This window comes from Peromyscus maniculatus, chromosome 5 (assembly GCF_049852395.1).
Source record: "Peromyscus maniculatus bairdii isolate BWxNUB_F1_BW_parent chromosome 5, HU_Pman_BW_mat_3.1, whole genome shotgun sequence".
NCBI classification, from domain to species: domain Eukaryota; kingdom Metazoa; phylum Chordata; class Mammalia; order Rodentia; family Cricetidae; genus Peromyscus; species Peromyscus maniculatus.
In genome coordinates, this window is record NC_134856.1 from 108693725 (window position 1) to 108765813 (window position 72089).

Below are 72089 nucleotides of genomic sequence, written 5' to 3' on the forward strand. Positions count from 1 at the left end.
CTCCTCCTGATCCATGATGATGACATACCTTCCCATCTCCTCATACCTTCCTTCTTCAAGCACTTTCTTCAATGTCTTAAATTTAAAATTTAAATGTAAAAGCAGGAAAACTGTTTGCCTGCCAGTGATTGAATGCATATAAGCCTCTTTAGCAGTGGCATCTTCAATATGAGCAGTACAAACTTTTCAATTGCATTGAAAGTTGTTAACTGTTGGACAATAATTTTGTGTGGCTAGTCATATGGCTCAAAACATAAAGTCATTTGTTTCTAAGCCTGACACAATTGGGTACAATCCCTGAAACTCTCACTATTGGAGGAGAGAACAAACTCTGGCATATTATCCTCTGACCTCTACAGGAAAGCCATAAGTGTGCAATTACAGTCATGTCTCAAAACAGAGTTATGTGTATATAAATACAAATTATTGCAAAAAAAACTTTATAAAAGCTTTTCTTACTCTAAGATGCAAATATCAATCTTTTTATGTCATTTCACTTAGTCATACTAAGTCTAAAAAAAGACTTGATTTTAAACAAGAAAATAAGATGGCTGGTTCAGGCTCTTATCCTCCTTTATTAGGAGTCCTCCATAGGGACACCCTCATGGGTTCCAGGAAGTTTTCTACTGCACTAGGTTTCCATATTGCCCCCTAAATGCCCTCTATCCCAGTGATCTCTTCCTGTGCTCTCCCCCTCTGCCCCTATCTCCCCTACCCGATCCTTCCTGTTTCCATGCCCACCCACACCCAGTACACCCACAAAATCTATTCTATTTCCCCTTCCCAGGAAGAGTCCAACATTTCTGTTAGAGTCCTCCTTATTACTTGACCTTCTCTGGGTCTAAAGACTACCACATGATTATCCCTTCATTAACAGCTTACATCCACTCATAAGTGAGTAAATTTCACGTTTGTCTTTTGGGTCTGGGTTGCCTCACTCAGATGTGTTTTCTAGTTCCATTCATTTCACTGCAAATTTCATTCTGACAGCCATGAAATACTACACTGTGTAAATATACCACATTTTCTTTATCATTCTTCAGGTGAGAGAATTCTGGGTAGTTTCTAGTTTCTGGAAATATGAATAAAGCCAATATGAACATAGTGGAGTAAGTGTGCTTGTGGTAGATTGGAGTATCTTTTGGGTATATGTCCAAGAGTGTTATAGCTGGATGTTGAGCTAAATCAATTTCCAATTTTCTGAGGAACCACCATATTGATTTCCACATTTTCTATGATCAGGCAAGGCTCCCAATGGGAAACAAACCCAACTACAAAACCTTTGATCCACACTTGTAATGCCTGCAAGAACGGGTTGGGTAATGGTGACTCAGAGCCTGTGGGAGTGGACAATAAATGACTTATCTAACCTGAGACCCAATCCACGAGAGGGAGTATATTCCCTACATTGACTGGAGGGCCAAGAACTGGAAGCTGGGTCACTTAGAAACCTAATGTAGAACAAAATACAACTGAGACAAAAATATCAATGAAATGACTGCTAATGGTGTTGTGCTATACTCATAGATTGATGCCTAGCCCAATAATCATCAGAGAGGCTTCCTCCTGCAGCGGACAGGAGCAGATGCACAGACCCTCACCTAAATATGGTGGACTTCAGGAAACCTGCAGAAGAGTGGGAGGAAGAATTGTAGGAGCCAGAGGGGTCAAGGAAACCAGAAGAACACAGCACACAGAATTAACTAAGCAGAGCTCATAAGGGCCCACCGAGACTGAAGCAACAGTCAAGGAGCCTGCATGGGTCTGCTCCAGGTTTTCTGCGTATATGCTGGAGCTGTTTAACTTGAGGTTATAGTTAGATTCCTAAGAATGGGAGTGGGTGTGTCCCTGAATCTTTGCCTGCTTTGGTGCCCTTTTTCTCCTACTAGGTTGCCTAGTCCAGCGATGATAAGAGTGTTTGTGTCTACATTTACTGCATCTCTTTATGCTATTTTCAGTTGATGTTCCCGGTGGTCAGCCCTTTTCTACAGGGAGAGGAGGAGCAGTGGATCCAGGGGAAAGTGGAGATGTTGGGGCTGGACACTTGGAGGAGTGGAAGAAAACAAGGCCATAGTCACAATGTATCTGTGAGAGAAAAATGAAGAGAAAGTGCATTTAACAATTTATAAAATCAGGTATCAAGTGGACTCAATATATTCTTATTGGACTCAAAATGAAATATTTGAGTTTAATGGAGAAATCCACTCTGTAAAGATTACTATGTGTAGTAATACTTCATGTGTTTCAGATCCCATCTTTTTAAGTATTTCTTTTTTACTAAAATGAATTTTTTTTTGTAGAAAAAAAATTAAAAAAAAATGAGTTGGTCCTATTTAGTAAACTTTCATTCTAGTTATGTTGTGGTTGTAAAATTTAATTCTCAAAATAGCTTTTATCTGTATGGGGATTTGACTATAAGCAATACCTCCCATTTTTTTAATAAAGGAAAATCAATTTGTTTTTGGTTGTTCCAAACTCAAGTGTAGAGAACCTGCTGTAGCAGTTTTAAAATTTCAAAAGAAAACTGAAACAACAGCCAGGAAAATGCATAGTTTTTAATGTTTAATAATTTCCTTCATGCATTAATGTGCTCTTAGCAAATCCACACCCACAACCCCCCTTCCAGCTCCTCCCCCATCTGTTCCCTCACTTGTCCTTTCCACGTTCATGTTTTCTGATCTGATCCCAGGAAGTCTCCTTAGTACAGTGTGTATGTATCATGGGTTCTATCATCTACTTGAGCATTGGAAGAATCTCAGAGCCTTCATCCCCGTAGAAAATTCACTCTCCTCTCTCCAGAAGACATCACTATGAGTAACGGCTCAGAAAGTTGAAGAACTTCTTTAGCTCTTTTTTCAGTAATCATGGAATTTCTTCCTGGTTTGATTATATGCAGCTCTTATGAATATAGAAAGAGTCGCTGTGAATAAGTCTGTGTAATGGCCCTCACATCTCTTGAAAATATTGTCTCACTGCATATTTACCCCACTGGAAGCTGAACACTCTTCAACAATTTGTATTTTGCATGTTTAACAGTTATTGATTCATGAACAAACAACTATATAGTACATAATAATGTTCTCTGATGAGAACTGAGAGCTTCCCAAATCTATGGATGTAAAATGAAGCATTTATAGCATAGATAATTACAATGGTTTTTGAGTAGAATAATAGCATCGAATTGTCCATTAAGACCTATGATACAAGGAGACAAAAAATTTTGAACTGGTTAATAAATGCAGAAATTACTTTTATCTTGTGCAGTATTCCTCAAGTCCTACTTTTCATGCTGTTATTGCTACAGTGGGCATATGATGGCATGCCAATCAATATAAGCGATCAGAGGGTTAATGAAACCTGAATAATCCTGCTGGTAACACTTTCTCCTCTTACATAATGAATTACATAAAGTATATACTATGGATATTATCCAATAATTATCAATATTCTAAGCTAGTACTTGTTCAATTTATCCATATCCTATGATTCATGCATGTGGTGTCAGCAGCCTACTGGAAAAGAGAAGGCACTAGATTGTTGTGAGACCTTGTTATAACAATAAAGTACCAATAGAAGAAGACACCTTACACTCATATCTGATCATAACACACATATACAACAAGAGAGACAGAGATAAAGAGTCAGAGGGAAAGGCATAGAGACACACATACAGAGATGTATGCACATCACATGTACACAAATCACACACATTCTTGAAATTTCATATTTTGAATCTGTTATCCTCAGTTCTACAAAGGCAGTAGCACTCTTTAATCTAAGTTACAGATATGTGAGATATTATTACATGATACTAATTCTCTCCAGGAGACATGAAAACACATACACTCACACAAGATAGAGTAAGAATGGCAGAAAAAAGAAAGGGTATCATCAAGTTCCATATTTGGCAAACCAGTTATCTTACTGTGCTTAAATGGACTAGGATGAGTGAAAGGTTACAGACAGGAGGACATTACAAAGGAGAGTTAGAAATGAATGAGATCTACATGAACAACCTGGACGTGAGTGGGGGTAATGAAGGGCAAAGGTCAATGGAAATAGAGCTTAGAGGAGTGGGAGATAACAGCTGGATCAAGAACAGAGAGGGAGAACAATAAAAAAGACCATGATAAATGATTGGGTTATTTTTTTTAAGGTCAAAGTTCAGTTATTTTAAGTGAATTGAATATTCTCTATACTAGACCTCTGTCAAACATAACTGACAGAGATGGTAATACCCTATTGTTGAACATACAATTTGTTTTTGTAAAAGAACATGGAAAAATCTAGCTGGTACTCAACTGGAAGCTTCACCGCTACTGACTAGTATTTTCATGCTAGAGTTGCTATATGTCATGTTGGAGTAGAAAATAAGTCATCTCTCCTAAACATATATTGACTCTAAGATATAAAAAATAAATTTGCCTGCAAAATAAGTTTTTTGTTGCATATAGCACAAATGTTACAGTGGTAACAAAATTTTGATTGGACTCAAGAATTGGTCCATGAGATGGAACAGATGCAAACGTGGTATGAAAAATAGCAATAAAACAACACCTATAGTATGTTGCCATGGCCATTGATGAGTACATTAATAATCCCACAATCAAGAATCTTATTATGGGACAGAGGAAAATCAAAGTTTAGGGATTATTCCATTGCCACTAATCTCATAATTCTTTGGTTCTATTATTATTTCTTTAAAATTTTTCTTTTCTTTTCTTTTTTTTTTGATTTTTTGAGACAGAGTTTCTCTGAGTAATTTTGGTTCCTGTCCTGGATCTCACTCTGTAGACCAGGTTAGACTTGAATTCACAGAGATTTGCCTGGCTCTGCCTCCTAAAAGCTAGGATCAAAGGCATGTGCCACTACCACCTGTCTCAAAACTTTTTTTAAGGTATGCATTTAATATCAAAATTTATAAGATTAATATATATACATGCATATACATATATATATATTTAACATTTGTCATGACATTAATGGTCATATACAATACTAACTAATTCTAGAAAAAAAGGCTTCATCTAGCTGCCTGTACATAGTTTTGTGTTTTAGTCTCTATCAGTTTTATGCAGGGTATCATGACCACACCTACAGCAAATTTGAAGTCTCTAAAAAGATGATGAGGTCCCTCAATTGTAGATGAATTTCCTAATGGTCTTATTAAATAAAAAACATGGAGTCAGAAATTTGGGTTAAAACCTACAAAAAAGATTAGAGGACTAGGACCAACCTCCGGCTAACCTCACTTCACCAACTCCACAGCTTCCAAAGAAAGTTTCTTCCTGTACATTCAACTTTATATGCCTTTTCTTTTCTGTTCTCTCATTGGCTTTCTTAGCCCAGCTACACACTTCCTCTTCTTTCCCAGCTCTGTCTCTGTCTGGCTGTGCAGACCTCTAGACCTCTATGCTAACTAGTGTTGGAAGTAAGGCATGTGCTACCACACCTGGCTCTGTTTCCAGTGTGGCCTTGGACACACAGAGATCTGCATACTAAGTGATAGGATTAAGGGCATGTGCCACTGCTGCCTGACTTCTTTGTTACTTAAAATGGCTTGCTATTTCCTCTGATCTCCAGGGAAGCTTTATTTATTAAAGCACAAATAAAATATCACCACATTTCAGCACAAATAAAATATCACCACACATAATGAAGATTCCATCAGGATGATGATAATACCACTAAGCTGACAAACACCACGCAAAGATAGAGAGGCTTTGGACTACAAACTGCTCAGGACAATTTTGAGATGGCTAGCTGAGATGATCTAGCCTCACATACTACTCAAGCAAGGACTTGAGACAAGACCTGAATTTTCACATTATGCAGAAACTGGACAACAAATGATACAGCTACCTCTCCAAGAACTTGATAATTAACCCAAAAAAGAAAAATAAAAAGGATGATATAAATAAGAGGTAGATAATTAAATCTACTCTGAAAAAAGATATAGAAACAATAGAATAAAGGGTAGATTATTGAATATATTCTGAAAAGAAAAAAAAAGAAAATATGGATATCATAAGATAAAGAGGTAGATTATTGAATCTACTTTAAAAAGGCAACTACTAGTTTTAAATATTTTACATGGGATTGGATTTTCATATATTGTATACAAGTTATATATATTGATACCAGTTTGAGATTGATTTTGTTAGAAAATAGTGTACATATATTTCTAAACTTGTTCAAGTTATTGTACCTCTACATTTCATTTAACAGTGTAATGCAATTTGCTAATCTTTGAAAGTTATTATCAACAATTTTGGATATAAAGAAATGCACATTAGTAGTTAATCATTACAATCCAATTGAACTTATAGTCAGATTAGGTATGTTTTCAAGGTCAAGCAGAGATATATATTAGATAGACAGGTCATCTTCAAACTCTTCAGAGATCTACAGAATATGGCACTTAAGATGTTTTAATAACATAGGTTTTTCTTCTTTTTTTATGACTATGAGACATGTCTGCTCCTGGCAGCAGCAATCTACTTCAGAGAAGATGATGGACACTGAAGAACTCCATACAGAGTTTACTTTCATTGTGGCAAAAATTAGCCACTGGGCAAGAAAGTGCCCACTCATTGAGTACTGACAGTACACCTTCCAAAATGGACAAGCAGGACATAAAACAAAGGACTGCTGATTGCTGATCCTTGCCAAAACAAGGTAGGAAGGATCTTTAGAAAATCCTGCTTCACAAATAAGTCTGTCAGATATGCTGAGTGTGAGCCAAAAACAGATTCCATAACTTTGCATACAAACCTCTGGTGACTGTCCAGGCAGCCAGCTGTTTCTGTCATTCCTCACATTTTTTAGAACTCACTTGTTTGCACTGCCTGCTTAACTAGGTAATATTATTTCCTTCTCAGTTCTGAGGAAGTTGAAGATTAGATAGTTATAGGTATACTTGTTAACAATTTCAGGAAAGAAACTCACCAAAGTGTTTAAGTTTAAAAGACATCAAAAGATAGTTCCTGGTTGTTAATACAAGTTAGAATAGAAAGTAAAGTAGGTACATTTTGGACTCACCAAAATAGGATAGATAATGGAATGTTTTCACTGAATTTGTCAAATGCAAATGGACTAGACATTGTTGATGCATTTATTGCCTGTATATATTGTATATATTTATTGTCCTTATTTTATATAATTTTCTTATATTAATTATCTTTTTTATTTTAGACAAAAAGGTGAAATGTAGTGATATATTGTATCTCTCAATATATTGTGCATCCTAATAAAGCTTATCTGAGGATCAGAGAAAAAAGTCAGCCACTATATTAAATATAGAAGTCGGGCAATGGTAGCACATGCCTTTAATCCTAACATTCGGGAGGCAGATATCCATCCAGATCTCTGTAAGTTCAAAGCCACACTAGGGAACAGAGCCAGGCATGATAACACATGCCTTTATCCCAGCACTAATCATAGATGTCTGGAAGTCTGTACAGACTGACAGGAAGAAGTGTAGCTAGTCAGAGTGAGGAAATGAGATGAAGAGCAGAAAAACATATAGGCATGTTATACAGGAAGCAGGTCTTTGGAAGCTGAGAAGTCGGTAAGGTGAGGTTGGCTGTGGCTTGTCCAATTCCTGTAATCTCTCAGTTTTAACCCCAATATCTTGTTCCATGTTTTTATTAATAAGACTGTTTAGCAATTCATCTTACAATACTCCCATTCTAGCCACTGCTGAAACTAGAAAGCTCTCTCAGTTTTTATAAAAGGTACTTATTAGAGAACTAACTCCTTTCCAGTAGCTTTCTTTCTTTCTTTCTTTCTTTCTTTCTTTCTTTCTTTCTTTCTTTCTTTCTTTCTTTCTTTCTTTCTTTCTTTCTTTCTTCCTTTTCTTTTTTTTTTTTTTTTTTTTTTTTGGTTTTTCGAGACAGGGTTTCTCAGTGTAGCTTTCCTGGAGGTCACTTGGTAGCCCAGGCTGGCCTCGAACTCACAGAGATCCACCTGGCTCTGCCTCCTGAGTGCTGGGATTAAAGGCATGCACCACCAACACCTGGCTCCAGTAGCTTTCTAAATGTCCAATAGTGGCCAGAAATGTCCCTTCTACATGAAGATCTTTCACAGCAGAAAGGATTTGTATAGAAAGGACAGGAAGTAAAAAGCAACCATGGAAGACCTATGGCTATGAATCTATAAGCTAATGGGAAAAAGTCAAATGTGCATAAGAGCAGGCTCATAGCTTGCAGAGATCAAAGGCATGTGCGCCTACCTGGGAGTGGCTCACATTTTAGATTAAAAAAGAAGCAGTTTATTTGAATCAGTAAATTTTCATTGTAGTCATAAAGTGGTTGTTCAACTTTGTCTCCCAATGTAGCTTTTACCTACAACAAAATAGTAAATGAACAAATTTTACATACAGATTTATGAAAGAAAAATCAATTTATTTAATGTGTACCAAGCCTGGTTATAGAGAAACTGTTACAGCAATTTTACAATTTTATAGCAAAAATGAAACAACAGAAAGAAAGTAGGAAGTTTTTTATTGTTTGAAAATTTGTTTTAGGCAAAATTATATTTTATTCAAATCCACTTTCTATTAATTCCCTTCATTTCCCAGCATTTGGGAGGCAAAGATCCATCCAGGTCTCTGTGAGTTCAAGGTCACACTAGGGAACAGAGGCCTGGGTGCCTCCTATCTTTTTTCTTCCACCTTCATATCTTCTGAGTGTACCTTGTGGAATCCATATAGTGTGGCCTGTTTGAGTCACAGGGTTAGAGTCATCTGCTTGAGGATGGGTAGCCTCTCAGTGAGTGAATCCTTCTATAATACTAACTCTCCTTCCTCCAATAGTCACCATTGAAAATTTCTAAGTTCTTTAATATGAAACTTCTTGGAATACTAACTCAGAAAACTCAGTTGTAAAACTCTGTAAATTGTTATTTGATCGTGCTTCCTCTGGAGACATGGCAACATAATGATGAGATCATTTTAGGTTGTATTTGCTAAATTAACTCTGAAATCAGTGGCTTTCAAATGAGAATCACCCTTGTTTTACATACACATGACAATGTTTATAGTTATTTTACATTGGTGTATTTTAAGAGGGAAAATAGAGGACAATGTTACTAGTATCTAAGAAGCATCAGTTGTTTAATACCTTCCATTGCAAATGTCACCTTCCAGAACAAAATTTAATACAATTCCAAATGATCTTCTTACATTATCGAAAATTTAAGGTTTATTGAGAATACAAGATTAAGTGAATCGCCCAATTGCCTTATGTACAAAAACAGGAAGTTATAATTAATTAGTGTTCCCAGGTCTTGGATATGTAGGCATAAATAAATCAACTGGAACAAGCATTCATTTATGAAGTCTAATGTAGATACTGATAGGTTTGTATCTTTAGTAGTTTGGAATATGTCAAATGAAGTGCTAAAAAGAATCCAAGATTGGTACCATCAAACCATTTGGCCTAAGTGGTACATACAAGGGTAACAAATGAGTTACAATAATCAAGTTCATTTAGTGAAAAGTAAGATGGTCATAAATTGCCAATACTATCAGACATGTGCACATAATGATATGAAGACTGGCTCAGATAATCAAAACTTCACCTATTTGCAAGTTTAGTTCTCCCAGAGCAAGTCCAGATTGTGGGAAATCTCCCACATTTCATACTGTGTTCTGTACTGGGCAATGTAACTTTTACCCTTTATTTTCCTAGTTGTAAAAGTGAATACCCTCTGCCAATATAGAAAACCAAATCATGTAGCAAAGGGCCCTCAGAATAACAACAATTGAAGATAATTTAACACTTTCAGAAGATCATGTTGTTGTTTCATTGACTGCAGAAATGCACCTGTTGCTGCTCTTGTCAAATCTGCTCCTTTGGGAGCATGTAGCCTCCAAAACGATTCCTTGTGTCCACTGAAGACCTGGATTGTTTGGTGGTTGAAGAGTCTCACAGTGCAAATGTCCTGTCCACAAAATCACGTCCCATGAATTGGAAAGTAAACTAACTAAATTGGAATGAGTCACGTATCCAATTCCAAATCATACACTTGTATAAGTAAAGGAAAATGTCAAAAACTAAAATGTGGAATGGGCACAACAGAGAGTTTCATGAAATCTCAAGAATGTATAAAGAATGAAATATTTCAAGTTTTTCTAGAAAAATTTTAACAACTTGAATTCGAATTCTTCTTTAGATACCGATTGCTCAAAGAATCCCAGAGTTTTGTTTGTTTGTTTGTTTTGTTTTGTTTTTCCACATGAAATTGAGTATTCTTTTTTCCAGGTCGGTGAAGAATTCTGATGGAATTTTGATGAGGTTTGAATTGAATCTGTAGATTGCTTTTGGTAAGACTGTATTTTCATTATGTTGGTTCTACCTATCCTTGTACATGGGATATATTTACATTCTTTTGATATCTTCCTCAATTTCTTTCTTTAAAGACTTAAAATTTTTGTCATATAGCACTCTCTCTTGCTTGGTTAGAGTTACCCCAAAGTATTTTATATTTTTTATTGCTATTGTAAAAGGTGATGTTTCTCTGATTTCTTGCTTGACCCATTTATTATTTGTATATAGGAGGTCTACTGATTTTTTTTGAGTTAATCTTGTATCCCTCCACATTATTAGTGGAAGGGATGGGGGAATAAGAACATGAGAGAATGGGGTGTTCTAGCTGGGGGAGGGATGGATTGAGAAAGCAAGAAAGAGATGTATTTTTTTAAGGAAATCTATTTTTTATTTATAATATTTCTGTTACATACCAACCACAGATCCTCCTCTAATCCCTCCTCTTCCTCCTCATATCCTCACCCACCCCACCACCCATCCCTGAAATAACCCTCATCCCCTCCTCCAATAGGGTAAGGCCTGCAAGAGTGGGAAGAGGGATTTTGAGAGCAAGGAGGATCGAGATCATGTTGGGGAAATCTACAGAGACAACTGAACCAAGCTCTTAGAAACTCACGAACTTTAGACAAACAGCTATGGAACCTGCATAGGATCAGACTAGGCCCTTTGCATATGGGAGACAGTTGTGTAGCTTGGGGGGGCCCTGGCAGTGGGATCAGTAATCTGTTCCTAGTGCATTAGCTGGCATTCTAGATTCCATTCCCTCTGATATGAATGCTGTGGGACGGTCTGTATGTCAAATTGCTCTGATTGGTCAATAAATAAAACACTGGTTGGCCAGTGGCCAGGCAGGAAGTAGGTGGGACAAGGAGAGAGGAGAATGTTGGGAAGTGGAAGGCTGACACAGAGAGACACTGCAGCCGCCGCCATGACCAGCAGCATGTGAAGATGCCGGTAAGCCACCAGCCACGTGGCAAGGTATAGATTTATGGAAATGGACTAATTTAAGCTATAAGAACAGTTAGCAAGAAGCCTGCCACGGCCATACAGTTTGTATGCAATATAAGTCTCTGTGTTTACTTGGTTGGGTCTGAGCAGCTGTGGGACTGGCGGGTGACAAAGATTTGTCCTGACTGTGGGCAAGGCAGGAAAACTCAAGCTACAAATGGCGCCCCACGTTGGGCGCCAGATATAGATGTAACCAACCGTCTTATTAAATAAGAAACACAGAAACAATGTAAAAGAGAAAGCTGAGAGGTCAGAGCTCAGAGCTAAAATCTCCCCCTTCCTTCTGCTGTCCCAGCTTCGCGAAAGAGGGACCTATTTCCTATCTGTTCATCTATTTATAGTATTTTGTTCTGCCTTCTCATTGGTTGTAAACCCAAACACGTGACTGTCTTGTCACTGTCTGAATGTACAGCCCCCTAGGTCTTAAAGGTATATGTCTCCAATGCTAGCTGTATCCCTGAACACACAGAGATCTATGGGATTAAAGGCGTGTGCCACCACCGCCACACTCTTGCTATGGCTCTAATAGCTCTGACCCCCAGACAACTTTATTAATATACAATCAAAATCACATTTCAGTACAATTAGATTACCACCACATTTCCCCTTTCGATTTTAATAAAAAGAAAAAAAGCAAAAGGTTATAACTAACAAAAGAAAAACTATATACAAAAGTACAATAACTGTATACAATATATACAAGTAATAAATACCTAAACAGGTATTAGACAAATCAGAGAAAATAATTCCATTATCTATCCTATTTTGGTAATTCCAAGATGTATCTAATGTACTTTCTATCCTAATTAATTTTCAACTATAACTAACTAATCTTCAACCATAACTAACTAGTCTTCAACTTCCTCAGAGACCCAAGAAGGGAATAATATTAGCTAACAAAAATAAAAACAGGAAATGCATGCAAGCAACTTCCAAAAAAATTGTGAGTTGACAGAAACAGCCAGCTGCCTGGGCAGTCACCTGAGGTTTCTCCGCAGTGTTGGGGCATCATCTTCAGCCTATAGGCTTAGTGTATCTGACAGACTCATTTGTGATGTAGGATGTACACAAGGTCAACAGTTCAACCTCACATTGGGTGAGAGCAGTCCACATACCAGAAACACCTGAATTCCACTAGTGTCCTGTCATGATTCAGGATTTTAAATTCTGGAAATTGTTGACAGTTTTTAAATTCAGCTGTCCATTCTTCTTGACTGTGTATATATGGCTTCATCTCAGCATCCCCTTCTTCTCCACATCCCTCTATTAAATGCCAGTCTACTTTCGAGAGGCATGAACTTTCAGCCGCTGTTCCATTGCACAACAGAATCCATCGGCCCTCTGCCTGTTAAGCTGCCTTCAAAGAAAAGGGCACCGTACCTTTTCTGGATGTGAAGGCCACTTCAGGGATGGGGCCATATTGTCCTGGCCTCAGAAGATGCCTTTTTTTTTTTTTTTGGTTTTTTACGAGACAGGGTTTCTCTGTGTAGCTTTGCGCCTTTCCTGGAGCTCACTTGGTAGCCCAGGCTGGCCTCGAACTCACAAAGATCCGCCTGCCTCTGCCTCCCAAGTGCTGGGATTAAAGGCGTGCGCCACCACGCCCGGCCAGAAGATGCCTTTTGATAAAGCCATAACCACACTTGTTTTGGCAAGAATCAGTAGTCCCTTGTTTCATGTTCTGTCTGTCCATTTTGTCCTGTTGATTCGAGGATACTTTGTTGTCCAGTGGCTAACTTTTGCCACAATGAAAGTTGACTCCATATGCAGTTTCTTCAATGCCCATATTTTCTCTGAAGTAGATTGGTACTGCCAAGAGCTGACATGTCTCAAAAAAGAAAATTTTTCTAAGTTATTAAAACATTTTAAATGCCATATTCTGTAGATCTCTGAAGCGTTTGAAGATGACCTGTCTAAAACATCTCTGCTCAATTTTTAAAACATATCTAATATGACTACAAGTTCTATGGTAATGTCTAACTACTAGCTTTCATTTCTTTATATCCTAATAGTTGATAATAATAACATTCAAGGATCAGAAATTTGCATTACATTGTTAAATGAATGGTATAAATACAATTAGAAATATACATATAGCATTTTTTAACAATATCAGTTTCAAATTTGTATACAATATAAAACAATTCAATCAAATGTAAAGTATTTAAAACTAGTAATTGTCTTTTTCTTTTCTTCCTTTCTTTACCTTCCTTTTTTTTGTTTAAATAAGAACCTTAAATCTAATCTCCTTTGCTTAGCCTTTTTCCTAACCCTTGACAATAATTTGTAACCAACCCCCCTAAACATTGAAAATTATCCCAGAACAAAAACCCATTAAAAGGACCAAAAAAACCACCCGCCCCACACCACCTCTTTGGGAATGTGGGCTTCGTATTCTTAAAATTGGTGTATTTTAAAGGTACCTTAACTTCGCCGGGCGGTGGTGGCGCACGCCTTTAATCCCAGCACTCGGGAGGCAGAGCCAGGCGGATCTCTGTGAGTTCGAGGCCAGCCTGGGCTACCAAGTGAGCTCCAGGAAAGGCGCAAAGCTACGCAGAGAAACCCTGTCTCGAAAAACCAAAAAAAAAAAAAAAAAAAAAAAAAAAAGGTACCTTAACTTCAAAATTTGGATGTAAGGATATGTTGCTTTGGAAAGGAGGCTCTGCTTTTGTTTCCACAGAAAGCCAGAGGCTATGGATTTGTTCCAGATTAAGATACATCAGGTTTGACCAGCCAAGACCCCCTGAAAGGTCTCTGATGACACCATGGCCCAGATGATCCAACATCCAGAATCGTTTCAAGGCAACTGGCTCAGACGATACGGTCTCACGGACTACTCCATGATCCTAAAATTTTCTTTGTGTTCCCATAAGATACAGCGCCCCCCTCCAGTAGGAAGTAGTAAGAGAAGCTATGCCCAAATTCCCAAATATACCAAGCTGACTTTTGAGATGTGTAAAAGTTAAAACCTTCCTTTTAAAAAAAAAGAAAGGGGAAGTGCTGTGAGATGGTCTGTATGTCAAATTGCTCTGATTGGTCAATAAATAAAACACTGGTTGGCCAGTGGCCAGGCAGGAAGTAGGTGGGACAAGGAGAGAGGAGAATGCTGGGAAGTGGAAGGCTGACACAGAGAGACACTGCAGCCGCCGCCATGACCAGCAGCATGTGAAGATGCCGGTAAGCCACCAGCCACGTGGCAAGGTATAGATTTATGGAAATGGACTAATTTAAGCTATAAAAACAGTTAGCAAGAAGCCTGCCATGGCCATACAGTTTGTATGCAATATAAGTCTCTGTGTTTACTTGGTTGGGTGTGAGCAGCTGTGTGACTGGCGGGTGACAAAGATTTGTCCTGACTGTGGGCAAGGCAGGAAAACTCAAGCTACATATGAAGCCTTGCTCACCCTTGATGCAGGTGGGAGGGGTTTGGTCCTGCCTCAACTGAATGAACCAGGCATTGCTGACTTTCATGTGTGTCCTTAAGTTTTGAATGAGGGGATAGAGGGGTATGGGGAGGGGGAAAGGTGGGGGAGTGGGAGGAGAGATGAGAGTGGTATCTGGAATTGATATGTAAAATGAATAAATAAATTCTTAAATAAAAAAATAGAAAAAAAGAAATAATTCCTTAGAAGAACTATGATTTCCTGGGTACATACTCAGGGGTTCAGTCTTTGTGGGCATTCATTACCCATAGTTCTGAATATATCGAGTGCAGGAGAACTGCATTGTAGGTAGTTGTGTGGAAAGAATATACCTAAAGTATATTGAATCTACATAAACATAATTAAGGAAAAATAAAAACAAAAGAGTTACTCCCAAAATATTAAATGCTAAAAATTATGGTTTAAGGATTTGGCAGTGAGAGTATTAATGCAATAGAAGGAGAGGTTAGAAAAGAAATATTTTCTTCCTTCTTTATGGATGAAAGTGATTTTTTCAAGGTCTATCAATGAGGAAAGCACAAAGAAGAGTTTAACTCTGAATCTGTAATCTAGATATATCCCTAGATGTAAGGAATAAAATTTCCTATTGGTACCTGTCTTCAGTAGATTTTTTTTTTGGTAAAATTCCCTATTCTTCATTCACAATCTTTCACCTGCACAACATGTCTAGGAACCCATTAAATTTTAAGAACATTCTGATGGTTATAATTAAATAATTGACATTTTTAAATAATAAGTAACGAAAGCATATATTTTCTTCAATTGTTTAATATATAAACTTGTAATAATATTTAATGAATTCCTCATTAACTCTTAACTAAATGTTTACTTAAAAAGTTCCTAAAATTTTAGGATTAATTGTTGATTATATCAGACTACAGAGTGCTAACTATTATACAATGGAACATCCTGTGTTGATTATATCAATAGTGATGAAATGTATGTGCTTAGTGAACTTTCTTTGCCAGAGATATAAAGACTTGGTGTTATTGGAGAACAATATTATAAATTCACAATTCATAATAAAAGAAAGCACAAAGGTTTTATACCAGTGAGAAGTAAGATATCAGTAACTACAAATTAATAACAGCAAATTTATGACTAAAAGCTAAAATCCTACAAAAGGCTAATACTTAAAAACCTCAATGAGATCTGTCTCACTCTACCCCATTTCCCCACCATGTGATCACCAACTCCTGTCCTCATCTCATCCCAGTCTGCCCATGAAAATCTATTCTATTTCTCCCTCCAAACCTTTCCTTTGTACCTAACCTCTCTGGGTCTACAGTTTGTAGCTTGGTACTTGGTTATGAATTACTTAATAAATAATATCCACTTATAAGTGAATGGATACCATATTTATCTTTCTGGGTCTGTGTTATAGAGCTCATTAGGTTTTGTTTTCTAGTTCCATCCATTTGTCTGCAATTTCAATATGTTATTTTGTTAACAGTTGAGTAATATTCCATGTGTAAATGTACAACATTGTCTATGTCCTTCTTTTGTTGAAGGCCTTCTTAGATCTTCCCAGTTTCTGCCTATTATGAATAAAACACCAATAACTATGGCATTGATTTTAAGACCTGATTACATTTTAGATTAACTTTCCATTTTAACATGTACACTAATTCCTTTTATGAATAATACTGAAGGATAGGCAAAGCTGATTGAAAAGTTTGGGTCTGTAAATAGAAAGATAGTTTTCTAACCACGGAGAAAAATAATTTAGAGTATGTTAAAGGCAGAGAAATAACAGTCATTGTGTGTTTGAAGAATACCTACTAAACATCAGATTAGGTATTCAAGTGGATAAAGCAGTAAGAATTTTCCATAAAGAATATATATGAAAGGTATTGTCCTCTATAACTAAATGTGTGCTAATTATTCTTGGTAATTTATGAAACCAGTGAGTGCTTGGTCTTAATACCTAGGTTCTTTTTTGGTTGTGAGCTTAGCTTTAATGGCTGAGCTATCTTACTAGCCCAGGTGTAGTGGCACATTCCTTTAATCCTAACTCAGGAGGCAGATGCAGACACTCTTTGGAACTCTCTTGAGTCCCAGAGCAGCAGCATCTATAAAGTGATTTCCAGGACACCTAAACCTTTTACACAGAGAAATCCTAACTCAAAAAAAAAAAAAAACCACCTGGATTCTGTGATAATTACCTTTTAAAATTTTGTGTCCAATTAAATCCATATTAGTTTCTAACTTATACCTTCCATTTGGTCCTTAATCTTTTTATAAATAAAGGAATACACTTTAAAACAAAAACCTAAATGATTTGGAAGTTGAGTACTTCTTAGTGCTTTCTTTTCAAACAATATCATTTAGGAAATAAAAAACAATAGTAAAGGAGGAAAAGGGCCAGAGGCTAATAAATCAGATTGAATATGTAAATTGAAGAAAATAGGGAGAGAATGTTTCTTTTTAAAAATATTTTTTCTATTTTCATGTAGTTATAAACTGTTAAGAATATAAGGTTCATCAAATCCATTCAAGTTCTGGTCATGTTTTTTTTTTTTTCCTTTCAATTCTAAAATCCCGTAAATTGAATCATCTAATTTCTTCCAGGATTTAAAGTTTGCAAAGAAGTTGGTTAAGGGACAGGATGATCAGCATGTGTCACATCTTTCCATCTGTCCACCAGGGAACTATGAACAAATTCAAAAAATATAAGTAGATTTCTTTCCAGGTTTCACTAAACAAGTGAAGTTAGACAGAGGATTGCTGTGCTGTGTGTGTTCTGTGAGACCATACGGTGTGTGGTAATTTCACAACCAACAGATGAGGGAAGATGCAGCTGTCAGAGAACAAGGACATCATATAGAATCACTGAAATATCTGGTGTCTGCAGAAGCCAATCTCTCAGGAGCTCCTGATAATATGTTGAAAAGAGCCTTCAGGGTAAAGGACAGGAATCATGGACTTCTGGAGGACTCAAGACCATATTCAGCAGGGCAAGCCATTTCTACAGGGTGTTTTTTTTTGGCATTTTTTAAAATGGCAAATGAATTTTAAAATATTTCATTTGCAAGAGTGATATTAAACTCTCCAGTTAATGGACTGTTAAGCTGGTCAAGGATTGCTTGCAAACCCAACTTTCGCTAAGGTTCTTTAATAACACTTTCACACAGCACTGGTCTCAATAGAAAGTAGCTGTGTTGCATAGTAATTTGAGAGAGCACGTTTTTGATGGAGTGGACAGTTCTTAAATCATGACAGTCATTGCCTAGATCTTCTGCAGGTTAACACATTAGATGACATAATAATCAAGCATAAAGATTCAGAAAAGGTATCTTTTTTTCTTTCCTTCTTTTTTGGTGGGGGGGTCACTATGTACAGTCTGAGTAATATTCTGTGTGTTAGACACCTGTCTGACATAATTGATAAAGATATTTTTCCTACTCTATGACTTACTATGTCACTCAGATGACAGCATCTTTGGTCTGCAGACATTTTTATTTTGGAGGGTTCCTTTTATTAATTGTAGGTTTTAACATCTGATATATCAGAATCCATTTCAGAAATTCCTGTTCTATGCCTGCAAGTTCAAGATTATTCCCTACTTTTTATTCTATCTGATTCATGGTGTCAGGTCTTGGATTGGGTTTATGTTAATGTAGGTTGAAAAATGTGCTTCTGTGTTCATTTTGTACATGCAGTGATCCTGCTTGACCAGCACCCTTAGGTGAATTACAGTCCTTTCTACTGTACATATTTTTGTGCAAAATCTGATATCTATAGGTATGTTTACGTATAAGTGTGTCTTCCATTTTTTTCCACAGATTAACATGTTTTTTATGCTAATACCATGGTATTTTTCTTTTTATAGTTCTATAGTAGAGCAAATATATCAAGAATCATAAAGCTTTCAGAAGCTCATTGTTCAGGATAGTTTTAGCTATCCAGTTTGTTGTTAATGATATCAATTCCATATGAAATTCAAGATTATTTTGCACTTTCCATGAATAATTCTTTTTTTTTCATTTTTTCGAGACAGGGTTTTTCAGTATAGCTTTGTGCCTTTCCTGGAATTCACTTGATAGCCCAGGCTGGCCTTGAACTCATAGAGATCTGCCTGGCTCTACCTCCCATGTGCCACCACTGCCTGCTTCTTTGGTATTTTAATGTGCTTTTAATGAATATGTAAATTGTTTTTCATTTTTACAATATTAATCCCATCAAACAATGAGCACAAGAGATTCATTTCTTTTTCTGATGTCTTTTTCAACTCTGTTCTTCAATATCTTAAAGTTTTTATTATAAAAATCTCTCAGTAGCTTAGTTAGACTTTGACCAAATGTTTATTCTTGTATTCTCTGACTATTATGGCAGGTTTCATTTCCCTGTTTTATTTTTTAGTGTATTTCTCAGTTGTATTCATGAAGAATACTGATTTTTGTGTGGTAATTTTGTATCCTGCTAGGTTTCCTGGTGGTATTTAAGGTATTTTTATATAAAAACATATTATAGTTAAATACTAATATCATGATTTATTTATTTTATTATCTCTATACCATTTATTTCCTTCTATTGACTTATTGCTCTAGCCAGGATTTCAAGCACAACACAGAACAGGCATGGACAAAGAAGCCATCCTTATCTTGCTCCTTTTTTTTAATTTTTAATTAATTTATTTATTTTATTTTACAATACTATTCAGTTTTATAAAACAGCCACAGATTTCCTTGTTCTCCCCCTTGCTGCCCCTCTCCCCTTCCCTCCAGCTCACCCCCATTTCCCACCACCTCCAGATCAAGGCCACACCCGAGGACTGAGATCTACCTGACAGACTCAGTCCAGGCAGGTCCAGTCCCCTCCTCCCAGATTGAGCCAAGTGTCCCTGAATAAGTCCCAGGTTTCAAACAGCTATCTCATGCAGCGAGCCCAGGACCTGGTACCACTGCCTAGATGCCTCCAAAACAGATCAAGCCAATTGACTGTCTCACCTATTCAGAGGGCCTGATCCAGTTGGGGGCCCCTCAGCCTTTGGTTCATAGTTCATGTTTTTCCATTCGTTTGGCTATTTGTCCCTGTGCTTTATCCAACTTTCAGCGCAGAATTCTACCAGATCTTCAAAGAAGAGTTAATACCAATACTCTCTAAATTGTTCCACATAATAGAAACAGAAGGAACATTACCAAACTCCTTCTATGAGGCTACAATTACCCTGATTCCTAAACCAAACAAGGATGCAACAAAGAAAGAGAACTACAGACCGATCTCCCTCATGAACATTGATGCAAAAATACTCAATAAAATACTGGCAAACAGACTCCAAGAACACATCAGAACAATTATCCACCATGATCAAGTAGGCTTCATCCCAGGGATGCAAGGGTGGTTCAACATACGAAAGTCCATCAATGTAATACACCATATAAACAAACTCAAAGAAAAAAACCACATGATCATCTCACTAGATGCAGAAAAGGCATTTGACAAAATCCAACACCCCTTCATGATAAAAGTCTTGGAGCGATCAGGAATACAGGGAACATACCTAAACATAATAAAGGCAATATATAGCAAACCAACAGCCAACATCAAATTAAATGGAGAGAAACTCAAAGCAATTCCACTAAAATCAGGAACGAGACAAGGCTGTCCACTCTCCCCATACTTATTCAATATAGTACTTGAAGTTCTAGCCAGAGCAATAAGACAACATAAGGAGATGAAGGGGATTCAAATTGGAAAGGAAGAAGTCAAGCTTTCCCTATTTGCAGACGACATGATAGTATACTTGAGTGACCCCAAAGATTCCACCCAGGAATTGATAAACCTTATAAACACCTTCAGCAACATAGCAGGATACAAGATCAACTCAAAAAAATCAGTAGCCCTCCTATATACAATGGACAAAGAAGCTGAGAAGGCAATTAGAGATACATCACCCTTTACAATAGCCAAAAATGACATAAAATACCTTGGGGTAACACTAACCAAGCAAGTGAAGGACCTATATGACAAGAACTTTAAGTCCCTGAAAAAAGAAATTGAAGAAGATGTCAGAAAATGGAAAGATCTCCCATGCTCATGGATAGGCAGGGTTAACATAGTAAAAATGGCAATCTTACCAAAAGCAATTTACAGATTCAATGCAATCCCCATCAAAATACCAACACAATTCTTCACAGATCTGGAAAGAACAATACTCAACTTCATATGGAAAAACAAAAAACCCAGGATAGCTAAAAGAAACCTGTACAATAAAACAACTTCTGGAGGCATCACAATCCCTGACTTCAAGCTCTACTATAGAGCTACAGTAATAAAAACAGCCTGGTATTGGCATAAAAACCGACATGTGGACCAATGGAATCGAATTGAAGACCCTGACATTAACCCACACACCTATGGACATATAATTTTTGACAAAGAAGCCAAAAGTGTACAATGGAAAAAAGAAAGCATCTTCAACAAATGGTGCTGGCATAACTGGATATCAGCGTGTAGAAGGCTGCAAATAGATCCATATCTGTCACCGTGCACAAAACTTAAGTCCAAGTGGATCAAAGACCTCAACATAAATCCAACTACTCTGAACCTACTAGAAGAGAAAGTAGGAAATAGTCTTGAACGCCTTGGCATAGGAGATCACTTCCTAAATATAACACCAGTAGCGCAGACACTGAGACAAACAATCAATCAATGGGACCTCTTGAAACTGAGAAGCTTTTGTAGAGCAAAGGATACGGTCAACAAGGCAAAGCGACAGCCTACAGAATGGGAAAAGGTCTTCACCAACCCCACATGTGACAGAGGACTGATATCCAGAATATATAAGGAACTCAAGAAATTAGACATCAAAGGGACCAACAGTCCAATTGAGAAATGGGCTTTAGAACTAAACAGAGAATTCTCAACAGAGGAATCCCAAATGGCTGAAAGACATTTAAGGAATTGCTCAACTTCCCTAATCATCAGGGAAATGCAAATCAAGACAACTCTGAGATACCACCTTACGCCTGTCAGAGTGGCTAAGATCAAAAACACTGAAGACACTTTATGCTGGAGAGGATGTGGAACTAGGGGAACTCTCCTCCACTGCTGGTGGGAATGCAAGCTTGTACAACCACTTTGGAAAGCAATATGGCGCTTTCTTAGAAAATTGGGAATCAATCTCCTCCAAGATCCAGCTATACCACTCCTGGGCATATACCCAAGAAATGCTCAATCATACCACAAGAGCACTTGCTCAGCTATGTTCATATCAGCATTGTTTGTAATAGCCAAAACCTGGAAACAACCTAGATGCCCTTCAACTGAAGAATGGATAAATAAATTGTGGCACATATACACAATGGAATACTACTCAGCAGAGAAAAACAATGACATCACACGGTTTGCAGGCAAATGGATGGATCTAGAAAAAATCATCCTGAGTGAGGTAACCCAGACTCAGAAAGACAAATATGGTATGTACTCACTCATAGGAAGATGCTAGATGTGGAACAAGGATGACTAGACTGCTACTCACAGCACCAGTGAGGCTACCTGGAAAACGGGACCCCAAAAAAAGACACGGAGAAATGAACGAGAATAGCCTGGTCATGAGTGGGAACAATGAAGGGCGACAGTCGAGGAAAAGAGTGGGAGATCCTAGCTGGATCAAGAAAAGAGAGGGAGAACAAGGAATAGGAGACCATGGTAAATGAAGACCACATGAGAAGGTGAGAAGGGGAGGAAGCAGAGAGCTAGGGAGGCCCACGGAGATCCACAAAGATACCCCCTCAAAAGACTGCTGGCAATGGTCACGAGACGGCAGGAACTGACCTACTCTGGTGATGGGATTGCCAGACACCCAGATAGTGGTGCCATAAACCCCATCCAAGGACTGAGGAATCTGAAGGCAGACATCCACGGCTGGGCCCCTGGTGGAGCACTGGGAGTCTAATTAGTGAGTAAGAAGAGGGTTTATATGAGCGAGAATTGTTGAAGCCAAGGTTGGATAAAGCACCGGGACAAATAACCAAATGAATGGAAGCACAGGATCTATGAACCAAAGGCTGAGGGGCCCCCAACTGGATCAGGCCCCCTGAACGGGTGAGACAGTCATTTGGCTTGATCTGTTTGGGAGGCGGCTGTGCATTGGTGCCAGGTCCTGGGCTCGTTGCATGAGTTGGCTGTTTGAATCCTGGGACTTATGCAGGGACACTTGGCTCGGTCTGGGAGGGGGGAATGGACCTGCCTGGACTGAGTCTACCAGGTCAACCCCGGTCCTCGGGGGAGACCTTGATCTGGAGGAGGTGGGAATGGGGGGTGGGCTGGGGGGAGGGGTGGGCGAGAGGGAGAGAACAGGGGATTCTGTGGCTATTATGTTGAACTGAATGGTGTTGTAAAATAATAATAATAATAATAATAATAAAAAAGGAAAAAAGAAAAAAAAGGAAAAACATAAATCCATATGGAATTACTACTGAAGAAGCTTCCTGATATATAAACATAAATAAAAATTTAATTAGAGTTACTATATAATGTTGGCATGATGATAACTAGACACCCAATTTTACTATATAAAATGCTACTACAGGGATAGATTACACCTTTCAGAGTAATTGGCCACAGAGTTGCCATAGAAAACTCAAAATACAACATAGGGATAGGCCAAATACTATTGGGTAACCCCCACAAATTTATGGTAAGACCCTACCATTCAATAGATCATTAGCCTTTTTTTAAAAGAATGTGAAAACATTGTAGCAAATAGGTTCAATACTACTGGCTATTGTTTATTTTACTGGAGTTTCTATATGTGTTTCCAGAGTAGACAAGTAATCATCAATCTCAGCCAGCTACTGAACATTACTGAAACATTAATGATCTCTCTGGAAGAAATTCACAGTATTACATTTGAAAACATGTTGTGGATGTGAAAAACCACTTTTGTTTGGACAAGGACTGCTCTATGCAATGGAATCCATGTTGTCATGGTTAAGAAGGTCAAGAACATGAAACCAAATGCATCACATGCTCTAGGGAAAGATATACCACAATTATTCTGCTATGTGAGCATACCAATAAGATGACATCTGCTCACATTGCTATGGTTATAGACAAAAGCATTAGTCATCTCATATCTAAGATATATTTTGTAGCAGTAGATGATAGACATAGAGATACTAGCTATATATTAGACTTCACACTGTGCATCCATAAATGGGATATCTTTACTGCACCCTTACTCTTAAGCCACAGCGGTCCAAACAGAAGATAGAACTGAAAGACTGTAAACCAGAAGTGGTGTATGATTTAAAGGAAATAGCAATTTCTTTAAAAGTAGGGCAGAGGGACATATGAACTCACAGAGACAGTAGTGACAGAATGTATAAACCTTGTATAAGATCAAGCCAGACGCCCTGTGAGGTAACCCAGACTCAGAAAGACAAATATGGTATGTACTCACTCATAGGAAGATGCTAGATGAGGAACAAGGATGACTGGACTGCTACTCACATCACCAGTGAGGATACCTGGAAAACGGGACCCCAAGAAAGACACGGAGAAATGGATGAGATCTACATGAACAGCCTGGACATGAGTAGGAGCAATGAAGGGCGAGGGTCGAGGGAAAGAGAGCGGGAGATCCTAGCTGGATCAAGAAAAGAGAGGGAGAACAAGGAATAGGAGACCATGGTAAATGAAGACCACATGAGAAAAGGAAGAAGCAAAGAGCTGAAGGCCCACAGAAATCCATAAAGATACCCCCACAAAAGACTGCTGGCAATGGTCGAGAGACAGCCGGGACTGACTTACTCTGGTGATGGGATGGCCAAACACCCTAATATTTGTGCCACAAACCCCATCCAAGTACTGAGGAATTTGGATGCAGACATCCACGGTTAGGCCCCTGGTGGAGCGCTGGGAGTATAATTAGTAAGAAAGAGGAGGGTTAATATGAGCGAGAATTGTTGAAACCAAGGTTGGATAAAGCACAGGGACAAATAGCCTAATGAACGGAAACACATGAACTATGAACCAAAGGCTGAGGGGCCCCCAACTGGATCAGGCCCTCTGAATAAGTGAGACAGTCAATTGGCTTGATCTGTTTGGGAGGCATCTAGGCAGTGGTATCAGGTCCTGGGCTCATTGCATGAGTTAGCTGTTTGAAACCTGGGACTTATGCAGGGACACTTGGCTCAATCTGGGAGGAGGGGACTGGACCTGCCTGGACTGAGTCTATCAGGTCGATCCCAGTCCTAGGGGGAGACCTTGATCTGGAGGAGGTGGGAATGGGGGGTTGGCTGTGGGAAAGTGGAGGGGGGCAGGAAGGGAGAGAACAAGGGAATCTGTGGCTATTATGTAGAACTGAATTGTATTGTAAAATAAATAAAAAGAATATGAAAAAAAAGATCAAGCCAGACAAAATGCCAGCACAGAGGAGGAGAAAATGTAACAACATCTCCCCCATCACCAAAAAAAATGCCTGCAAAATATAGCTGAGAGGGAAGTGTTTCTCAACCTTCCTAATACAGCAATCATTTAATAAGGTTCCTCATGTTGAGGAGAACCTAACCAGTAGAATTATTTTGTTGATAATTTATGAGTCTAATTTTGCTAATATTAGAAATTATAAACATCTCATATGCAGGATATTGGAATACAACCATTGTGAAAGAGTTATTCTACACACAAATGAGCCATTACCCACAGGTAGAGAACCAATGTTTAAGGAGAAGAAAAAAAAAAACCAAGATTCTTTTTCCTTTAATGTTGTGACACTGAGTATATACCAAATTCTGGGATAAATTGGGGAGAAAGAGGAGGGTTTATATGAGCAAGAATTGTTGAAACCAAGGTTGGATAAAGCACAGGGACAAATAGCCAAATGAATGGAAACACATGAATTATGAACCGAAGGCTGAGGGGCCCCCAACTGGATTGATCAGGTTGATCTCAGTCCTCCGGGGAGGCTTTGGCCTGGAGGAGGTGGGAATGAGGGATGGGCTGGGGGAAAGTGGAGGAGGGCGGGACGGAGGAAACAAGGGAATCCATGGCTGATATGTAGAACTGAATGGTAATATAAAATAAAATAAAAGGGAAAAAATTTTAAAAAAAGAATAAAATCAAGTCCAAGAAAACAAACAAACAAACAAAATCATAGGATAAGTTTCACTCTTAAGACTAGTTACTCAAGAATTATTAAATACAATGTTGTAGTGTGATACTTTCTTTACCCATTTTCCAGAAGGAGACAGAATATGAATTTGCCAGGTAAAACATGGAAGAGATTCATGAAGACTTTAATAAGGACGAATTATAATGAAATAATTTTGTGCATTTCTCAAAGAACTGAAAATATTTTAAAGCTGAATAATTTTAGATATCTACTTCTTGCCTCAACTTGATATGCCATGCTTTGTTGATTCCCATGGAGGCCTTATACATTTGTAGGAGTGGCTAGGTGTTGGGGGTGGGTGGGTTAGAATGGAGTTGCTGGGAGGGATTTAGAGAAGAAGTGGGAGGGAAAAGTATGGTTTGTATCTAAAATAAATATTAATGAAATTAATAAAACAAACTTATAAAAGATTTCTTACTCTAAGATTCAAATATCAATCTTTTCATGTCATTTATTCAAATAAATCCAAAAAGGAGGTGATTTTAAGAAGAAAATAAGATGGCTTGTTCAGGTGCCTAATCTTCCTTTACAAGGAATCTCTCATAGGGCCACCATCATAGGTTCCAGGAACTTTTCTTTTGCATTAGTTTTCCTTATAACCACTGAAAATACGCTATTCCAGTGGTCACTCACTGTGCTTTCTAGTTCTATTCATTTCCCTGAAAATTTCAAGATGTCACTTCCTTCTAACACCTGTGTAATATGTAAATATGTAAATATATCCAATATGTAAATATACCACATTATCTTTATCCATTCTTCATTTGAGGGACAACTAGGTTACTTCCAGTTTCTGGCTATTATTAAAAAAGCTGCTGTGAATGTTGTTGAGCTAGTGTCCTTGTAGGATGGGGTTTCTTATAGGTACATGCCCCAAAATGGTATAGCTCAGTTTTGAGATAGACCAATTCCCATTTTTCTGATGAACAACCATATTGATGGCCACATTTTCTATAATCAGGCAAGGCTCCCAATGGAATGACAGGGACACCAACCTAACCAGAAAACTTTTGACCCACACCTGTAAAGCCTTCAAGATATGCTGAAGCAGTGGTGACTCAGAGCCTGTGGGAATGGCAGACCAATGACTTATCTGACATGAGGCCCAAGCCATGAGAGGGAGTACATTCCCCTCATTGACTGGATGGCCAGGAACTGGAAGCTGGGTGACTTAGAGTCCTGGGGTAGATCAAAACACAACTGAGACAAATAAAGGTCAGTAAAATGATTTCTAGTAATATTCTGCTATACTCATAGATTGATGCATAGCCCAATCATCATCAGAGAGGCTTCCTCCTGCAGCAGACATGAGCAGATGCACAGACACACACCTAAATATGATGGAGTTCAGGAAACCTGCAGAAGAGATGGATGGAATTGTAGGTGTCAGGGGGGTCAAGGACACCAGAAGAACACAGCACACAGAATCAACTAAGCAGGGCTCATAAGCGCCCACAGAGACTGAAATGACAGTCAAGGACCCTTCCTGGGACTGTTTAGCTTGTGGTTTTAGTTGGACTCCTAACAGTGGGAGTAGGAGTGGCCCTGACTCCCTGCTCTTTTGACCCTTTTCTCCCTACAGGGTTTCCTAGTCAAGCCCTGATTGGAGTGTGTTGTCTACTTTTACTGCATCTTCTTATGCTCTATTGATTGATATCCTTGGAAGTCTGTCCTTTTCTGAAGGTAGAGGTGGCACAATGGATCCAGGGGAAAGGGATGGTTTTAGGGGGGCACTGGCAGGGTTGGAGGGACAGAGGCTATAATCAAGATGTAGGAGGGAAGAATGAAGAAAAAAAGTATATTTAACAATTTATAAAATCAGGTATCAAGTAGAATCAATATATTTTTGTTTACTCAAAATGAAATATTTGAGAGTTTAATAGAGAAACAGTTTCTATTAAGATTATTCTCTATGTTTCAGCTCCCATCTTTTTAAGGATTTCTTTTATATTAAATTTTTTTTCATATAAAAATAAATAAGAAAAAACGAGTTGGTCCTTTGTATTAAATTATAATTCTATTCATACTGTGGTTGTAAACTTTAATTTCAAATATATTTTTTGTCTATGTTAAGAAAATGAATGTAAGTAATTTCTTCCATTTCTAATAAAGGAAAATCACATAATTTTTATTTGTTTCAAACTCAGGTGTAGAGAACCTGCTGTGGAAGTTTTATAATTTCTTAAAAAAGCTAAAACAAGAGCCATGAAAATGCATAGTTTTTTAATGTTTAATATTTCTTTCAAATATTTACTGTGCTCTCAGCAAATTGACATCCTACAACCTTACCTCAAAATTCCTATCACATCTGCTCCCTCACTTTTCCCTTCCATGTTCATGTCTTCTGATTTGATCCTATGAAATCTCCTTAGTACAGTGTGTAGGTGTAATGGGTTAAATCACCTGCCTGGCCATGAGTAGTCCCTCAGAGCCTTCATCCCTGTAGAAAATTTACTTTCCTCTCCCCAGAAGGGATCGCTACAACTAACAGCTCAGAGAGTTGTAGGACTTCATTAGATCCCTTTTAAGTGATGATGGAGTAGTACCCTGGTTTGATCATAAGCAGTTCTTAAGAATATAGAAAGAGTTTCTGTAAATATATGTGTGTAATGGCCCTCACATTTCTCAAAAATATTGTCTTGCTGCATAGTTATCCCACTGGAATCTGAATATTCTTCAACAATTTGCACTGTGAATGTTCAACAGTTATTAATTTCTGAATAAATGACTATAGAGCACATAAGAATGTTGCTGATGAGAACTGAGAGATTCCCAAATCATTGAGTATAAAAAAAAAAAACGCACTTATGGAACAGTTAATTACAATGTTTTTTTTTAGCAGAACAATAGCATCAGATTCTCATTTAAGATGTATCACATAAGGCCGGGCGGTGGTGGCGCACGCCTTTAATCCCAGCACTCGGGAGGCAGAGCCAGGCGGATCTCCGTGAGTTCGAGGCCAGCCTGGGCTACCAAGTGAGCTCCAGGAAAGGCGCAAAGCTACGCAGAGAAACCCTGTCTCGAAAAACCAAAAAAAAAAAAAAAAAAAAAAAAAAAAAAAAAAAAAAAAAAAAGATGTATCACATGAAGATTCAAGCGATTTTTACCTGGTTAATAAAAGCATAAATGACTTTTATCCTGTGTAGTATGCCTCATGTCCTTACTATTCATGATGCTCTTGCTACAGTGAGCATATGATGGCATGCCAGTCAATATAGGAGATCACAGATTTGATGATACCTGGGTAATCCTGTTGGTAACACTTTCTCCTCTCATATAATGAATCATAACTTTGTACAGTATGAATTTTATCCACTAAGAATCAATATTACACTCTAGAACTGGTTGGATTTATTCATAACCTGTGACCTATGTATGTGGTGTCAGCAGCTACTGTAAAAGACAAGAAAAAAGATTTTGTAAGATCTTTTCATAAACATAAACTATCAATAGAGGGAGATACCTTAAATTCGATCTGAATACACAGAGAGAGACAGAGAGAGAGAGAGACAAGGAGCAGCAGAGAGGCACAGACCAAAGTAAAGGTATCATCAAACCTCTGATTGGCAAACCAGTGATCTTCTTGTGCTTAAATGCACTAGTAGTAGTGAAAGGTTACAGACAGGAGAAGACATCACAGAAGGAGAGTTACATCTCTCCAAGCTCAGTCCAGGATGGATGAAACCTCAGGGGAACTAGACAACTACACCACAACACATACTATACCAGCAGCTCAAAGGTTGTGTAGCTTATTTTCAGTCAGTCTGATAGGTCTGACACTCTCCTAATCCATCCAGCTGCTTCTTTGTCTCCTCCATGGATCACAGCAGGCCTGGGAGTGTTTTGATCAGCTCAACTTGTCTGGAAGCATCTCCCTGTAGCCTTCCTAGTGCATACATTCTGCCGTGGAGAATCCTACTGAATGTGCTGAATTTCAGAGTCTTCCTGAAACTGTGGAACTGTTTCCTACCTCAGCTAAATGAGGTTCTGAGAAGAAAGAAAATTTTCACATCCTCTTAAGACATTTTGTTTCATGTCCCTTTTATGATTCTTTTTCTTAATAAGCTGCTCACCAAGATGGAAGGATATAATTTTAGTGGAAATGGATAACCAAGAGATGTTTGACTTTGTAGAACTCCACATAGAGTATACTCTGTAAGATGATTCTACATGACTTTGACAAAACAATGAGGAAATAAAGATTTAAAATGTTAAATGCAAGAAACCACAAAAGACTAGGTAGAATCCTGAGATTCTTTTACCTGAAATTAACAGTCACACAAAAAACAATAAGCAAAATATTCAAACAAATTATTAAATATACATTGTTTACAATTTGTCAAAAGGAAAAAGTACATATCAAGTTCAAGACTGAATTTTTTATAACTCTTCAAATTGTGATATTCAGCAACCACAGCATTCTAGACATATAAAATCACCAAGCTAGGGTGGAAGACTCTGTGATGTTTTTACATTATAAGTACAAGAACCTGAATTTCATCCTCAGAAATAATGACACCTGGTATGGTGACATGAACTTGAATCCTAGCACTGGGGAGAAAGAAACTCAAAGATCCCTGGATGTCTGTCCATTCAGTTTATCCTAATTAGTGATGTTTTGGTTAACAAGGCAATTTTTTTAAGTGAGATTAACTATTTATGAGAATAATTCCATGGCTATTCACAGGCCAGTATAAGTGCATACATATACTAACACACACACACACACACACACACACACACACACACGCATACATATGTATATAAACACCTTAGAGCACCACAAATTCAAAGATTGTGTGTGCATGTGCGTGGGTGCGTGCATGCGTGTGTGTGTGTGTGTGTGTGTGTGTGTGTGTGTGTACCTATTCAACAAAAGTGCATGGATGTAACAGTTAAAGCCTTAGTCTTCCATCAGAACACGAGAAAAAAAACTATAACATTAAAGAATGCCCTGAAAATGACCACAGTGATAGTTGGTCATTAACTGTCCTGATGGTGAACTTAGAGCAAAGCTGTCTATGTGCACGAGATCCTTAAACTAAAAATATCAGTTTCTCTAATTTCACTGGAAATTAAGTAAAGAAGAATTAGTAAATGAAAATGACCTTGATTTTTTTCTTTACCTTCTGCCTGAACTAGGAGGAAGTGCAAAAGGTAAATTTCTCCTTCCTCCTATGCCTGGGGAGGTCCTATAAATTCTGAAACTATTTAGGACACAGTTAAGATCATATCAAAGTCTGACTGTGATGCTGAGTAATTGTGACTACCTTGAAGGTTATGTGACCCCCACATTGTCCCCACTCTGATGCAGAAAACCATTTGTAGGATATAAGAAATTTAAATACCATTGATCTGCAGAGTTATATTCTGGGTGGACAGAGGATACGAACTTCTCATCTTTTTGGATGTTGCTACTGAGTCAAACTGCTACAAAACTAATAGATACATTATAATATGTCAGTGGAAAAAAGTGATAGTTTGAAAGCTGAAGAGTAGGGCACAGTCACTTTGGTTAGAATATAATCAGATATCAGAAATAAACCAAGGATGATGATTACTATAGAGAGGTTATAGATGATCCAAGTATTGAAGCAATCAAGATGGGCTGTAGGGAAAAAATCTGTCCTTGGAATCTAAGTGGTACGAGTGATTTGAGGTCAAGCAGGTACTAAGGTATCAAAGTATACTGTGATAATATTTTTCTTGTATCAAGAATATGAAAGGGGATGGGCAGTGGTGGCACATTCCTTTAATCCCAGCACAGGAGATGCAGAGGCAGGCATGAGTTCAAGGCCAGCCTGGGCTACAGAGTGCATAGCCAGTAGTAGTGAGTAGTGTGTCTACAGGAAACACAAAGCTACACAGAGAAATCCTGTCTTTAGACACCCCCCCTCAAAAAAAAAAGAAAACTTAAAAAAAGAGTATGAAAGGAAATGTGTTATGGTGATTTATGTTTATATAATATAGAGGATTACTTCAGGGTGATTTATAGGCAAATGTATGAAGTTGTAGGTAAAGGGAGATGTTAAGATGGAAATTTTAAAGTCATTCTTGGACCCTCTAAGTAAAAAGATTTTATCAATAAACAGGCTGTAGTCACCAGACTTCTGTAGTTTATGTCTCAGCCCTTACTGGAGCTTGAGGGTGAAGTGAAAGTAGTAGAACCTAGAAGGATGTGGTCCTACTTGACCCTGAAATATACCTAAGTATCCCCTCAAATTCTTTCTTAAATTTTGAGGCACAGTAAAATTCAAAATTCCAAGAAGTGGCAAAATGTTGGTAGATTATAGAGGGCTGGAACAGTTTCCCCTGTACATTCTCACATAATCAACTTTCTCCCTTAATAGTTGATAAACATAGGTGTTTTTTCATACTCTAGTAGACCTTGCTATAACTTTATTTGTATTCTTACAGATTCTCTATATCAATAACATTTTGCATTAACTCAAAACTATCCACCATTTCTAACTGCTCCATGAAATACACCTATGTCTGAATGTCTTTGTAAAACATCTTGAAAAACAATGAACACAGTAGTGAAAATAAAAATATACAAGGGGCTCATCAGGCCCAGAAAAAGAAATACCATATATATATATATGTTAATTGAACTTTCAGTGTCAAAGTTGGTTTCTTCTCTAGATATTTTTACATGAGGTACATGATACCATAACTTTATCCATGCTGTTGCCTCTATTGTTATTTGCACATCAGAAAAAAATAGTCCAATTGCTAAAGAAATTGAATATTTTGATCAGGAAAAATCAAAATTTTGAGCTTCTATGATAAAATCTATTACAACTTCAAATACCTTTCATGGTGATCCTGGTCACTATGTAGCAATTTCAGGATAATTGCCTAAAATTGTTATAATTCAGTGGCATGATACAGCCATCAGCAACATTGAGAGTATATAGTAAGTAGGAAAACCATGGCACAGCAGTTGCCATTGCAACCTACAATTATTGGCTATGTTCTATGTCTCAAGACACATAAAGCAATCAATATCTTATATTTTAAGACAGCAAAAATAAGGTGCCTAAAAATGTCATGATCTGCATTTATAAGTAGATTTTTTTCATCAATTGATATGAAGTCCTGTCAAAATGCCTTCTAAACATTTGTGTGTAGACCTGTTGATTACTGGAAATGTTACTGAGTTTATTGAGATAAATATTTTACAGTGTTAATGGTAGACTTCTGTGGAGATAGGGTAGATTATGGAAACCATTTATCATTACCAGAAACACTAGGAAATATTGCAGAAGACACGACAGACATATAAGACATTTAACTAGGGAAAATAATTGGGGAATAAGTCTTTTCTCCTGCTTACCTGAAAATGAGTAATGAGTGAAGAGATGGTCTTTCTGATTTGGAGAATGACTTGCATTCTATAGATCTTATGGGGGAAAAGCAGGGTGACACATATTGACATATAACTGTGGTAAATGTAAAGAGGATGTTAACAAACCCTGAGGGAAGAATGTCACTGATCTATAGATGTTGATTCAATCTGGCGCCCAGCAGGTCTGGCTTTGGGTACAGTCTGGTGGTATATATGGGAGGTGGAAAGTTGACTGAAGGCAGCACTCAGGTGAAGCAGCTTTCCCGAGTTGAAGTTCATACCGTGGTGGATCATCTCAAAGATGCCGCTTGCTTTGACTTTACCAAGCTCTGGTAAGTAGCCATTCACTGGGTACTTCTTAGAGTCTAAGTAATCCTTAGTGTATATTTCACAAAGACTGTTTTTAGATTAGTTTTTTTTTTTTTTTGGTGTGGTCTACTCTGAATTTTGGAGAGAACTGATATTTGATCATGCTTAATATAGAGAGAAGTCAACACAGAGCTGAAAGAACCCTCTATATTCTAGTTGCTTGACTAAGTTTGAGCTCAGATTTTTCAATAGGAATTTCCTTGTGTAATAGACACAGGCAATTTTCAGAGTTATATTGTGTTGTCCTTATTAACAGGATGGTAAAATGGAACATCGTTACTGATACTTAAGAGACATTAGATGTATAACATCTTCCATTTTAAAAGTCACAGTATAGAACAAAAGATAATACAACAGAGCTGGTTGGCTGTGGTGCATGCTTTTAAACACAGCACTCAAAGGCAGAGCCAGACAGATCTCTACGAGTTCCAGGCTAGCCTTGTCTACAGAGTGAGGTCCAGGATAGGCACCAAAACAACTCTAAGAAACCATGTCTTGAAAAACCAATGATAATAATAATCATAATCATAATCATCATAATCTTAGAACTCAAAGTGTTCAATTTGCACAATGGAGAAATTAGGGTATATTGAAAACACAATATTAAATAAAGATGTAGTCCAATTGCTTCAAGCACAGAAATAGGAAGTTATAATTAATTTGTGTGCCCAGCTTGGATATCTGCTCACATAAATCTATCTGAATAAACTATCAAATCACGCCAGTCTTAAGTGATATGTACAAGGAAAATGAATTAGTTACAATAATAATGTATTTAATAAAATGAAAGACAACATAAATTCTCTAGAATTTCATATATGTGCAGATAATGACTTGAAGACTGGTTCCTGGTTAATCAAACTCCATGTGTTTGCAAACTTGATAAACTCTTTTGGAGCAAATGAAAACTGTGAAAAGTCTCCCACATGTCAAACTTTTACTAGAAAAGTGTAGCTACCTCTGTATTTTACCAGTTGAAAAAGTGAATGCTCTAGTAAGGTATATCAACAAAATTCATATAGCATAGGGCCCTCAGAACAATTCCCAGCTTGTTTAACTGTTGTAACCTGATTTGTATAGATCACCTCATTGCCATTTCTCTGAGAACAGGGGTATGTATGTTGCTGCTGGTGTCAAATCTGCTCCTTTGGGAGCATGTGGCCTCCAAAGCAACTGGCTCTGTGTCCACTGAAGACCTGTATGATCGAGTGGTTGATCAGTCTCATACTACATATTTCCTGGCTGCAGATTTATACCATGAATTTGTAAGTAATGTCCTTGCCTCTGGATTCTTTTCTAAAAGTACCTTCACATAGCTAATCACTAATTAAATTGGAATGACTCATGTATCCGATTCCAAATAATTCAATTTATAAGTAATAGAAAGAATCATATAGCAAAATGTATAAAGGGCAAAATATGAAGTTTCATAAAATCTCAAAAAGAATTCAGTGATATTTCAAATTTTGCTTTACTAACTTTAACAATACCAACTTTGAACTTCTTAGTTGGAATTTTGATTTCCTGGTATCCAGGAGTTCTGTATTCATGAACATTCCTTACTGACTGATCTAAAGATAACTAGTACAGGGTAACTGAAGTTAGTTGGGTGGAGAGAAAAAATTTAAACAAATTGAAATCATGTAAACAATAAACAATAAAATAACATAGTTACAGATAAGCTCATAAATGCAAACAATCCCGGGTTATCATTTTTAGCAATGAATGTCTTAGTGAAATTGAAGGGCTACATTAGACAAAAACTATATTCCCTCTCCCCCAGGGATTTAACTCATCCATCAGGGCCTGTCAGTGAGGAAACAGCAAAGCAAATGTCCATTGAATTTTGAGCATATGGATTATATATCGCTACATTTATAGGGAATATACATTACCATTGTTGTTTTCCCATACTAGTTTTCTCATACCTCACACTTCCTCTAATCTTCTAGCTGCACATTTCTAAGAACACTTTAACTCTTTTAAATTCGTTGATAGTTAGAATTAACTGCTTTGTATTTTCTTAAGAAATATCTTATGTAAGTACTTCCTTCGTATCATTAGCACAGAAACTTTGAATATTTGTGTGAATTCTTACTTCACTCTGTGCTATTTCCTTAAAATGCAACTAGAATTTAATGGTTAATTATTGATTGCAATAATATTTGTGAATCCTACGTTTATCATGAACATTTTTTTATTGTGTTGGCACTTGTTGATATTTGAGAACCAAGTTATAAATGAATAGTTCTTATATTTAAAAAAAGGTGTGTGCCATTGAAAAATAATTATTTCTATGACACTCATTCTAGAAAATCTGATACTTAAAGATGTAAGTAATTAGAAGTTTAGGTGCATCTTAGTGCTTTCTTTCCAAACAATAACATTAGCAAGTACAATACAAGGGAGCAGTAAAGAGGGGAAGAGATTGAGAGGACAGTTGAGTAGATTGCATGCAGACAGGAATGAAGGGTAGGCAGATGGTGTTTCCATCATTCTACTGTTTCAATTTTTGTTCTTAAATATCAAAAATGTGGGGTTTATCAAACATACAATGTTAGTTTCTACTCAATTCTGAATCCCCAGTTAACTAAACCATTTAATTTCATCCAGGACATGAAATATTTCAGGAGCAGTTGGTACAAGACCAAAATGCCCAGCCTATGCCACACTGCTTCCATCCACACTCCACAGTCTCGTGATGAAGCCCATGAAACAAAAGTAGGTTTCCTCCCTGTTTTTATGAAACAAGTTATGCTATACAAAGGTAACTGTGCTGTGTGTGATTACTAAGCCAACAAGAGATGTGTAAATTTCTGATCCCATAGATCAAAAAAGATGTGGCTGTCAGAGAACAATCACATCATAGAGCTGATAACTAACTTAGCACTAACTAAAATGCCTGCCAAATCATATTGTCCCAGAATTGTAGTTGTCTTCATAGAAAACTGTTTTTACCAACACCTGCTTTTTCCAGGAAAGTTTTGATCTGATCTGGACATTCATTTTTAATATATAAATATACATATAGAGTAAATACAAATCCCTTTGTGTTTGTAATATAACACTAAAGGATCCTCCTCTGGCATCAAGTTAAAAAACTAAGCAGTGTGTCCTTTCTTTTTATTTTTCTAAACTCTCCTGGACCTATTTCTGTTCCATCCTAATTTATACAGACTTCCCTGACTGATCTGCCTTCTCCTACCTACATCTTAACTGTACAAAAGAGTCTTCTCTAAAATATATCATGTTCCTCTGAATGACTTCTGTTTTGAAGACATCTACATAACTCTGAAGATCTAATGTATATGTATTATGATCTCTTCACTCTGGCTACTTGTCATAAACATCAGTTTTATTTATATAAAATTAATACATATAGCAATTTCACAGACATAATCTATTCTCCAGTCATGCTGGTATTACCAATACAAATAACTCATATACAAGATATTCTCATGAATAAAGTGTGGTTATCATAAAGAAAAAAGAAACAGAACAAAATATTTATACAGATTACTTTTCTACACAATGGGAATAGCATACTGATGACACTGAAATATTTAATTTTGAAAAATAGTCTCTGATAACAGTACTTTTAAGAAGACAATGAACTATGGTTCCAAACAGTACACAGAAGTCATTTCTCTTGCATATTAAGTAAGAATTTACACTAAATTTCTTCCATGTCATGTAATCATTCTTACTGCTCATTATCTAACACTACTGGCAATAAGTTGATTATCACCATTTGTGTCTCCATTTATTCATAAATATTTTATTTAGATTATAGTTGAGGCTGGGCAGTGGTGGAGCATGCCTTTAATCCCAGCAATCAGGAAGCAGAGCCAGGTGGATCACTGTGAGTTCGAGGCCAGCCTGGGCTACCAAGTAAGCTCCAGGAAAGGCACAAAGCTACGCAGAGAAACCCTGTCTCGAAAAACCAAAAAAAAAAAAAAAAAAGAAAGAAAGAAAGATTATAGTTGAATTAATACTCTATTCTTTATTTCCATAGACTGTAAGATTATTTATAAACATCACAGTAAACAGCTAACTAAGAATTTATTTTGTATGAATCTGGCATTGTGCTAACAATTACAGGCCAAAATTCCATTCTGATTTCTACCAATGCCTGGAATTAAAGCAATTCTTAATAATAATTTTTCTTGTGTATATGTCAATAATTATACAACTCCTCTAGAATCAAGGGTAGCAGGAATCATGCAGATAAAAGAAAAAGTAGGATTTTGCAAAGATTTTGTCTGAAGTCACCTGTTATAATAGTCTACCATAATATAAATATCTTAAGTAAGTATATGAGAGACCAATTTGATTCAGTAGTATAGAAATGATTTGAAGCATTAACTCCTGAGATTATTGGCATCAATGTAATATGAGTATATTTTGGACAACTCCTGAGCCCTGTAAACCTACTTTTCTCATAGGCGGGGCAAGCAATCAAATAGGATAGTTCAAACAACTAGGACAAACGGTAGAATGTAAATGAAAAATGAAATATGCTCATTTTGAACAGTCAAAATTATTAAGACCCAATTTGTTTTATTTAGCAAAGTAGAATTCAGTAGCTGAAATTTTATTTTCAGGTAATACTTAAATATCTTGAAGTCATTAACATATATTACTACTAATAAAAATACACTGTAGTTTGCCTCCCTTGTGAAAAAAAGCACAAGTATCTATCTTCACAGATGTATGTCACTTAGTTTAAGGTGATATTCAATGATGTTTTCCTAGACTGAAGACCTTCTCAAAACAATGATCAATATTTCCCATGCCTGGGAAGAACCGCTGAAACACCTAGTTTCTGCAGTGCCCACCCTCCCTGGAGCTTCTGATGAAATGCTGAAAACAGCCAATGCTGTGAAGGACAAAACCCATGTGCTTCTGGAAGGAGTGAAGACCATACTCACTAGGGTAAGCTGTTTCAACATGCGTCTTTGTTCATCCTATGTATAAAGTTTGTGAATTGTGTAACTCAACAAGAATTTTGAAATACCCAAATACAGGGTCACTTAATAAGCCCTTAGAACAGTGATCTCTGTAGAAAATAGTTCTGTGCCTCATAGTCATTTCGACAGTGGCTTTCCTGGATGGGGTGGACACTACAGCCTAATGTGCAGAAGATCATACAACAGTCACTGCCTGGATTGCCTGCACACAATACATTAAGAAAAATATACTCTTCATGTTCAAGGATTCAATAGAGTGTATACAATGTAGAATGGATTTATCTGAAATGAAGGAAAGGATCAGGACACTCTACCAGAACTAATATAGTATGAAGTACACATCAGGAAAAGTACTGAGAACATGTAAAACTCCCCAAAGGGAAAGTACTGATACTAGCCTTTCATTGTCTTTTAGTTAATTCCATATTTACATTCAAATAGTGCCTCCTGGTTCACTATCTGTCTGCTTGTGTATGGATCTGTGCTATCTAAGATCAGTGGCATGTCAGAAAATACATATGCCTGTCTCCAAATTATGTTTTGGTGTCTAATGCCTTTACCCCAATTTCCAGGAATTCTCATTATAAATTTATAGTCCTCTGTGTTTTACCAAAATTAATTAACAATTTATACAGAACATGCACTGGAAGATGTCTCGTGTCTGTAAGTGCCTTCCTTCCATGGGTGAGGACGTGAGTCCAGTTCCAGGATTTGTGTCAAATGGGTGATGTGGTGTCTTCCATTTGTAGCCCTTGGACTAGTGGCTCAGACTTAAAGAGATTAGCCATGAGTTGCAGGTAAAAGTAAGAGCAGATTTCTCAAAAACCAAAGTAGGCTTCACTGGAGGAACTTTACCCAAAATTGACCACTGACCTCCAATCATGTCTATTACAGAGAGAGAGAGAGAGAGAGAGAGAGAGAGAGAGAGAGAGAGAGAGAGAGAGAGAGAGAGAGACAGAGAGAGACAGAGAGAGAGACAGAGAGAGAGAGACAGAGAGAGAGAGAGACCTATGAGGGGATAATATGACTAACATCTGTCCATTTGATGTTTAGAGCCAGCATGAAGTTGAAAAAGATTCGTACCCTGTCTGGTCTGGACTGGCAGACTTGCAATCATCTGATGAAGACACTCACCTTTTTGCCTTTTATAGCCTGTTCCGCTGCCTGAGAAGGGACACTCATAAAATTGATGCTTTCCTCAAGCTCCTGAGGTGCCGAGAGGTCTTTAAAAATGAGTGTTTTTAAGAATGAGTGCAGACTGCACAACCCTGCAATGTCCTGCTGACATAAGGCTTTTTGAACAAGAACTGTGGTGCTTTTATTTCCTCTCAGTGCATCCATGACTATATGGATCTCTTTTATACAATAAAATCTAATTCTTTAGAAAAAACAGATTTAACATGAAATTTGAAGAGTCTTTTGTTCATTTAATATAATACGGATCCAGGCTTTTGTGATGTGCATGTAAAAATCTGAACTTTGACAAGTGTGGTTGATGTATTGTGCACCCCAATAAAACTTATCTGGGAATCAGAGAGCAGAACCGCAACTAGATTAGACATAGGAGCCAGACAGTGGTGGCACAGATGCCTTTAATCCTATCACTTGGGAGGCAGTGATCTGTCTGGATCTCTGTGAGTTCAAGGCCATACTCTGGACAGAACCAGGCATGGCGGCACATACCTTTAATCCCAATACTTGAGATTTATTGCCTTTGCTACCAAGGATTTGGGAAGCACAAATGCCTTTAATCCCAGCACTAGGAAGAAAGTGATGTCTGGGCAGAGAAAGGTATATTTGCCTTTAATCCCAGGAAGTGATGGCAGGAAGCAGAAAGGTATATAAGGCATAAAGACCAGTAACTAGAGGCCTTTTAAGCAGTTCAACTGAGATCCTCAGGGGTGAGAACTCAGAATCTTTCAGTTCGAGGATTTGTGGAAACAAGATCAGCTGAAGAGGTGATGAGGTGAGGTTGGTTGTGGCTTGTTCTGTCCCTCTGATCTCTCAGAATTCACCCCAATTTCTGGCACTGGGTTTTTATTAATGAGACCTTTTAGAAATTCAAGTTACAAAATTAACTTAAACATTCAAAAACGTAGTAGGAAAGAAGAGTGAAACAGATCTATATTTCTCTAGTGCCCATCTGCCACCTTAATCACTCTAAGGACCTCCTTAGAAAAGAACCTGAATTTCCCATTTATGTAGCTCAGAATTTGAGATTATTTTACTACTTTAAAAATGAAAATATAAAACAACAGGTGGTGGTGGCACACGCCTTTAATCCCAGCACTTGGGAGGCAGAGCCAGGCAGATCTCTGTGAGTTCGAGGCCAGCCTGGGCTACAGAGTGAGTTCCAGAATAGGCTCCAAAGCTACACAGAGAAACCCTGTCTCAAAAAACCAACAAAAAATATAAAACATACAAGTCTTTCCCACATTTATAGACACAGTGCAACAGGCCAGAGGACATGGTGACATGTTTCTCAGTGGTGATATTCAAATTGGAGTCTGAAGTTTTCAGGCAGGATTAAGAGAATGCATAAGTAATATGTAGGGATACCAAAGGGAAAGCAGAAAAGATATTTGGGAAGAAATAGCAGTTACTCACTTTCACACGAAGATGGCTGTGTGAAATAAATTTCTAAATAAACAAATGTTATACTAAGATCAATTTAATGGCTGATGCACTCAGTCAAAATAAATCAGTAGAATTTCAGTGGTAAATGAAGATGAGAATATGAAAGCAGAGTTTCAAGATGCGATGGTTTAGTGCTGGACACTTGAAAGCATGATGGAACACTAACAAATAGGAAGATATCACATCTAACAATTCTTCTTGAAGATTCTATGAGATAACTATGCTGATTATGTACAAAACTCTGAGGTAGTCACATATATAGTACTTTAGAGAAGTAGTAAATAACTATAAACCATGTTTCTTCTAAATGGGTCCTAGTAATTTCCTATGATGTTATGATATACACATCACTCCAGGGTAATCACAGGAAAAGCCTGGTTTTTAATAGAGGATTCATAATTTCGGCAGGAAAAAAATCATTGTTATGCAGTAAAGAATGATGGATGTCAATGTAGGTATTGAAGGCAATTTGGAGACTGAAAGAAATACTTTAGATGTGGAAAACATAATAAAATTAATCCAGTTTTGGGATTTGTGGACCGTTTAAGTTGGTAGACAAGGACAGTCCAGGCAAAATTTGAGATATCATGGAGTAGTTATACAAAAAAGTCTGTGTAAGAAAGTCAGCTTGGCTAAAAGGAAAGAAACAGGATAGCAGGAACATCACTAGTACAACTCTAGGATAAAAGAAGCAAAGATTAAAAGAGACCAAGAAACTGAAGACTAAAATAACTGAGTGATGAAAAATCCAGAAGAAGACAGTGAGATAAATAAAGCTTGGTATAAATATTCATGAACTTTCTTTTCCTATAGTTTATTATTCTATTTGCCAGAATTACTATAAACAATCTTAGGTTAATAAATAATAAACCAACATACTCACAAGGCTTTACTATGGCTCAGTATAGCAGAGTCTTCAGTGATAGGGTTTAAATATCATGTTCTGGAGGGTAACCTAGAGCAATGGCAATAACCTGTATTGTTGGACAGTCTATGAGGCTCTCATTGGCCAACAATTTTGATAGAAGTGACCCATTCCTAACAAGATGCATTTACTTGTTATCCTGTGGTATCTAATATGGATATTGTAGTCCCACTGTAGGATAATTCCATTGAGCTTTTTTAAAATGTAAGCATATGCTTATATTTTAGGAAACTACTATAGTAAAAATTTTCACATTACTTTTTCTGAAAGCCTTTAGTATTAACTTATCTCTACATATATTTATTTTTCTGTCCTGCCCTACAATCCCTCACATCATTTAAAATTTCTAAAAGAGTCATTCTATACCAAAGGGGCCATTACCCACAGGTTGAGAACCACTGTTTTAGGAGAAGAATAAGAAAATCAAGATATTTTCTTTTTTTCCCCTTAATCTTGTGACACTGAGTATATAACAAATTTTGGATTAGTCTCACTCTTAGGACTAGCTTCTCTAGATATATTAAATAATATGTTGTAATGTGTTATTTTCTTTCCCCATTTTTTAGAAGGACACAGAACATGAATTTGCCAGGTAAAACATGGGAGAGATTCATGAAGAGTATAATAAGGAGGAATTATAATGAAATAATTTTTGTGCATTTCTCAAAGAAGAATGAAAATATTTTAAAGTTGAATAATTTTAGATATCTACTTCTAATATGTAAAAGAATATTCCATTTTAGTCACTGCTGAAACCTGAAATCTTTCTAAGTTCATCTAAATGTGACTTTACAACAGAACTGTCTCCTTGCACACAGCTTTCCAAAATGCCCAGTAATAAGCAGAGATGTCCTTTCTTCATGAAAATCATTTACAGCCAAAACAGATTTATGTAGAATGGACACAAAAACACAATGAAACAATGGAAGTTTAGAAATAGACTCATAAGAAAGTGGAAAATTACCTGTATAAAAACAGGAATATAGTTTGCCTGCTAATGATTGAAGGCATATGAGCCTACTTAGGAGTGACATCTTCAATATGAGCATTGTGGGAATTGCATTGAAAGTTCAGTTAACTCAACTGTTTGACAATAATTTTGTGGTGATAGTCATATACTTCAAAACATAAAGGCATTTGTTTCTAAGCCTAATAAATTGACTACAATGCTTGAGACTCTCACTATTGGAGGAGAGAACCAACTCTGGCATGCAAGCCTTTGATCTCTACAGGAAAGCCCTAAGTGTGCAATTACATGCATGTCTCAAAACAGTCATATGTGTATACATATACAATTAAATGCAAAAAAAACCTTTAAGGAAACGACCTAGATGCTCCTGAGCTAAAGAATGAATAAAGAAAATGTGATACATTTAAACAATGAAGTATTTTTCAGTGGTAAAAAACAATGACATCATGAAGTTTGCCAGAACAATGATGGAACAAGAAATAATCTTCCTGAGTGGGGTAACTCAGACCCAGAAAGACAAACGTGGTATATACTCACTCATAGGTGGATAGTAGATGTAAAGCAAAGGATAATCTACAGCCCCCAGAGAATCTAGGTAACAAGGAGGTCCCTAAGAGGGACACATTGATTTCCATGTGGAGGAGAAATAGATGAGATCTCCTGGGTAAACTGTTGGTGGAGGGGATTAGAGGAGTGGAGATGGGGATGGGAACATGAGGGATTAAGATGACTGAGTTGGGGGAGGGATGGAGAGGGAGATATCTAAACAGAGGGTGCCATTGTGTGTAGTGGGTAGCCATTCCAGCTTGGTTCTGGAAGTTCCAACCCCCATTGAGACTCTGGCAACTGTCACGCCTACGAGGCGGGGCGAGGGGAGGCGGAAATCAGAGCTAGCACTCTCCTGCCTCTTTCGCTGGTCTGGGGCTAAGCTAGGGAACTGAGATCGGACTAGCTGCTCCCTTTTTCGGGAATGGAACCGTGTAGGTGTTCCCTGGTTATATGGAACTTTGCAGGCGGGTTTAGGTACCCGCCAGCTAGGGAGGAGACGGCGTTAGCCGCCCAGTCCTTTGGAGTTTGCCCCACGTGAGCGCCAGATATTGGAGAAATTATTTTGGCCACTCCATGTAGTTAAAAGGATATTTATTAAATGGCGTAACTCACAAATTAAGTAATGGGTAGGTCGCAGGGTCTGGGGAAGGTGTAATGCAGTCCAGAGGTGTTCTCCGGAGCTCTGCACAGTCAATCTGCACCGGTCAGCGTTCTGGCACCGAGCACGCCCAGAGCGAGAGCTGGCCCATCCAGCTCTCGGGTCTCCAGGCGCCTCCCCTCGCCCCGCCTCGTAGGCTTGACAGTTGCCAGAGTCTCAATGGGGGTTGGAACTTCCAGAACCAAGCTGGAATGGCTACCCACTACAATTGTGGAGTGAGGAAGAAACCCGGTGCCAGAATAACATCTGGGAATCCAAAAGGATGATTCCAACTAAGACTCCTATCAACAGTGGAGAGGGTGCCTGAACTGGCTTTCTCCTGTAATCAGACAGGTGACTACCCTAATTGTCATCACAGAACCTTCATCCAGTAACTGGTGAAAGCAGTTGCAGAGATCCACAACCACGCACTGGCCTGAGCTCTGGGAATTCAGTTGAAGAGAGGGAGGAGAGATTTTATAAGCAAGGGGAGTCAAGATCATGAAGGAGAAACCCATAGAGACAGATGAACTGAGCTCAGGGACTCTAGACTGACAGCTCAGGAGCCTGCATGGAATTGAACTAGGCACCCTGCTTGTGGGTGACAGTTATGTAGCTTGGTCTGTTTCTGGGTCAACTAACAATGTGACCAAGATCTGTCCCTGGTGCATGAGCTGGCTCTTTGGAACCTATTTCCTGCGGTGGGATGCCTGTCTCTGCCTTGATGCAGGGGGAAAAAGTTTGTTCTTGTCTCAAATTGATCTGCCATGTTTTGTTGATTCCCATGCGAGGCCTTACCCACTTGTAGGAGTGGCTACGTGTTGGGGGTCAGTGGGTTAGAATGGGGTTACTGGAAGGGATTTATAGAAGTGGGAGGGAAAAGTGAGGTTTGTATCTAAAATAAATTTTAATAGATTAATAAAATAAATAACATAAAAAAATTTCTTACTCTAAGATTCAAATATCAATCTTGTCATGTCACTTAATTATACTAAGTCCAAAAAAGGAGGTGATTTTAAGAAGAAAATAAGATGACTTGTTCAGACTCCTTATCTTCCTTTTCTAGGAGTCTCTCATAGGGCCACCATCATAGGTGCCAGGAACTTTTCTTTTGCATTAGGTTTCCTTATTAACCACTAAAAGTACCCTAGAGGTCACTCACTGTGCTTTCCTCCTCTGCCCCTGCCTCCCCTACCTTATCTCTCCTTTCCCTGTGCCCACCCACAACCAGTACACCCACAAACTGTACTCTTTTTCCTCTTCCCAGGGAGAGACCTCCATTCCTGATAGAGCTCTCCTTGTTAGCTTCTCTGGGTCTACAATTGTCATGGGATTAAACTTAATTAAAAGCTAACATCTACTTATAAGTAAGGAAATTTCATGTTTGTCTTTGGGTCTGAGTTGCCTCACTCAGGATAACTAATTTTTTCTAGTTCCTTTCATTTCCCTGAAAATTTCATCATGTCATTTCATTCTAACACCTGTAGAATACTCCAATATGTAATATACCACATTATCTTCAGCTATTCTTCATTTGAGGGACAACAAGGTTGCTTCCAGTTTGTGGTTATTATTAAAAAAGCTGCTATAAATGTTATTGAGCTAGTGTCCTTGTAGGATGGGGTTTCTTATAGGTACATGCCCCAAAATGGTATAGCTCAGTTTTGAGGTAGACCAATTCCCATTTTTCTGATGAACGGCCATATTGATGGCTACATTTTCTGTAACCAGGCAAGGCTCCCAATGGAATGACAGGGACACCAACCTAACCAGAAAACTTTTGACCCACACCTGTAATGCCTTCAAGATGTGCTCTCAGAGCCTGTGGGAATGGCAGACCAATGACTTATCTAACATGGGGCTTAAGCCATGAGAGGGAATACATTCCCCTCATTGACTGGATGGCCAGGAACTGGAAGCTGGGTGACTTAGAGTCTTAAGGTAGAACAAAACACAACTGAGACAAAAGAAAAAGTCTCAGACCCAAAGACAAACATGAAATTTCCTTACTTATAAGCAGATGTTAGCTTTTAATTAAATCAAAAGAAATGATTCCTAATAATATTATGCTATACTCATAGATTGATGCCTAGCCTAATATTTATCAGAGAGGCTTCCTCCTGCATTATCCTGAGCAGATGCACATACCTACACCTAAATATGATGGAGTTCAGGAAAACTGCAGAAGAGATGGAGGAGGAATTGTAGGTGTCAGGGGGGTCAAGGACACCAGAAGAACACAGCACACAGAATAAACTAAGCAGGGCTCATAAGGGCCCACAGAGACTGAAATGACAGGCAAGGACCCTTCCTGGGACTGTTTAGCTTGTGGTTTTAGTTGGACTCCTAACAGTGGGAGTAGGAGTGGCCCTGACTCCCTGCTCTTGGGACAATTTTCTTCCTACAGGGTTTCCTAACCAAGCTGTGATAGGAGTGTGTTGTCTACATTTACTGCATCTTCTTATACTCTCTCCATTGATATCGTTGGAAGTCTGTCCTTTTCTGAAGCTAGAGGTGGCACAATGGATCCAAGGGAAAGGGGTGGTTTTAGGGGGCATTGGGAGAAGTGGAGAGGCTATAATCAAGATGTCAGAGGGAAAATGAAGAAAAAAGTATATTTCACAATTTATAAAATCAGGTATCAAGCAGAATCAATATATTCTTGTTTATTCAAAATGAAATATTTGAGAATTTAATAGAGAAACCCTTTTTATAAAGATTATTCTCTGTGTTTCAGGTCCCATCTTTTTAAGGATTTCTTTTATATTAAACTAGATTTTTTCACATGAAAATAAATAAGAAAAACATAGTTGGTACTATTTAGTAAATTTACATTCTATTTATACTGTGGTTATAAAATTTAATTTCAAATATAATTTATCTACATTAAGAAAATGAATGTAAGTTATTCCTTCCATTTTTTCCTTTTATTTTATTATACAATACCATTCAGTTCTACATATCAGCCACCTATTCCCTTGTTCTCCCCCCTCCTGCCCCCCTCCCCTGCCCCCCAAGCCCACCTGCCATTCTCACCTCCTCCAGGGCAAAGCCTCCCCTGAGGACTGAGATTGACCTGGTAGACTCAGTCCATCAGGTCCAGTCCCCTCCTCCCAGACTGAGCCAAGTGTCCCTGCATAAGCCCCAGGTTTCAAACAGCCAACTCATGCAATGAGCACAGGACCCAGTACCACTGCCTAGATGCCTCCCAAACAGATCAAGCCAATCAACTGTCTCACCTATTCAGAGGGTCTGATCCAGTTGGGGGCCCCTCAGCCTTTGGTTCATAGTTCATGTGTTTCCATTCGTTTAGCTATTTGTCCCTGTGCTTTATCGAACCTTGGTTTCAACAATTCTCGCTCATATAAACCCTCCTCTTTCTCTCTAATTGGACTCATGGAGCTCCACCCGGGGCCTAGTCATGGATCTCTGCATCCAGATCCCTCAGTCCTTGGATGGGGTTTCTGGCATGACTATTAGGGTGTTTGGCCATCCCATCACCAGAGTAGGTCAGTTCCAGCTGTCTCTAGACCATTGCCAGCAGTCTGTTGTGGGGGTATCTTTGTGGATTTCTGTGGGTCTCTCTAGCACTTTGTTTCTTCCTTTTCTCATGTGGTCTTCATTTACCATGGTCTCCTATTCCTTGTTCTCCCTCTCTCTTCTTGATCCAGCTGGGATCGCCCGCTTTCACAGGCTCTCTTTCCCTCGACCATCGCCCTTCATTACTCCCACTCATGTCCAGGTTGTTCATGTAGATCTCAGCCATTTCTCCATCATTGGGCAATCCTTGTGTCTTTCTTGGGGTCCTGTTTTCCAGGTAGCCTCCCTGGTGATGTGAGTAGCAGTCCAGTCCTCCTTGTTCCACCTCTAGTATCCTCCTATTTGTGAGTACATACCATATTTGTCTTTTTGAGTTTGGGTTACCTCACTCAGGATGATTTTTTCTAGATCCATCCATTTGCCTGCAAACCTCATGATGTCATTTTTTTCCTCTGTTGAGTAGTATTCCACTGTGTATATGTGCCACAATTTATTTATTCATTCTTCAGTTGAAGGGCATATAGGATTTTTCCAAGTTTTGGCTATTACAAACAATGCTGTTATGAATATAGCTGAGCAAGCGCTCTTGGGGTATGATTGAGCATTTCTTGGGTATATGCCCAAGAGTGGTATAGCTGAATCTTGGGGGAGATTGATTCCCAATTTTCTAAGAAAGCGCCATATTTATTTCCAAAGTGGTTGTACAAGCTTGCATTCCTACCAGCAGTGGAGGAGAGTTCCCCTAGTTCCACATCCTCTCCAGCATAAAGTGTCTTCAGTGTTTTTGATCTTAGCCATTCTGACATGCATAAGGTGGTATCTCAGAGTTTTTTTGATTTGCATTTCCCTGATGATTAGGGATGTTGAGCAATTCCTTAAATGTCTTTCATCCGTTTGAGTTTCCTCTGTTGAGAATTCTCTGTTTAGTTCTATAGCCCATTTCTCAATTGGACTGTTGGTTGTTTTGATGTCTAATTTCTTGAGTTCCTTATATATTCTAGATATCAGTCCTTTGTCAGATGTGGGGTTGGTGAAGATCTTTTCCCATTCTGTAGGTTGTCGCTTTGCCTTGTTGAGTATATCCTTTGCTCTACAAAAGCTTTTCTGTTTCAAGAGGTCCCATTGATTGATTGTTTGTCTCAGTGTCTGTGCTACTGGTGTTATATTTAGGAAGTGATCTCCTATGCCAATGCATTCAAGACTACTTCCTCCTTTCTCTTCTAGCAGGTTCAGAGTAGTTGGATTTTATGTTGAGGTCCTTGATCCACTTGGACTTAAGTTTTGTGCACGGTGACAGATATGGATGTATTTGCAGCCTTCTACACTTTGATATCCAGTTATGCCAGCACCATTTGTTGAAGATGCTTTCTTTTTTCCATTGTACACTTTTGGCTTCTTTGTCAAAAATTATATGTTCATAGGTGTGTGGGTTCATGTCAGGGTCAAACTCCGGTGTAGAGAACCTGATGCGGAAGATTTATAATTTCTTTAAAAAGCTAAAATAAGAGCCATGAAAATGCATAGCTTTTTAATGTTAAATATTCCTTTCAAATATTTAATGTGCTCTCAGCAAATTGACATATCACAATCTTACTTCAAAATTCCTACCACATCTGCTCCCTCACTTTTCCCTTCCATGCTCATGTCTTCTGATTTGAGCCCATGAAATCTCCTTGGTACAATGTGTAAATGTCATGGGTTAAATCATCTACCTGATCATGGGTAGTCTCTCAGAGCCTTCATTCCTGTAGAAAAATTGCTCTCCTCTCCCCAGAAGGAATCACTACAATTAACAGCTCAGAAAGTTATAGGACTTCATTAGCTCCCTTTTAAGTGATGATGGAGTATTATCCTGGTTTGATCATATGCAGCTCATAAAATATCGAAAGAGTTTCTATGAATACGGGTGTGTAATGGCCCTCACATTTCTTAAAAATACTGTCTTTCTGCATACTTACCTCACTGGAAGCTGAATATTCTCAACAACTTGCACTGTGAATGCTCAACAGTAACTAATTTCTGAATAAATGTCTATACAGCACATAAGAATGCTGCTGATATGAACTGAGAGCTTCCCAAATCATTGAGTATAAAATGAAACACTTATGGGACAGTTAATTTCAATGTTTTTAGCAGAACAATAGAATGAAATTCTCCTGTAAGACCTATACATAAGCAGACAAGAGATTTGGACCTGATTAATAAAAGCATAAATGATTTTTATCTTGTTGAGTATGCCTCATGCCCTACTATTCATGCAGCTCTTGTTACAGTGAACATATGATGGCATGCCAGTCAATATAGGAAATCACAGGTTTGATGATACCTGGATAATCCTGTTGGTAACACTTTCTCCTCTTGCATAATGAATCATAATTTATACAGTATGAATTTTATCCAGTAAGTATCAATATTCCAAGCTAGTACTGGTTTGATATATTCATATCCTGTGACTCATGTATGTGATGTCAGCAGCCTACTGGAAAAGAGAAGAAACAAGATTTTTGTAAGACCTTGCTATAACCATAAAGTATCAATAAAGAGAGGTACCTTGCATTCACATCTGAATATAACATAGAGTGAGACAGTGAGAAAGAGACAAAGAGCAACAGAAAAACAGAAACAGAGACATAGGCACACACACACAGAGAGACACATACACAGAGAACACATACATTCTTTAAATTTAATATTTCAAATCTATTATCCTCACTTAGACAATGGCAGTAGCAGTCTTTAGGTCACAGATATATGAGATACTATTACATGATATTAATCCTATCAGGGATTAGTGAAAGCACATTCACTCACACCAGAGAGAGTGGCAATGGTAGACCAAAGTTAAAGAATCATCAAATTCCGTATTTGTGCTTATTGTGATCTTATTGTGCTTAAATGCACTAGTAGTAGGAAAAGGTTACAGACAAGAGAAGACATCACAGAAGGAGAGTTAGATCTCCATAAGCTCAGTCCAGGATGGATGAAACCTCAGGGGAACTAGAAAACTACAGCACAACACATACTATGCCAGCAGCTCAAAGGTTGTGGAGCTGATTTTCAGTCAGTCTGATAGGCCTGACACTCTCCTAGTCCATCCAGCTGCTTCTCTGTCTCCTCCATGGAGCACAGCAGGCCTGGGAGTGTTTTGGTCAGCTCAACTTGTCTGGAAGTGTCTCCCTGCCGTCTTCCTAGTGCATACATTCTGGCGTGGAGAATCCTACTAAATGTGATGAATTTCAGGGTCTTCCTAAAGCTGTGGAACTGCTTCCTACCTCAGCTAAATGAGGTTCCCAGAAGAAGGGAATTTTTCATACCCTCTTAAAACATTTTGTTCATATCCCTTTTATGATTCTTTTTCTTACTAAGCAGCTCAATAAGATGGAAGGATATAATTTTAACGGAAATGGATAAACAAGAGATGTTTGACTTTGTAGAACCCCACATAAAGCATACTCTGTAAGATGATTCTACATGATTTTGACAAAACAAATGAGGAAATAAAGATTTAAGAAAATAAACATAAGAATACCACAAAAGACTAAGTAGAATCCTGAGAATCTTTTTCTGTTGCATGAAGACTGGAAATTTACAGTCACACAGAAAAAAACAATTAAGGAAAATATTCAACCAAATTATTAAATGTAGATTTTTTTACAAATTATCAAAAGCAAAAAGTACGTATCAAGTTCAACACTGAATTTTCTATAACTCTTCAAATCATGATATACAGCAACCACAGCATTCTATATATGTAAATCATCTCACTATTGTGGAAGGCACTGTCTGTGAATTGTTTACATTATAAACACATGGACTTGAATTTGATCCTCAGAAGTGATGGCACCTGGTATAATGTCCTAAACTTAGCACTGGGGAGAAAGACACTCAAAGATTCCTGGATGTCTTTCCATTCTTTTTTATCCTAATTAGTGATGTTCAGCTTGGCGAGGCAACTTTTTAAAGTGAGGTTAACAGTATTTCTGAGAATGACGCCATGGCTTTTATTAGGCCAGTATAAGTGCACACATATGCTCACACACACACATAAATAAAGATATATAAACACCAAAGGTTGTGGTGTGTGTGTGTGTGTGTGTGTGTGTGTGTGTGCGCGCGCGCGCGCGCAAGCGTGCATTGGCGCGCAGGCACGCACGCGCATGCGTACCTATTCAACAAAAGTGTATGCATGTAACAGTTACAGCCTTAGTCTTACATCAGAACACCAGGAAAAAAAAAACTACTAACCCTAAAGAATTCCCTGATAATGACCACAGTGATAGTTGGTCATTAACTTTTCTGATGGTGAACTTAGAGCAAAGCTGTCTATGTGTAGGGGATCCTTAAACTAATAATATCAGTTTCTCTAATTTCATCAGAAATTATGTAAAAAAGAATTAGTAAAGGAAAATGAGCTTGATTTTGTTCTTTACCTTCTGCCAAAACTGGGAGAGAGTGCAAAATGTAAATTTCTCCTTCCACCCATGCCAGGGGACATCCTATAACTTCTAAAACTATTTAGGACACAGCTGAGTACATATCTAAGTCTGACTATGATGCTGAGAAATTGTCACTACCTTGAAGGTTATGTGACCTCCACATTGTCCCTGCTCTGATGCAGAAAAACAATTGCAGGATATAAGAACTTTAAATACCATTGATCTGCAGAGTTATACTCTGGGTAGACATAGGAACTTCTCATCTTTTTGGATGTTGCTAATGAGCAAAACTGCTACATAACTAATGAATACATTATAATGTGTCAGTGAAAAAAAGTGATAGTTTGATAGCCAAGGAGTAGGGCACACTCATTTTGGCTAGATTATAATCAGAAATCAGAACTAAACCAGAGAATGGTGATTACCATAGAAATGTTATGAACGATCCAAGTATTTAAACAATCAAGATGGGCTGGGGGGGAAAAGTCTGTCTTTGGAATCTAAGTGTCACAATAATGGCTTTAAGTCAAGTAGATACTAAGGCATCAAAGTATACTATGAAAATATCCCTCTTGTATTAAGAATATGAAAGGAGCCGGGCGGTGGTGGCACACGCCTTTAATTCCAGCACTCGGGAGGCAGAGGCAGGCGGATCTCTGTGAGTTCAAGGCCAGCCTGGGCTACCAAGTGAGTTCCAGGAAAGGCGCAAAGCTACACAGAGAAACCTTGTCTCGAAAAAAAACAAAAAAACAAAAAAACAAACAAACAAACAAACAAAAAAAGAATATGAAAGGGAATGGGTTATGTTGATTTATGTTTATATAATATAGAAGTTTACTTCAGGGTGATTTATAGAAAAACTTACATTATTGTAAGTAAAGGGAGATGTTAAGATGGAAATTTTAAAGTCATTATTGGGCCTCTAAGTAAATAGATCTTTATTAATTAACAGGTTGTAGTCACCAGACTTCTGTAGTTCATGACTCATCCCTTAATGAAGCTTGAGGGTTCAGTGAAAGTAGTAGAACCTAGAAGGATGTGGTCCTAATTGACCCCGTAATGCACCTAAGCATCCCCTCAATTTTTTTTTTTAAATTTTGAGGTGCAGTAAAATTCAAAATTCCAAGATGAGGCATATAGTATAATGGCAGATTATAGATAGCTGGAATAGTTTCTCCTGTACATTCTCACATAATCAACTTTCTCCATTAATAGTTGATAAACATAAGTGTTTTTTCCTCCTCCATTAGACTTTGTTATAATTTTATTTGTATTCTTACAGATTATCAATATCAATAAGGTTCACATTAACTAAAAACTGTCTACCATTTCTAATTTCTCCATGAAATAGAGCTATGCTCTGAATGTCTTACTGGTTTTGTAAAACATCTTGAAAAACAATAAACACAGTGGTGAAAATAAAATTGGGACTCATGAGGCACAGAAAAAGAAAAGCCATATATATATATATATATATATATATATATATATATATATATATATATTAAAATCCCAGTGTCAAAGTTGGTTTCTTATCTAGATCTTTTTCCTTAGGTACATGATACCAAAACTTTATCCATGTTGCTGCTTCTGTTGTTATTTGCACAGCAGAAATAAATGGTTAGTCCAATTGCTAAAGAAATTGAATATTTTGCTCAAGTAAAATAAACCTTTTGAGCTTCTATGATATAGGATCTATTACAACTTGGAATAACTTTCATGGTGATCCTGGTCACTATATAGACAATTTCAGCATAATTACCTAAAATTGCTATAATTCAGTGACAGGATACAGCCATCAGCAACATTGATAGAGTTTAGTAAATAGGAAAACCATGGCACAGCAGTTGCCATTGCAACCTACAATTATCAGATATATTCTAAGTCTCAAGACACATAAAGCAATCAATATCTTATATTTTAAGACAGCAAAAATAAGGTGCCTAAAAATGTCATGATCTGCATTTATAAGTAGACTTTTCATTAATGGGTATGAAGTTCTTGTCAAAATGCCTTCTAAACATTTGTGTTTAGACCTGTTGATTACTGGAAGTATTTACTAATTCATTGAGATAAATATTTTACAGTGTTAATGGTTGACTTATGTGGAGATAGGGTACATTATGGAAAACATTTATCATTACCAGAAACACTAGGAAATATTGCAGAAGACACGACAGACATATAAGACATTTAACTAGGGAAAATAATTGAGGAATAAGTCTTTTCTCCTGCTTACCTGAAAATACATAACCAATGAACAGAGGTGGTTTTTCTGATTTAGAGAATGACTTGCATTCTATAGACCATCTGGGGAAAATGCAGTGTGACACATATTGATATATAACTGTGGTAAATGTAAATAGGATGTTAATAAACCCTGAGGGAAGAATGTGGCAGATTTATAGACACAGATTAAATCTGGCCCCCAGCTAGGTCTGGCTTTGGCTACAATCTGGTGGTATATATGGGAGGTGGAAAGTTGACTGAAGGCAGCACTCAGGTGAAGCAGCTTTCCCGAGTTGAAGTTCATTCTGTGGTGGATCATCTCCAAGATGCCACTTGCTTTGACTTTACCAAGCTCTGGTAAGTAGCCATTTACTGGGTACCTCTTAGAGTCTATGTAATCCTTAGTGTATATTACATCAAGTTTGTTTGTAGAGTAGATTTTCTTTGGTCTGATCTGCTATGTATTTTGGAGGGGACTAATATTTGGTTATGCTTAATCTAGAGACAAGTCAGTTCACAGCTGAAAGACCTCTCTATATTCTACTTTCGTGATTAAGTTTGAGCTCAGATTTTTTAAATACAAACTTCCTTGTGTTGCAGACACAGGCAGTTCTCAGAGTTATATTGTGTTGTCTTTATGAACAGGATTGTAAAATGGGACACCATTACTGATACTTAAGAGTCATCAGTTTTATAATCTCTTCCATTTCAAAAGTCACAGTCTATACTAAAAATAATTCAACTCAGCTGCATGGTTGTGGTGCACACCTTTAATCCCAGCACTGAGAAGGCAGAGCCAGGCAGATCTCTATGAGTTCAGGGCCAGACTGGTCTACAGAAGAAGGTCCAGTATAGGCACCAAAACTACACAAAGAAACCCTGTCTCGAAAAACCAACAACAACAACAACAATAATAATAATAATAATAATAATACATTTCAATGTGTTCAATTTTATCATAAGAAATTAGTGTATATTGAGAAAATGAGAATAAATTAGTAGTAAACTGTGTCAAGCACAGGAATAGGAAGTTATAATTAATTTGTGTGCCCAGCTTGGATATCTGCTCACATAAATCAACCTGAATAAACTATCAAATCACCTCATTCTTAACTGATATGTACAAGGAAAATGAATTAGTTACAATAATAATGTATATAATAAAATGAAAGACAACAAAAATTCTCTAGAATTTCAAATATGTGCAGATAATGACTTGAAGACTGTGGTTCCTGGTTAATCAAACTCCATGTGTTTGCAAATTTGAAAAGCTCATTTGGAGCAAATGAAAACTGTGAAAAGTCTCCCACATGTCAAACTTTTACTGGAAAAGTGTAGCTATCCCTGTATTTTACCAGTTGAAAAAGTGAATGCTCTAGTAAGGTACATCAACCCAAATCACATAGCAGAGGGCCCTCAGAACACATTCCCAGCTTGTTTAACTGTTGTAACCTGATTTGTATAGATCACCTCATTGCCATTTCTCTGACAGCAGGGGTATGTATGTTGCTGATGGTGTCAAATCTGCTCCTTTGGGAGCATGTGTCCTCCAAACCAACTGGCTCTGTGTCCACTGAAGCCCTGTATTATCGAGCGTTTATTCAGTCTCATGCCACATATTTCCTGGCTGGAGATTTATACCATGAGTTTGTAAGTAATGTCCTTTGCTCTGGATTCTTATCTAAAAGTAACTTCACATAGCTAATCACTAATTAAATTGGAATGAGTCATGTATCCAATTCAATTTTTCAATTTATAGGTAATAGAAAGAATCATATAGCAAAATGTATAAAGGGCAAAATATCAAGTTTCATAAAATTCTCAAAAACTGTAAAGAATTCAATGATATTTCAAATTTTCCTTTACTAATTTTAACAATAACAACTTTGAATTTCTTCACTGGAATTTTTGGTTTTGTGGTCATACATCCTGGGTTCTGTCTTGATGAGCATTCTTAACTTACTGATCTGAAGATAACTAGAACAGGAGAAGTGAAGTTAGTTGGGTGAGTGGAGAGAAATAAACCTAAGGAAATTGAAATCATGTAAACAGTGAAAAACATAATAAAACTAAATAACTATAGATAAGCTCATAAATGCAAACAAACCCAGTTTATCATTTTCAGTAATGGGTGGCTTAGTGAAATTGAAGGGCTACATTAAACACCATCTATATTCCCTCTCCCCCAGGGATTTAACTCATCTATCAGGGCCTGTCAGTGAGGAAACAGCAAAGCAAATGTCCATTGAAAATTGAGCATATAGATTTCATATCTCTATATTTATAGGGAATATACATTCCCATTGTTATTTTATCATACTAGTTTTGTCATACCTCTTATTCTCTCTTTATCTTCTAACTGTACATTTCTAAGAATGCTTTAACTCTTAAATTCTTTGACAGTTAGAATTAAGTAATTTGTATTTTCTTAAGAAATATCTTATGCAAGTACATCCTTCATATCATTAGTATAGAAATTTTAAATATTTATGTGAATTCTTACTTCACACACTGCTGAATATTTTCTTAAAATGTAACTAGAATTGAATGGTTAATTGCTGATTGTAACAACATTTGTGACTCTTACATTTATCATGAACTTTTTATTGTATTGACACTTGATGATATTTGAGAGCCAAGTTAAAAATGATCAATTCTTATTTAAAAAATCAGTTTTTGCCAATAATAATAATTCTTTTAAATATGGATATATAGTCACAATTCTATGACAGTCAGCCTAGAAAAACTGATACTTAAAGATGTAATTAATTAGAGGCTTGGGTGCATCTTAGTGCTTTCTTTCCAAACAATAACAATAGCAAGTGCAGTACAAGGGAAGAGATTGAGAGGACGTTCAGGTAGATTGCATATGGAAGGGGAATAAAAGGTAGGCAAATGGTGTTTCCATCATTCTACTGTTTCAATTTTTGTTCTTAAATATCTAAAATGCAGGGTTAATCAAACATAGCATGTTTGTTTCTACTCAATTCTGAATCCTCAGTAAACTAAATCATTTAATTTCTTCCAGGAAATGAATTATTTCAATACCTCTTGGATCAAGAACTGGAGGCTCAGCCTATGCCACACTGATTCCATCCACACCCCACAGTCTCATGAAGAATTCCATGAAACTAAAGTAGGTTTCCTCCCTGTTTTATAAGAAACAGATTATGCTATACAGAGGTAACTGTGCTGTGTGTGATTACTAAGCCAACAAGAGGTGTGGTAATTTCTGATCCAATCAAAATGATGCGACTCTCAAGAACTATCACATCATACAGATGATAACCTTAGCACTAACTAAAATGTCTGCCAAATCATATTGTCCCAGAATTGTAGCTGTCTCATATAAAAATATTTTTACCAACACCTTCTGCTTTTCCCAGGGGAGTTTTGATCTGAACTGGACACTCATTTTTAATATATAAATATACATATAGAGTAACTGCAAATACCTTTGTGTTTATGGTATATAGCACTAAAGGATTCTCCTCTGGGATCACATTACTAAACTAAGTCATGTGCCCATTCTTCTTATCTTTTTAAACTCTCCTGGACCTATTTCTGTTCACCCTAATTTATACAGTCTTCCCTGACTGAAATGCCTTTTCCTACCTACATCTTAACTGTACAAAAGACTCTTCTCTATACTATATCATGTTCCTCTGGGTGACTTCCGTTTGGAAGACATCTACATAACTCTGAAGATCTAATGTATATGTGTTATGATCTCTTCACTCTGTCTACCTGTCATAAACATCAGTTTTATTTATATAAACTTAATATATATAGCCATTTCACAGACTATTTCTGCAGTAATTCAAGTGTTATCAAGACAAATAACTCCTATACAAGATATTCTCATGAATAAAGTGTGTTTATAATAAAGAAAAAAACAGAACAAAATATTTATACAGATTGTTTTTCTACACAATATAAATAGCACACTTTGACACTGAAATATTTAATGTTGAAAAACAGTCTCTGATAACAGTACTTTTAAGACACCAATGAACTGTGGCTCCAGACTGTATGCAGAAGTCATTTTCTTTGCATATTAAAGAGAATTTACACTAAACTTCTTTCATGTCATGTAATCATTCTTAATCCTTTTTCTAATACTGCTTGCAACATGTTGGTTATCACCATTGATGTCTCCATTTCGTTCATAAACATTTTGTTTAGATTATAGTTGAATTACTCTCTACTCTTTATTATCATATCTACTATTATTTATAGCCTCTAAGAGTACTTACAAACATTATAAACAGTTAAGAAGGAATTTATTTTGTATGACTCTGGCCTTGTATTAACAGTTACCGGGTCAAAATTCCAATCTGATTTCTACCAATGCCTGGAATGCTTTAAAATATTTTTCTTCTGTACAAGTCAATATGCAACCCCTCTAGAATTAAGGGCAGCAGGAATCATGCAGATACAAGGAAAGCAGGATTTGATTTTATTAAGTATTTTGTCTAAAGTCACCTGTTTTAATATTCTACCATAGTAAAAATTCTCAAGTAAGTATATGAGAGACCAATTTGATTCAGTAGTATAGAAATGATTTGAAGCTTTAACTCCTGACATTGTTGGCATCTATGTAGTATGCGTCATATTTTGGACACCTTCTGAGCCCTATAAACCTAATTTTCTCATATGCTGGGTAAGCAATGAAAGAGAACAGTTCAAACAACCAGGACAAATGGTAGAATGTAAAAGAAAAACAAAATATGATCATTTTGAACAGTCGAAATTATTAAGACCCAATTTGTTTTATTTAGCAAAGTAGAATTCAGTAGCTGAAATTTTATTTTCAGGTAATATTTATATATTTTGAAGTCATTAACATATATTACTACTAATAAAAATACACTGTAGTTTGCCTCCATTGTGAAAAATGCACAAGTATCTATTTACACAGCTGTATAGATACACTTAGTTTAAGGTGATGTCCAATGATGTTTTCCTAGACTGAAGACCTTCTAAAAGCAATGATCACTATGTCCCATGCCTGGGAAGAACCACTGAAACACCTGATTTCTGCAGTGCCCACTCTCAAGGAATCTTCTGATAAAATGCTTCAAAGAACCAATGCTTTGAGGAACAGAACCCTTGTGCTTCAGGAAAGAATGAAGATCATACTTACCAGGGTAAGGTGTTTCAACACGTGTCTTTGGTCATTCTATTTATAAAGTTTGTGAATTGTGTAACTCAACAAGAATTTTGAAATACCCAAATACAAGGTCACTTAATAAGCCCTTAGAACAGTGATCTCTGTAGAAAATAGTTCTGTGCCTCATAGTCATTTTGACAGTGGCTTTCCTGGATGGGGTGGACACTATAGCCTAATGTGCAGAAGATCATATAAGTCACTGCCTGGATTACCTGCACACAGTACGTTAAGTGAAATATACTGCTCGTGTTCAAGGATTCAATTGAGTATATAAAATGTAGAATGGATTTATCTGAAATGAAGGAAAGGATCAGGACACTCTACCAGAACTAATATGGTATGAAGGACACATCAAGGAAAGTACTGAGAACATGTAAAACTCCCCAAAGGGAAAGTACTGATACTAGCCTTTTCATGGCATTTTACTTAATTCCATATATACAGCCAAATAGCACCTCCTGTACACTTGTGTATGGATCTATCTCATCTGAGATCAGTGGCATGTCAAAAAATACATATGCCTGTCTCCAAATTATGTTTTGGTTTCTAATGCATTTAGCCCAACTTCCAGGGTTTCTCATAAATTTATCGTCTTCTGTGTTTTACCAAAATTAATTAAAAAATTATAAAGCATGTGCACTGGGAGATATCTCATGTCTGTTAAGTGCCTTCCTTCCATGTGTGAGGACCTGAGTCCAGTTTGAGGATTTGTATAAAATGGGTGATGTGGGGTCTTCCCTTTGTAGTCCTTAGACTAGTGGCTCATACTTAAGGAGTTTAGTCATGAGTTGAAGGTAAAAGTAAGAGCAGATTTCTCAAAAATAAAAGTAGGCTTCACTGGAGGTACTTTACCCAAAATTGACCACTGACATCGAAATCATGCCTATTACACAGACAGAGAGAGAGAGAGAGAGAGAGAGAGAGAGAGAGAGAGAGAGAGAGAGAGAGAGAAACAGAACTCATGAAGGGATAATGTGAATAACACCTGTCCATTTGATGTTTAGAGCCAGAATGAATTTGAAAAAGATCCCTACCCTGCCTGGTCTGGACTGGCAGACTTGCAGTCATCTGATGAAGACACTCGCCTTTTTGCCTTTTATAGCCTTCTCCGCTGCCTGAAAAGGGATACTCATAAGATGGACACTTACCTTATGATGCTGAGGTGCCGAGAGCTCTTTAAAACTGAGTGTTTTCATGACTGAGTGCTGACTGCACAACCCTGCAATGTCCTGCTGTCATGAGCCTTGTTGAACCATAACTGTAGTGCTTTAATTTCTTCTCAGTGCATGCATGGCTATAATGGATCTCATTTATACATTGAAATCTAATTCTTTAGAAACAACAGATTTAAAGTGAAATTCTAAGTGTCTTTTATTTCATTTAATATAATATGGATCCAGGCTTTTGTGATGTACATATAAAAATCTGAACTTTGACAAGTGTGGTTGATATATTGTGCACCCAAAAAAACTTTATCTGGGGATCAGAGAACAGAACAGCCTCTAGATGAGACATAGGGCCAGACAGTAGTGACATACATGACTTTAATCCTATCACTCGGGAGGCAGAGCTCTGTCTGGATCTCTGTGAGGTCAAGGCCACACTCTGAAAAGAACCAGACATGGTGGCACACACCTTTAACACCAGCACTTGAGATCTAATGCCTTTGCTACCAAGTATTTGGGATCACAGGTGTCTTTAATCCCAGCACTAGGAAGGAAGTGATATCTGGGCAGAGAAAGTTATATTTGTCTTTAATCCCAGGAAGTGATGGCAGGAAGCAGAAAAGTACATAAGGCATGAGGACCAGGAACTAGAGGCATTTTAAGCAGTTTACTGAGACCCTCAGGGGTGATAACTCAGAAGATTTCATTTTGAGGATTCATGAAAAAAGGATCAGCTGAGGAGTTGGTGAGGTGAGGGTGGATGTGGCTTGTTCTGTCTCTCTGATCTCTCAGAATTCACCCCAATTTCTGGCAATGTTTTTTTTTAATAAGACCATTTAGAAATCCATGTGCTGGGCAGTGGTGGTGCACTCTTTTAATCCCAGTATTTGGGAGGCAGAGGCAGGCAGATCTCTATGAGTTTCGAGTCCAGCCTGGGCTAGAGAGTGAGTTCCAGGAAAAGCGCCCAAACTACATGGAGAAACCCTGTCTTGAAAAACAAAAAAAGAAGCCGGGCGGTGGTGGCGCACGCCTTTAATCCCAGCACTCGGGAGGCAGAGCCAGGTGGATCTCTGTGAGTTCGAGGCCAGCCTGGACTACCAAGTGAGTCCCAGGAAAGGCGCAAAACTACACAGAGAAACCCTGTCTCGAAAAACCAAAAAAAAAAAAAAAAAAAGAAAAACAAAAAAAGAAAAGAAATTTGTATTACAGACAAGCACAGAAGACAGCATAAAACTTATTTTAGATCTCAGTGAATGAAGGTAGATAATACATTTAGAACCAAAATAAGAGATTGTTGTTACTCATTGGATCCATTGTATCAAGGAGATGGATATTTAAGGGACTTTATAAAGAAAACCATTCTCTGAGCAAATTTTTAGTCTAATAACACCCAATACAGGTTCAATGATATTGGACTATCCCTAAGTATTATTAATTTAAACATTCAAAAATGTAGTAAGAAAGAAGTATGAAACAGATCTATATTTCTCTAGAAGTCCATCTGCCACTTAATCAATCTTAGGACCATCTTAGGAGAGAAGCTGAAATTCCCTTTTATGTAGCTCAGAATCCAAGACTATTTTACTACTTTAAAAATGAAAATATAAAACAAACAAGTATTTCCCACATTTATAGACACAGTGCAACAGGCCAGAGGATGTGGTGACAAGTTTCTCAGTGGTGATATTCAAATGAGTCTGAAGTTTTCAGGCAGGATTAAGAGAAAGCATAAGTAATCTATAAGGATACCAATGGGAAAGCAGAAAAAATTTTGAGAAGAATTAACATTTATTCACTTTCACACCAGGATGGCTCTGCATTCTACTGCTGCTTGGGTATTCAACTTATAAGATTACATTTGGGGTTGGGGATTTAGCTCAGTGGTAGAGTGCTTGCCTAGCAAGCTCAAGGCCCTGGGTTCGATCTTTGTTTCTGGAATAAAAAAAGATTACATTTGAAGAAACTGTCCTAGCATAACAAGAAAAACAGCAATCATATTAAAACAGACAAAAATTGTAGACAAATATTGACCTCATAGATTAATAAATTTTATCATGAACATTAAAGTTACAATGTGAGATGAAAAGAATGTGTTTTTAAAGAGATTTTTTCTGAAATGGAAATGTCATATAAATAAACAACCGTTATACTGAGATCAATATAAAGGTGGATGTACTCAGTCAAAATAAATCAGAATTTTTCAGTGGTTAATAAAGATGAGAGTATGAAGGCAGAGTTTCAGGATGCTGATGGTTTAGAGCTGGACACCTGAAAGCATGATGGAACACTGACAAATAGGAAGATATCACATCTAACAATTCTTGAATATTCTATGATATAACTATTCTGATTTTGGACAAAACTCTGAGATAGTCACATATACAGCACTTTAGAGAAATAGTAAAGAACTATAAATCATGTTTCCTCTAAATGGGTACTAGTAATCTCCTATGATATTATTATGTATACATTACTCCAGGGTAATCACAGGAAAAGCCTGGTTTTTTATAGAGGATTCATAATTTCAGCAGGAAGATTCATGGCTGTCTGGGAAAGGACCATGGTGTCAATGTAGGTATCGAAGGCAATTTGGAGACCAAAAGAAATACTTTAGATGTGGAAAATGAAATAAAGTAAATCCAGTTTTGGGGTTTGTTGACCTGTGAAGTTGGTAGACAAGTACTGAGTCCAGGCAAAATTTGAGATATCATGGAGTTGTTTCCCAAAAAAAAGTCAAGAAAGTAAGAAAATGTAAGAATGTAAGAAAATGTAAGAAAGTCAGCTTGACTAACAGGAAAGAAACAGGGTAGCAGGAACATCACTAGCCACAACTCTAGGATAAAAGATGCAGAAGATTAAAAGAGACCAAGAAGCTGAAGATCAGAATAACTGAGTGATGGAAAACCCAGAAGAAGACAATGAGATAAATAAAACTTGGTGTAAATATTCATGAACTTTCTTTTCCTGTATTTTATTATTCTATTTGCCAGAAATTACCAAAAATATTCTTAGGTTAGTAAATAATAAACCAACATACTCAGAAGATTTTACTATGGCTCAGTAAAGTAGTCTTCAGTGATAGGGTTGAATCATCATGTTCTAGCGGGTAACTCAGACCAATGGCAATAACCTGTATTGTTTGACAGTCTATGAGGCCTCTCATTGGCCAACAATTTTGATAGAAGTGACCCATTCCTAACAAGAGGTCTTTTACTTGTTTGTTTGTGGTGTCTAATATGGATAATGTTGTTCCACTGTAAAATAATTGTATTGAGCTTTTTAAAATATATGCATATGCTTGTATTTTAGGAAAATTCTATATTAAGATTTTTCACATTACTTTTTCTGAAAGCCTTTAGTGTTAGTTATTTACCTGTATTTCTTTTTCTGTCCTGTCCTATAATCCCTCACATCATTTAACATTTCTTATTCCATTTTTTCCTTAACCCTATCATATATCTTCATTTTAACTTCTCTCTCTTGAAAGAAACCATTCCCATCTGTCCATGGACTATTACTAATTTTTGGACATATGTGAGCATTTAAAATTGTCTTGTAGCAGTTTCTTCCAAGGTTAAAAGCTTGTATCTTGCAAGGAAGCCCATTGAAACAAGGGATATTTACAGGGAAGTAAAAGAAAAGGAATGTTCAAGGGGAGGTAAACTTTCTGTCTCACAGGGAAGCTTATTACAGAAAGTATACAACACAAATAGCTTCAGAATTTCCATGAAATTGACCAGATTCCCTAAGTACTTCTATCCACAAGAGTATATAAGCTGGAAAGCACAACTGTCTATGGAAGACAGATTAGTCAAGCTACTTGAAATAAGTAGAGAGGAGCCAGGCTACGTATAATAGTCACAGACCAGCTAAACTTTGTGAAGAGCTCAGACAAAGTGAGAATTCTGAAGAGAATACACTACAACCCATTGAGCTGCTTGAAGGTTGGATAGTATGCTTCATTGCTCCAGCTTTTGTGAAATGTCATACATGCCAGGATTGGTTATGGCGGTTTGCTCCTTATAGCTATAGGAGGAGTTCCTTCCTCCTATAGCTAATGTAAGCATCACTTCATACAGATTACTATAGGTAGCCACAGTGAAACTCACTAATTCACCAAGTTTGACTTTGGTGCTATCCCTACTTTAGTCTGTCATTGGTGAATAGATTTCTATTCAAGTATCCCTGGGAATTGTGCCACATAACACAAATAATATACACAAATCTGAAGATTCAAAACTAATATTCACAAGTGAAAGAAATGAAATGTTTGTGATTCTGGGTCAGGGTTAACTCATTAAAAGGTGTTGTTTCTAGGTCCATTCATTTACCTGCAAATTTTATTTTTCTAAACTGCAAGATAAGATTATATTGTGCCCCCATTCAGGTCATCTCTCCCTATACTCTCTCTCCCTGTCCCCTCCACACCAACCTGATTTGGGTGATGATGTGGAAACATAGTGCAGTGCAAAGATCCTGGTATCTATGAGGGCATTCTTAGCAAGGACTTCTAGCAATGATGAATATGGAGCCTGAACCTGCCATCTTTTCTAACTAAGCAAGTCTTCCAATGGTGGGACTGAGATACCAAGCCAGTCATCAAACCTTCAACCTACAACGTCTTCTGACTCCAAGATGTGCTGGGGCAATGATGGATCAGAATTTGTGGGAGTGACAAAACAATGACTGGTCTAACTTGAGGCTGACACTGTGAGAGAAAGCACATGTGCATCACTGTCTGGATGTCCAAGATCCTGAAGCTGGGTAGCTCAGAGACCTAGAGTAGAACCAAAGAGGACTGGCAAAAGTAAATAGAATCAAATTAAAAAGTCAAGGAGATGATCCCTAATGATATTCTGCTGTATTCATAGATCTATGCCTACCCTATCATCAACAAAGTTCCTTCCTCCTATAGCTAATGAGAGCAAATGCAATGACCCACAACCAAACATTAGGCAGAGGTCAAGAAATCCCATGGAAGATAGAGAGGAAGGATAGTAGCAGTCAGAGGGGTCAAAGACACCAGAACACGGCCCACAAAGTCAACTAAGAAGAGCCCATAAGGGCACCTGAGCCTGCATGGATGATCAAAGAGCCTGCACAGGTCTGCACTCAGTCTTCTGCATATGTGCTATAATTACTTAGGTTGAGGTTTTGGTGGAACTCCTAAAAGTGGGTGTGGGGGTTTCTCTGACTCATTTGCTTGCTCTCAGTACCCTTTTCCTCTTATTAAGTTGCCTCTTCCAGCCTTGATCTGATTATTTGTGGCTAGACTTACTACATCTTCTTATGCTGTTTATGGCTGAGATCCCTGGGAGGCCTGCTCTTTCCTGAAGGCAACCAGAGGACCAATGCATCTGGGGACAGTGGAGGAGGCAAGGAGACTGGGAGGAGTGGAGAAATTGTTGTTGAAATATTATATGAGAAAAGAATAAAAAAGAAAGAAAGAAAATTATACTCTCTAAACATGCCTAGTTTTCAATATTCACACACATGTTGATTTATATCCAGGGTGTTTGCATGTCTTGGGTAGTGAATAGAGCGGCACTGACATGGATGAGTAGATATCACTATTGTAATTGTAAGACATACAGACCTTTTGCTATATGCTGTAAGAATTGTACAGTAGCTTCATGTGGGTTTTCATGGGTTTAATGTTTGTGTGTGTGTGTGTGTGTGTGTGTGTGTGTGTGTGTGTGTGTGTAATGCATTTCAAAGTTTTCATCTGTGTTGTGGCTTTTAAATCTACATGCCAGATCTGCATATTTATTTTGAACAGTTTGTTTGATGTTCAGAAATCTTGTGAAGTCACACTCTAGCCTTTTTTTTTTATGTTGGGGACTAGCTCTGAATCAGAACTATTTGCTTCTGGTGAATTTTAGTGTTACTGGGGTCTATGTATTACCTGTATCTGTGCTCCACAAACTCCCTATTTCTCGAAGTCCATCAGCGTTCAGGGTGTGAGTTAAGGCTGGATCTGTGGTATCTAATGATGGCATCAAACTAAGAATAATTGTGTCTAGTTCCATCCATCATCTGTAAAGTTCATTTTCATTGATTGTTGAAAGTATTCAACTGATTAAATCAGTGATTCATGTGGTGATATATTGTGTACCCCAGTATATTGTGTATCCTAATGAACTTATCTGAGGATCAGAGGGCAGAGTCAGTTTCTAGATTAGACATAGAGGCCAGACAGTAGTGGCACACAACTTTAATCCTACCACTTGGGAGGCAGAGATCCATCTGGATCTCTGTGAGTTCAAGGCCACACTGGGAACAGAATCAGGCAGTGGTGGCACATGCCTTTAGTCCCAGCACTTGAGTTCTCATGCCTTTGCATGCTTTTATCACAGGAAGTGACATGACTGGGTAGAGCATGATATATAATGTGTGAGGAGACAGAAACTAACAGCAGTTCAGTTGAGATCCATTTGGGTGAGGACTCAGAGTCTTTCAGTCTGAAGAAAAAAGATCAGCTTAGGAGTTGGTGAGGTGAGGTTTCCTGTGGTTGCTCTGTTTCTCTGATCTTTCAGCTTTCACCCCAATGTCTGGCTTGGGTATTTTTTTAATTATAAGACCTTTTATCTGTGTAGCTTTGCGCCTTTTTCTGGAACTCACTTGGTAGTCCAGGCTGGCCTCGAACTCACAGAGATCCGCCTGGCGCAAAGCTACACAGAGAAACCCTGTCTCAAAAAACAAAACAAAACAAAAAATAAAAATAAAAAAATAAAAAATAAAAAATAAGACCATTTATCAATTTGTATTACAAATTCACAACCTGTGGGTCAGGGCCCCCTTGTTGACCAAAGATAATTTCATAGGAGTGGAGTATCAGATATCCTGAATATCATATATTTATATTATAATTTATAACAGTATCAAAATTACAATTTTGAAGTATTAGCATATATAATTATGGTTTGGGTTCACCACAGCATGATAAACTGGATAAAAGTACTATCATTGGGAAGATTGAGAACCACTGATCTATTGAATTTTCAATATCCATTTATCAGTTTATCAACATCGAGGCTGTTTCCATGATATGACTAGAGCATAGAGCATCATAAAATATGGATAAGTAGGTATCACTATAGTCAGGCATAGAGTCCTTTTGCAATATGCCAAGGGTGTTATAGCTGGATTATGTGGAAGAACTATTGCTAGCATTTTTAGGGAAATCGACTTTGATTTCTATAGTGGCCTTACCAAATTGCACCCCTATAAGCTCTGAATTATAGTTCCTCTTTCCCCATTCAAAAGCGCATGCATTTGTGCACAGCCTTTTAAATTTTACTTGTACTTATTTTTGAAATTTTATTTTGTATGGATGTATATTACCCTGAATTAATACATTTATATCACAGATCTACAAAGACTTAGAATTTAGTAACAGTCAGTGGGATCATCTTGGATGGACATCACAGATCACTATAGGACACTACTGGGGTTAGCCATTGAGTATGGGTCTTCTGTAAGAGCAGTAAGTCACAACTTGCAGAAGATCTCTCACAGTGAGTTACATAGTAACTATTAGTTGACCAATTTTTCTATATTACTCCTACCAATCCATGAGCATGGGAGATCTTTCCTCCTTCTATCATCCTCAATTCTTGCTTCAACACCCTAAAGTTTTAATTATGTAAATGTACTACATTTTCTTTATCCATTCCATAATTGAGGGACATCTAGATTGTTTCCAGTTATGGCTATTATGAATAAAGCTTCATGAACATGGTTGAGCAAGTGTTCATATGGGATGATGGAGCATCCTTTGAGTATATGACCAAGGATGAGTTAGCTAGATCCTGAGTTAGATTGATTCCCAATATTTTAAAGAACTGACATATTGATTCCCATAGTGGCTATACCAGTTTACACTCTACAAGCAATGGAGAAATGTTGCTCTTGCTCTACATCCAAGCCAGCCTGACCTGTCACTTGAGTTTTGATCTTAGCCATTCTGACAAGTTTAAGATTGAATCCCAAAGGAGGTTTGATTTGCATCACCATGATGTTTAAGGGTGATAACATTTCTTTAAGTGTTTCTCAGACATTTAATTTTCCTCTGTTGAGAATTCTCTGTTTAGATACATACCCCTTTTTATTTATTTATTTTTAAAAAATACATTTTCATTTTATATACCAATCCCAGGTTCCCATTCCTCCCATTCTCCCACCACCTTCCACATTCCCCAACCCTATCCCCATCCACTCCTCAGAGAGTGTAAGGCCTCCCTTGGAGAGTCAGCAAAGTCTGGCATACTAAGTTGAGGCAGAACCAAGCCCCTGTCCACTGTGTCAAGGCTGAGCAAGGTATGCTACCCCAGGGACTGTGTTCCAAAAAGCCATTTCATGCACCCAGGATAAGTCCTGGTCCCATTGCCATGGGCTACCCAAACAGGTCTAGTCACATAACTCTCACTCACATTCAGAGGGCCTAGTTCAATCCCATGCATCTTCCCCAGATGAAAGGCCAGAGTCCATGAGCTCCCATGAGCTTGGGTCAGCTGTCTCTCTGGTTTTCTCTTGGGTTTTTGATGTCTACTCTTGAGTTTTTTATATTTTGGGTATTAGCCTCTGTCAGATGTGGAGTTGGTAAAAATCCTTTACCATTCTGTAGGCTGCCATTTTGTCTTATTTATGGTCTCTTTTGCCTTACAGAAGCTTTCAGTTTCATGAGGTCCCATTTATTAATTGTTGTTTTAGTGCCTGTGCAATTAGTGTTCTGTTCAGGAAGCTCTCTCCTGTGCCAAATATTTCAAGGCTACTTCCCACTTTCTCTTCTATTAGGTTCAGTGTGTCTGGTTTTATGTTGAGTTTTTTTGATCTCCTTGGACTTGAGTTATGTGCAGTGTGATAGATACAGATGAATTTTCATCCTTCTACATGCTGATATCCAGTTAGACCTCCTCCATTTGTTGAAGATCCTTTCTTTTTTTCATTGTGTATTTCTGCCTTCTTTATTTAAAAGCAAGGGTCCATACTTGTGGATATATATTTGGGTCTTTGATTCAATTCTATCAATTAATCTGTCTGTTTTTCTGCTAATACAGTACAGATTTATTTCTATACCTCTGTAGTATAGCTAGAAACCAAGAATGATGATACCACTGGATGTTCTGTTATTGTACAAGATTGTTTAAGCTATCGCATATTTTTTGTTTTTCCATATGAAATTGAATATTGTCCTATCAAGGTCTATAAAGAACTGTATAAAATTTTGATGGGGACTGTGTTGAATCTGTAGATTTTTTTGATAGAATTGCAATGTTTACTATGTCAGTCCTACCAATGCATGAACGTGGGAGATCTTTCCTCTTTTGATATCTTCTTCAGTTTCTTTCTTCAGATCCTGAAGTTCTTTCATACAAGTCTCTTACTTGCTTGGTTAGAGTTACCCCAAGATATTTTAGATTATTTCTGATTGTTGTGAAGGATGTTGTTTCCCTGATTTCTTTCTCAGTTCATTCATCATTTATATATAGGAGGGATATTGATTTTTTATTTAATCTTTTATCCAGCCACTTCACTAAATGTCTTCATCAGTTGTAGGAATTCCACGGTAGATTTTTGCGGTCCTCTGGTCCAACAGAGTGCCTCTGTTGGGACTACAAGACCTCTGGAGTTCTAAGTGTGCCTGTGGCCTCTGGTAAAGCAGGGGGCTTCTGTAGCACGAATCTTAAATGGTCTTATTAATAAAAACAATCCCAGAAGTCAGGTATTGGGATAAATTCTGAAAGATCAGAGAGACAGAACAATCCATAGCTAACCTCACCTTACCAACTTCTCAACCGATGCTGTTTCCTCAAACTGGAAACCTCTGAGTCCTCACCCAAATGGATCTCTGTTGAACTGCTGCTAAAAGCTAAAAGCTTAGAAAGGCTCTATTTCATGGTCCTCATGCCTTATATACCTTTCTCTTTCCTGCCATTACTGCCTGGGACTAAAGATGTGTGTCACCATGCCTGGCTGTTTCCAGTGTGGCTTTGAACTCACAGAGATCTGGATGCATCTCTGTGTAAGGAATGGAAGGATTAAAGGTGTATGTGCCACTATTTGCTGGCCTCTACGTCTTTCTATTGGCTGTTCTGTTTTCTGACCCCAGATAATTTTATTATGGTCCACAATATATTGGGGAATACAATATTACCAAAGGCTTCAGCTATAGTTATGGGCCAGGATCAAGCAGTATAATTTGATGTCTTAGTACCTTTCTGAACTGAAACCAATTTCTTTCTTTGGTCATCTTGATTGCTTTGATGTTAGGATCATAGAAAGTGTCCCTTAGTGTAACCATCACAATGTTGTTTAGCTCTGATTGACAACAGTATAATTTGAACACAGTCAAAGTACCCAATGTTCGACAATCAAAGTTTTAACAATTTTTTCACTTACTTGTTATATTGTGTCTAACTGTTATGTAGAAGATCAACAGCTATCTCCAAAAAGACAGGAGAAGATTCAGTTCTTTATGCATCAAAAAAGAAAAAGAATAAGAATCATGGCAAAGCAAGGGTATGTGACAGTGCTCCTCAATCTGTGGGTCATTATCCTTTTGGGGGACACATATCAGATATCCTGGATAACAGGTATTTACATTATAATTCATAACAGTATCAAAATTACAGTTATGAATTAGCAACAAAATTTTATGATGGGGGATCACCACAACATGGGGAACTGTATTAAAGTGTTACAGCAGTGGGAAGGTTGAGAACCACTGGTGTATGGATTTCTTAAATCCCACAAAAATGTCAGCAGAAGAGATCAGGATCAGTCTCAGATCCACAGGTCCTCACCCTCGAGAAAAGGACAGTTTATCTGAATTAAATTTAGCCTTAGGCATGATCTAAACCATGTCCTACAAAATTTTAGACATTTTATGTTGTTCACACATCTGTGTGGAAGGAAAATATACAAATTTTTGCTTGCTACTTTTGTCAGAAGGTACAGAACAGAATCAAGTACATCTTCCTTCAACAACTTTCCCCCGCATCCTCAGTTTGTAGAGAAATCCAGAGACGTGTGCTGTTGGTTTTGGTCTTCCTGCACATGGATAGCTTTGTTCTAAATCCACCATCGGGAAAACTCATGGCCAGCAGTCCCTGTGGTTATTTTTAGGGAAATATAAAAAATAAAAAAGTTGGTCAGATTTCCTTGCTGATCTGATAGGATACTAAAGTTGTAACTGTTACATTAATGTGTATTTAATGAATAGGTTTAAAAAATG

At 37.5% G+C, this 72089-nt stretch overlaps 2 protein-coding genes across 3 annotated transcripts; both read left to right on the forward strand.

Annotated features, from left to right (window-relative positions):
• The first annotated feature begins 33470 nt into the window (after positions 1 to 33470).
• On the forward strand, positions 33471 to 39999 carry LOC102911862 (prolactin-3D4). The gene is made up of 5 exons (XM_076571568.1): positions 33471 to 33584; positions 34732 to 34886; positions 36235 to 36342; positions 38377 to 38556; positions 39645 to 39999. The coding sequence occupies exons 1-5, from the start codon at positions 33554 to 33556 to the stop codon at positions 39834 to 39836; spliced, it is 666 nt and encodes a 221-aa protein (XP_076427683.1). The 5' UTR covers positions 33471 to 33553; the 3' UTR covers positions 39837 to 39999.
• Positions 40000 to 54762: 14763 nt separating this feature from the next.
• Positions 54763 to 61657, forward strand: LOC121829684 (prolactin-3D1). 2 transcript variants are annotated; one of them, XM_042278720.2, is made up of 5 exons: positions 54763 to 54871; positions 56007 to 56164; positions 57543 to 57650; positions 59485 to 59664; positions 60692 to 61657. In XM_042278720.2, exons 1-5 carry the CDS (start codon positions 54841 to 54843, stop codon positions 60887 to 60889), a joined length of 675 nt encoding a protein of 224 aa, XP_042134654.1. In that variant the 5' UTR covers positions 54763 to 54840; the 3' UTR covers positions 60890 to 61657. The 2 variants fall into 2 exon arrangements, with proteins under 2 accessions (XP_042134654.1, XP_076429202.1); XM_076573087.1 differs by having other exon boundaries at positions 54769 to 54871; positions 56010 to 56164.
• The last annotated feature ends 10432 nt before the right edge of the window (positions 61658 to 72089 follow it).

Coding starts and splice junctions, on each gene's coding strand:
- LOC102911862 (XM_076571568.1), top strand. CDS start 33,554: ATGCCGCTTGCTTTGACTTTACCAAGCTCTG. Junction 33,585..34,731: donor TTTGACTTTACCAAGCTCTG/GTAAGTAGCCAT, acceptor CTCTGAGAACAG/GGGTATGTATGTTGCTGCTG. Junction 36,343..38,376: donor ATGAAGCCCATGAAACAAAA/GTAGGTTTCCTC, acceptor ATGTTTTCCTAG/ACTGAAGACCTTCTCAAAAC.
- LOC121829684 (XM_042278720.2), top strand. CDS start 54,841: ATGCCACTTGCTTTGACTTTACCAAGCTCTG. Junction 56,165..57,542: donor GAGATTTATACCATGAGTTT/GTAAGTAATGTC, acceptor AATTTCTTCCAG/GAAATGAATTATTTCAATAC. Junction 59,665..60,691: donor TGAAGATCATACTTACCAGG/GTAAGGTGTTTC, acceptor TTTGATGTTTAG/AGCCAGAATGAATTTGAAAA.